At 41.4% G+C, this 71,392-nt stretch overlaps 4 protein-coding genes across 11 annotated transcripts in view; 1 reads left to right on the forward strand and 3 right to left on the reverse strand.

Moving 5' to 3' along the window:
• LOC107393563 (transmembrane protein 150A) overlaps positions 1 to 2,008 on the forward strand; it is a 5,927-nt gene extending 3,919 nt beyond the window's left edge. Inside the window, exons 5-7 of the mRNA XM_015972015.3 lie at positions 956 to 1,083; positions 1,152 to 1,329; positions 1,561 to 2,008. Of these exons, the coding sequence (XP_015827501.1) occupies positions 956 to 1,083; positions 1,152 to 1,329; positions 1,561 to 1,859 (605 nt within the window). The 3' untranslated portion in view covers positions 1,860 to 2,008. The remainder of the gene's footprint in view (positions 1 to 955; positions 1,084 to 1,151; positions 1,330 to 1,560) is intronic.
• A 2,428-nt stretch (positions 2,009 to 4,436) lies between these two features.
• rnf181 (ring finger protein 181) lies at positions 4,437 to 6,113 on the reverse strand. Of its 2 annotated transcripts, none has more exons than XM_015972018.3 (6): positions 6,031 to 6,113; positions 5,544 to 5,663; positions 5,340 to 5,476; positions 5,108 to 5,223; positions 4,950 to 5,024; positions 4,437 to 4,888 (listed from the first exon to the last, which is right to left on the reverse strand). In XM_015972018.3, exons 2-6 carry the CDS (start codon positions 5,627 to 5,629, stop codon positions 4,829 to 4,831), a joined length of 474 nt encoding a protein of 157 aa, XP_015827504.3. In that variant the 5' UTR covers positions 5,630 to 5,663; positions 6,031 to 6,113; the 3' UTR covers positions 4,437 to 4,828. The 2 variants fall into 2 exon arrangements, with proteins under 2 accessions (XP_015827504.3, XP_070402617.1); XM_070546516.1 differs by lacking the exon at positions 6,031 to 6,113 and adding an exon at positions 5,778 to 5,959.
• Positions 6,114 to 8,427: 2,314 nt separating this feature from the next.
• Positions 8,428 to 38,991, reverse strand: pxnb (paxillin b). 6 transcript variants are annotated; one of them, XM_015972020.3, is made up of 14 exons: positions 38,845 to 38,991; positions 14,022 to 14,230; positions 13,846 to 13,931; positions 13,621 to 13,757; positions 13,154 to 13,337; positions 12,832 to 12,946; positions 11,466 to 12,707; positions 10,578 to 10,844; positions 10,062 to 10,460; positions 9,770 to 9,931; positions 9,421 to 9,594; positions 9,264 to 9,345; positions 9,030 to 9,178; positions 8,428 to 8,942 (listed from the first exon to the last, which is right to left on the reverse strand). In XM_015972020.3, the coding sequence occupies exons 1-14, from the start codon at positions 38,855 to 38,857 to the stop codon at positions 8,676 to 8,678; spliced, it is 3,486 nt and encodes a 1,161-aa protein (XP_015827506.3). In that variant the 5' UTR covers positions 38,858 to 38,991; the 3' UTR covers positions 8,428 to 8,675. The 6 variants fall into 6 exon arrangements, with proteins under 6 accessions (XP_015827506.3, XP_015827505.3, XP_070402608.1 ...); XM_015972019.3 differs by lacking the exon at positions 38,845 to 38,991 and adding an exon at positions 16,171 to 16,422; XM_070546507.1 differs by lacking the exons at positions 10,062 to 10,460; positions 38,845 to 38,991 and adding an exon at positions 16,171 to 16,422.
• Positions 38,992 to 39,368: 377 nt separating this feature from the next.
• On the reverse strand, positions 39,369 to 41,512 carry ctu1 (cytosolic thiouridylase subunit 1 homolog (S. pombe)). Of its 2 annotated transcripts, none has more exons than XM_015972024.3 (3): positions 41,375 to 41,512; positions 40,349 to 40,853; positions 39,369 to 40,267 (listed from the first exon to the last, which is right to left on the reverse strand). In XM_015972024.3, the coding sequence occupies exons 2-3, from the start codon at positions 40,842 to 40,844 to the stop codon at positions 39,732 to 39,734; spliced, it is 1,032 nt and encodes a 343-aa protein (XP_015827510.1). In that variant the 5' UTR covers positions 40,845 to 40,853; positions 41,375 to 41,512; the 3' UTR covers positions 39,369 to 39,731. The 2 variants fall into 2 exon arrangements, with proteins under 2 accessions (XP_015827510.1, XP_015827511.1); XM_015972025.3 differs by having other exon boundaries at positions 41,371 to 41,501.
• Positions 41,513 to 71,392: the final 29,880 nt, after the last annotated feature.

Consider the following 71,392-nt stretch of genomic DNA (forward strand, 5'->3'; position numbering starts at 1 on the left):
TTAGAGTTGCACCGATCGATCGGCCCAGAACTCGTTTTTTTTTTTTTTAAAGATCGGTGATCGGCCAAAATCTGTAATCGGTGCAGCCGTAGTTGATGTTAAAGCCAATCATTGCTATAGAATAATTTTTGTTCATGTGTGTCAAACCCAGCACAAAAGTTTTGTTTTCAAAATTAGAAATATGAAAGTCTAAAGGAACAAATATGATTTTGTAGTTCAGACAGCAATCCTAAATATGTTCGTTTATGTTTGAGAACATTACCTCATGTCCGGTTGAAACGTGTTGGTTTTCTCAATAAAAGGAAATTGAAACATATACGTAATCTTTTAGTTGAGACTAAATCGCTATCAGCAAGTCAGGATTTTCACAAGATCTGTGATTGGCCAAAAACTGCAAACAGTGCACCCTAGCAACGATCTTCTCTAGGTTACCTTCCCCCAAAACCTAAATTGTCCTTTTTAAAAACACCTTACTGGATTTTCACCTTTGTCTTGTGAAAGAGCTGTGAGACTATTATGGGATTAGTTGTCTGTCCTCTCTGGATGCAGCAGTGCTGATGGCCCTTATGAATTACAGGTGGGGCTGCTGTCTCATTAATAATGAATGCAGCTTTACACACACACACACACGCACGCACGCACACACACACACACACACACACACACTCTACTCTTCTCTCCTGTCTTCTTTAATCACCAGTCACTTCTGCCCCATTTTGCCCTCTGGCCTTGTTTTCACCACCCCAGCTGTTTTTTCTATCACTTCTTCACTTTCACCTCTTTTACTTTCTCATCTGGAGCAGCACTTGGGCTGCATCTGTAAACCGGAAAATCTTTCAATAAGAGTTAAAAAAGTAAGAATCTAAATTGATCCAAGTTTAAATCCTGTGATTTTGATGTTTGAATTGTGTGTTTGGCTTTTGTGTGTGTGTGTGTGTGTGTATGTCTCTTGCAGTGGTGATGGTGTGCTTTCTGCGCTACGCCCAGGTGATCGAACACAGCCACCAGAGCTGGGTTAATACTGGCGCTCTGGTGAGCGGCTGTGCCAACGGCGTTGGTCTGGTCATGGTGGGAAACTTCCAGGTAAGCAGCAGCGTGCTTTTTCCAGCCTGTGGGAGGTGTCCTCCTGACTGACTGTTTCTGGCCCACAGGTTGACCATGCTAAATCCCTCCATTATGTGGGTGCTGGTGTTGCGTTTCCAGCAGGCCTGCTGTTCGTATGCCTCCAGTGTGTGCTCACCTACCGAGTGGCCATGACCACCCTCGACTACTGGATGGCTCATGTCCGGGTGGCGCTAGCGCTGGGAGCCATGGTGTCCCTCGTTCTCAGTATCCTTCATGAGTCACGGTCGCGTCCTGCAGATGTTTGAACAATCTGCATGAGGACTCCGGGCTTGACTAATGTTTATCTCCTGATCTAAAACCCTTTTGTATAAAAGATAAAAAAAAGTCCGTCAGGCTCATCAGATTATTCCCTCGTCTGTTGTTTAGGCTCAGGTCTATTGTTTTTAGTTCTCGTCTCTACCAGCGATGTTGGTCCTCCTTAATTTGTCCTCTCAGGTGGCATCTTCTTTATCCATGAGAGCTTCATCCTTCAGCACGCTGCAGCCATCTGCGAGTGGGTCTTCACTGTGGACATCCTGGTCTTCTACGGTACCTTCACCTACGAGTTTGGCACCGTCACCACTGAGACCATGATGGCAGGCCTGCAGCAGAGCCACCATGGCTCAGGAGTCATCATGGACCCCATGTCCCGGGCCTCGACGCTGGGCGGGGTGACAAAGGGTCTGAAGTCCCCCGGAGGAAGCAGCACATCCACACATCTCAACTGTACCCCAGAGAGCATAGCTATGCTGTAGCTCCGCTCTCACGACAAGTTCCTGCAGAGGTGCATCACAGGCTCCCACAGGAAGACGAGCAGCATGTGGAGGAAGAGAGCAAAACCCTTTTATCTTGAAACTTCAAACCAGGTTTTTCTGTTGTTGATGCAACTCAATCTGGTTGTTTTCTTTGTTGAATCTCTGTTTCCAGATTGCTACAGTTGCATTCTCTGTAGTGTTGGAAAGTAGATCGAATGTAGGAAACCAGTCTGAACACTGGAACATGAATATTTTCCAACACGGATATGGACGGTTCTGCATGAGAATCAATCAGGACCTTTTCTACTTTAAACACCTCTGATCACAGGCGTCGTGATGAGAACAGAAAGTTTTCCTGTCCCCAACGTTTCACTGTCTCTCCCCTCCCATAATGCTTTGCTTGGCCCACCTTTCTTGGCCTGTTTATCTCTGCACGGCACTCCTCTTGAACGTCAAAACAAAATGTTTCTGTTGGATTTTTGCATCGTAAATAGAAGATGATGAATATTGAGAAGTCAGTAGCTCTAGTACGTTTTCACAGGCTGTGAGCCTGTTTACTCAATCATGCATAAACTACTTGAAAGGTACCAGTAATCATCAAGTTCACTGAACCATATAGCTGCACTCTTAATTTGAATGCAAGTAATATAACGATTTTTACTAAATATTAGTTTCAATCATTCACTTGAGTCCAAAAAAAGTGTTTTGTCATAATTACATTAAGATGAGGGTCAAAATCGCCTCCATTGCTGTTGTTTAGTTCCTCATACTGCATGATCTAATGTTTCAGTTATTTTTGCACGCCCATGGCATAAAACAAGTGACATAAAATGTCAAAGTTACAATCATCCAATAATTAACACTCCACTGGAGTGAGCAATGCCTTTTTTGAGTGTGTGTGTCTGGGGTGAGCGCGGGCTCTTGTTCAGAATAAGTGGCCTACATCTCTGATGTAAACAGGTGTGTGAAGGTAAAACTATAACCTGACTAATGTATTTACAGTATAACAGTTCATGTCCACACACTGATCTGATTCCAGGCTGGATCCTTGGAAGCCTTATTTGAGTTAATAAAAAAAACTAGCTTTTCTTTTTTTTTTACACGTGAAGTCATTTTCAGAAGCTGCAGGGAGCTTTCCCCCAGCGGTCTTCAAGCGGATTATTACTGTTGTAAACTAGCCGAACATCAAACTGCCACATTTACTGAAACTAAAGCAGACTCATCAGGCCCAGCGTTTCATTTAAACGGAGCCATTTCGTGGTGAAGTAGGGCTCATAAAGCACTTAAACATCCAGTATTCTGTCCTCATTAGGTTCATATATTTTAATTTACCACACCAGATGCCAGCAATACACATTCTTTGAAAGCTCACGTCTCCTACCTCTTTCCTTTTGTGGGATTGATGTAAAAAAAGGTGAAAGCTGTATTTTAAGTTTTTATTCCTGTGCTTTGATTGGTGGTTCAGGAATCAACAGCTCAGTCAAATGTCTGAAGATGTGTGAGGATAACAGGAGTGCAGAGCGCTTTAACTGAAGCTGCACGATCGTGTGGTTTTCTTTGTTTGCAAACGCTTCAACTCCTGAATATTTGCTGGCCTGCAGCAAACCTTGCCAAAAAGACTGGGATCCACAGTGCTTTTCTTCTGTATGTAGGTGTGTGAACTGGTATAAACGGTACTGTTTAGCCTTATCCTTTGCCAAATTGTTTTTCTTTTGTAAACTTTTGTCCCGCTGTAGCCTATTTCACCAAACGGTAACCAAGTCAGTGCGACTCCAAAAGGCAGCTTGTGTGATCCCTCACACCAGGGCTGAAACGGCTTCTGACCATTACTATACCACATGCCAAATATTACAGCACATGGTTGATTTTCTTGTTCACTTCATTAAGACGATGTTCTCGTGAGAATCTTTTAGAAGGCTGCCTGAATTAGTTTTTTTAACATGTCGTGAACACTCACAACCTAACACAGAAACAAAGTCTATAAAATGTACTATTTCCCTAGGATTTGAAAACTATATTATAGAATTGTAAAGGTGTCTGAAAACAAGTCAAAACAAAATATTGTTTTTATAAATCCTGTAAATATGTATGATTTTTGTCTATCATTTAGGTATTTTCATTTGACAGAGATTTATATTCAAATATTAAATAAAAATGATAAATTATTAAGAAAGTTTTTATGGTGTTCCTGATTTTTGTGGTTAAAACTGCCTCTGAATATTTAATTATAGCACCGCTCCATCGTGACCCTGTAGAGGGAAAATCATGAAACTAAAATGTCTCTTTAGTACTTAAAACAAAGTGCTGTTAATTTGGACATCCTTTAAATTAAAGAATTGTAAGTTTAAACTCGGTAAGTTTGAATTACCTGTTCGTTTTAGAGTAAACTGTCCACCGGCTTTTCAGCTCAACTTGTTTTTTTTTAGTAACATTCAAATGCAGAAACATTCACTTACTACAGGAAAGCTGACACGAAGCACAGCAGGGAGGGAGGAGAGCAATAAAAGGTTCAACCTGCTCCTAAGATGTGAGCATTTCTGCACAATGTGGCCTTCAGTAACAAATGTGCACAAAAACTTTAAGAATTCATTGTATTTGTTGTTGATTCAACTGTAAAAAAGTCATAACTGATTAGAAGTTTTCATAAATATTTCCACATAAATCAGACAAGGACAGTTTTATGCTCTTCAAGTTCTCACATTTGAATAAAGATTCAGAGCTACCATCCTTCAGGTGACCGAGTCTTCACTGATATTCACTGATTAAGCAGCACCTGCTCCTGCCGGTGTTGTCACAACATTCCAACATTATTAAACCGCTGTGTAATTATTTTGAAATGAGATTTTTATCTAAACAAATAATCCATGTATAATAGTTGCTAGTTAGCTTGATTATTTTGAGTTCTATTTGCAAATTGAGAAAATTGCATTGATACTAGAAACTTTTAAAGGGCTCAGTAGGTGGAAGCACTAGGTGTACATGGCTCCATGTAGGTCCTCTAGACGGTGTTCCCTCTGTTTTCTTCTCTCCTAAAGACAGAAAAACAATATTCACACTGAAAACAACAAACAAACAGCACCACAGACTCACCTTGTCCTTTTTAAACTCCTCGTATTCTGGATTGTCAGTTGGCAATTCAAGTCGACAAAGTGGACAGGAGTTTGTCTATGTTCGAAACATAAAAAAGCTTTTTAAGGATTTTTTCAAGACAAAAAAAAACTGTTTTACAGATTACGCTTGAGCTTTACCTTGCCCAACCAAGGCAGAATGCATCCTGAGTGGAAAAGATGTTTGCAAGGCATTTCTCTAACGGTCTCTTGTTCCTCAAATTCCAGCAGACACACAGGACATTTGAGACCTTTATCTGTGAGGACAAATACAAAATGAAGTCTCTCCTAAAGTCTATAATCTTATACATTTGCCTAACATACGGGCTTCTTTAACACACCAACACGTCATAATCAGAAATGTTAAAGTAACCTGCTTGTTCTGGGGAAATGATGACCACAGTGAGGGTCTGAATAGCAGCTTTGGCAGCTGGAGGAGGAAGCCGCTGGTCCCAGTCTGACAAGTCGAACACTCCAGAGTCCATTAAGTCCAAACCCTGCATCAAAGACCTGAAACAAAGACACGAGTCAGGGCTGGAGCCTGCAGATAAACCATGATCCAGCTGGGTTCAGGTACCTGGCCAGTTCTAATAGAGCATTCTGGCGATACTGCTCCTCAGGGTTAGTGGGTTCACAGTCATGTTCATCAAAGTATGAAGCCATTTTAGTAGTTTCCGTGTTCTTCACATCAAGAAACCTGCAACAGCAGATAATTCACTTATTATTTTTAAAAATGAACATTTTAGCACTACTTTGACACACATTTCTAGACAGATGCTTCAATAAACTGAATACAGTTGTGTTTACTCACAGCAGTAGTCTGTAGTGTTATTGTAAAGGTAATTAGTGTCTAACACGAACAGAACAACCTCTCACAAACAAGATCGTTTCAACTATCGACACTAGTCGCCGGTTTGAGCAGTAGTTTACATCATCGTATTTTTCTGACGCAAAGGTTTCGGGAAATTAAAGATTAAAAACATTTTTAAGAGAAACATATGGCAAATAAAATACTTAAATCTTGTTGACTGTTGGCCCACTTAAGTAAAAAAATGTTGACTTACTACAAAACCTCAGCGATAAACATTTGTCATTCTTCCGGGTGTCATCACGTGAACTTTGTCCAATCAGTGATGGGAAGATGACTAATTTTCTTCTTCTCTGTTTAAATGTGTACAACGTGAATGTAGCATTGGAGAATTGCTGCCCTCTTAAGTCCAGTTTTGTTGAATGAAAGGTTGAGGGTAAATTCAAGATTTTTCTGTATCAAAATAATGACTTTGAAACATCAAATGACATTGTAGTCTTGAGAAGAGCTACTGAGGATTATTTTGGGTTCTTTCTGATATCCAAATACATTCTTAGCATATTTTTCTATTTGAAGAAGTGAATTTAATATTGAAAGTAATCTTGCAAATTTATGTGCTTCAAATATTTAAAACAACTTAATGTTTTCAGTGATGTAAATCATAAAATGTAGAAGTTTAAAATTTATTAAGAATTATATTTTACATTTATTCAGTGCCTAATGAACATATGTGTCCCACGGTCGAAAAACGTAATCAAAAAATTTCCAGTTTTGTTTTCTTGAAAGGAGAATTTGCGCCCTCTGCTGGCAACCTCTAGAACAACACTGGTTTCCAACATCATTTTTTTCTCAAAACTTTATTGAACAAGGTGATAAGTATACAAACAAATTTCATACAAAATTGAACAAAGAAAATGAAATATATGCCAGTGGAGTTTCCAACATCATTTGGAAAAGGAAGAGGAGGAGTTGCTGCCCTCTAGTGTCTAAAAGCTGGTACTACATGCCTCTTCTTTTTAGCCATTTATAAGGGAATATTTTGGCCTCCTGATCTTAAAAAAATCTGAATCTTTTTTTTTTGTCCTCTGGGGAATATTAAGGAGGACAAGAAGGAACTGGATTTATAAAGTTAAAGGAGTTCCTTAGTAGAAACACTTCTTGTAAATGCTCCTAAACACTTTGCAGAGTTGTACTAATAATTTTCAAAGGATTCAATAAATTCAGAAAAACACATTGATAGGAAAACGGATTTTATTTGCTTAAAGTAGAATTGATGATATTCACTATTCAGATATATGGACATTCAAACCAAAGAAAGGAAAAAAATACAAGACAAAAATTATTTGAAGGTATAGTTTTGGTTAAATAAAGCTCTACTACACTGATCTGAACAGACACCTGTTACATAACATTTTAAATAGTGGAAGACGGCTCTAAAATTCCCTGAAAAAAAGGACAAAATACTGATAGAGACCCAAGCTAGTGCTCATACAGTAGGTTCAACAAGTTGATTTGGGACATTCTGACCAATACAACTCACTGGACTCAGACTAGCACAGCAACACAAAAGTGGGATTTTATGAAGCCTGGTGTTGATTTAAAAGCACAACAGAGTGAATCCATAGTTGCACAGTTATTGGGATTTCACAAATAGTGTATTGTTCATCAGTGTCTTAATAAAGTAATCACAGCAAAAGCATCAGTTTCTTCTGCACAACCCTCTTCATCACTGTACAAGTGGTTACAAAACAAACCGTAATATTACTTTGTTTTTACAAAAACTTCCCGGTACCTAGTCAGGAATACAAGTAATGTCAAGAATTCCACCACTTCAGTGAAAAAGGTTTGCTATTTTCCCCTAGAAAAATAAGAAATTATCTTTTAGATTGAAATAGAAAATTACTGATTTAGATTAAAAACCAACAAGTGTTGGTTACTTTAAGCTAGAGATAATCAGTTTTGATCACGATTGAATAAACTTTAAAAAAGATTAAAGACTCATTTATCCATAGATTTGTAACAAGATATCCACACATTTTCATACATATGGGTTTTACTCTAAAGTGACACACAGAAGAGCCACAAGATAGTTTTCATAGACTTAAAGATAACCCAGCTTGTCTTTTTCCAGTTAAGAGTTAAACGCGGGTTAAACTGACTGACTACAACAAAAGAAAAATAGTCTAAAAACATTTTTTCTCACTGGTTGTAATAAAAATTCATATCGTAAAGCTAAAAATAACAGGTCACCTGTTCATTACATTATGGTCTCTAAAACGACACTCAACCAGTGAGCAACAATGTCACACACACACACACACACACACACACACACACACACACACACACACACACACACACACACACACACACACACACACACACACACACACACACACACACACACACACACACACACACACACACACACACACACACACACACACACACACACACACACACACACACACACACACACACACACACACACACACACACACACACACACACACTTCTTCATAGAGTTCAGTGTCATAGTGTTCAGTACAAATTCTCCACCTACTGAAAGGATAGAAGCAAAGACCTGAAACCATTCTGGGGATATAGAGCTCTTGGCCTTCCAACCTTTCCAACAAACACATGCAAGGACCAGAAAAATGAATCTTCTCTATTCTTAAAAAAAAAACTTGTTTCTGCTGTTTGGAAAACATTCTATGTCACAGAAATGCAAATAACATCTGCATTATAAGTTTTTTTACTTCAGAAAATATTAAAGGAGTCAGGCACATATCTAACTTACACACACTTCCAACACCATCATCAGATAACTAGACCACTTTCTTTAATCAAAAAGAAATATAATCCCACTGATCTAAGGCCTGAATGAACTGTGACAGGGTTCTAACTGAACAGCTTGATGAAGCAGCCGTGGCAGTAAGGTTTGTCGTTCTGTTCTTTGAACGTGCCTTTGTTGAGCTGTTTCAAGCAGAAAGCACAGACAAAGTGCTCCGGGTGGAACTTCTTGGACATGGCTGTGATGCAGCGCCCTGTGATGGGCTTCTGACAGCCTGAACACAGGGAGCCCCGACGCTCGTGGTAGTGCACTTCACAGTAGGGCTGGCCATCGTGCTCAAAGAAGCTGCCATTCACAAACGGGGTGAAGCACTCCTGCAGGAACACAAAGACCAATGCTGTAATTCTAGTCTTCTCCTTAAGCACAGTAACGTAGGGAATGATCCAAATGGAATTACAAACCCTGCAAACAAAACACTCTGGATGCCAAAGACAGTTGAGTGCAGAGATGTAGTTCTCCAGAATGGCTCTGGCGCAGCCTCCACATTTAGGTGCAAACATATCAAAGTAATCCTTCCTGCAGAAGGCTTTTCCATCCTTTTCATGAAAACCTTTGAAGGCAAATCAGAAGCTCATCAGTCCATAATGCAAAACACCTATAATCTACTCATACTGTGATCCCCGCGAATCCTATACCCTCGGGGCCAAAGAAGGATCCACACTGAGCGCAGAAGAAGTGTTCAGGATGCCAGGTTCTATCCAGTGCCGTTACCACTTTCTGAAAGGAGAGAGCAGTTATTACAGACTGAAAACCTTACAGCAAAGCCCCGATACGAGAAAAGTGACAACTCACATCCAGTATGGGCCCGTTGCAGTAGTAGCATCGTGGAGAGAACAGATTGTGGTAATCTTTCTCACAATAAGGTTGACCTTCTCGCTCAAAAAAGTTCCTGGAACCAATCTCCTCTTGACAGTGTGTACACACAAAATGTTCAGGGTGCCACGTGCGGCCCATGGCGGTCACCACCTGAGCCAACAGGAGAGGCAATATGGATCTTGTGTGCATAATCGAAACATTTTTACTTATTTAAGTAACCAGTGCTTTAAGTGGCTGGCACGCACCAGTAAGCAGTACAGGCACCTTGAAACTTTACTTCTCAGCGTACCGGGATTTTTTTCGAGAAATAACATCTTTATCTCACCTGTCCAACAATTGGCTTACAACAGGCACCACACACCCCTTTAGCCACCGTCTGCACCCCCAGTTTGTTCAGGTCAGACTGCAGGCTTCCAAGCATGTTGTCCAGCTTATTGACCTGTGTTGGGGGCCCACCAGGACCAGCAGCTTTCCCTTGGGCCATGATCTGAAATGAACCAATGTCTAAAGAGTTATCACAGTCATGCAAGTTTGATACAAACTAAAATATTTCCAGATTCTTAAACTCAAAGATCTAACATGAGAAAACAGAAGCAACAAGAGATGAGGACTCATGCCTGAATGGAAGGGAAGACTGGGTCATACTCTGTTTGGCAGCCTACAGACACTAGGACCTTTGGTGCAGCTGGTGGGGCCGGCTCCACTGGTGGAGGTCGGTTTGGGGTGTGGCGGGCAGGGGGAGGGGGCCCTTGTTTAGGGGCAGGAAAGTTATGAAGTGGGGGCGGTGGAGGTGTGGCTTTTAAAAGCTGCTGAGGTGCAGGTGGGTCCTGATTGCGGATGGCTTGACGAAGGATAGTAACGGGTGGTGGAGGTGGTGGTGGAATTGGAATAGGGGGCAGCTGAAATGGGAGTGGTCCATTAGGTCCGTCTACAACCGCAGAGCGACAAGAGGTAGGGGGTGAGAGTGGTGGTAGGAGCTTCCTGAGAGCACCGGGTGACTCAGGGGGGATTATGATCTAAAGGAGAGAAAAGAAGAAAGGAGGAGACGGAGAAGATAATGGAGACAGCCAGAGGAAGAAAGTTAGTTGAAAATTATTAGATGAAATCCGGCTGTTGAGCACGCCAAAGCCAACCTTGTCGACCTCATTCCCAAAGTCTTCATGACGAGATCGCTGAGGTTTAGATGTGACGATGACGCCCTCCGTCAGCCACTCATCTGACGGTTTGTGGCGGCGCTCGGAGCGGCCGATTCCAAGTTTACCCTGAAGCTCCTCTATGAGGCGGTCCTGAGATGAGTTCTTATTTACAATGACGGGTCCCATCTTTCGTCGCAGGAGATTCTCTCGGAACATAGGATGCACATTGGGAATCTCCTTAGTGCGCCTGATCACAGCTTTTATCTGAGGGGGAATGGTGATCAGCTTATTTTAACTCCATTTTATGACTCACAAAGCAGCTCAAGCAACATACCAGAGAGCTGTGGGGTTCAGAGCGCAGATCACACTCATGCAATTAATGGATCTCAGGTAAGAAATTACTGTTACTCAACAACCTTCCACCCAGTCTGCCCAGTTTCTCAAGCAAAACCACTAAATCCTCATCAAACAGGCTGCATGAGTCCTTCACTCTGAATGACTGCAACAATAATTATTGCCTCACAGTGAGTTAATAGTGAGTGCAGCAACAATCCAAAACCTTTCTGTTAGACAGATAGCTCATGTAGCTTTTATTTAATTATGTGGATGTCATTTTTTTAAGAAAAACATACAGTAACAAAACACATATTTGGTAGTATATAAAAAGGCGTGTAAGTTGTTAAAAGGATGCTAATAAAAACCATTGCTGCATCTTAAGATTGAGAATGTGAGGAATGGAACCAGTGGCCATTTTAGTTAATAAATACTACATTTTCATTATTTTTTTATGTGTAAAAAAAAATAAAAAACACTCACAGCAGAGGCTAGCATGCATAAAAGATGCGATCCAATTAGGTAGAATCAATGTGGAGTGCAGGTGCATACATGTCCTGTTGCAGAGACTCTGTCTATACTGGGAGTCTGAAGGAGGGGCAGATCCAGGGCTACATCAGGGGTCCCGGGGCACGAGGAGGGGGTCGTACACTCATCCATCCAACTGGCTTCAGTCAGTGGAGTCATGCTGCCATCTGTGTACGGCCTCTCGGTGTAAGGTGTCATTGTGCCATCTAGACCATCATGGAAGGACACGGACAGCTCTTCATCTGCCCAGTCTAGGTCACCGTTCCCATCGGTGCCCCCGTCCACAGACTCATCAGTAAGGGTGTTGGTGGTACTGATGAAAGTGTCAGGCTGCACACAGTTTCTGTCTGCTGCCAGAATAAGTTCCTCTTGTACCTCCTGCAGCCTTTTCCTAGAATCGTTCGCCTCCTTGTTCGTATCTGTATGATTCTGTGTAAAGCTCATTGCAAGCAGATTGTCCAGCACCTCATCGAGGGAGGGCTCGACACCAAGGGCCTGTTGCTCTGTCAGGAGGACATCTCTCTGAGCTGCAGCTGGCACCTCGTACAGCTGTCTGCTAGTGCTGGACAAGGCGAGCGGAGAGGGGACCATCGGTGGAGAGGAGGCAGATGGCGAGTAGGTTCTTGGCGAGGCAGACGATGCAACGAGGAAGGGAGAAGGTGTGGATAGGGGAGGGGAGAGACTCTTTGGAAAAGGTGGAGTGGTGAAATTTACGTCATGGTCCTGAAAACAAGGAGACCCCTTGTTCAGAGACTCAGGAGGACAGGACACTTTACCAACTGTGGATGAGGGTGAGGTCCGCTCCACAGAGGGACTGGAGGACTTGGGGCTCTTACGATCCAGAACAGTGTTAACCGAGGTAAGGGAGGGGGTGGTGGTGTTGGAGGGACTTGAGCTGTTTCCCAACAAACTGGAATTAGAGGGAGCCGACTGAGAGCGGACTAACAGGATCTTTGTTTGGGAAGATAGCATAGCAGAAGAGACCTCTATAGCAGAGTCCAGGTCTGTGTCACTGGCTGCAGAAAGGGAGGATGCAGGACTGTGGGGAGTGAGACGGCACTGACGAGGCACCAACATGCCTCCATCTCCTCCATCCTCATCTATGTGCAGCTCTAGACCAGCAGGAAGAGGGAGGAGAGCAGAGGCAGGTGGATGGGACAGATTAAGGGAGGCAGAAGTCACTCGAGTAACAGAGGAAGACACTGGAGAGTGATGAAAAGTGGAAGATGCCCCTGCAGGGTCGAGCAGCGAGCCCAAAGAACTGGGCTAGAAAAGAGAAGCAGAAGAAGAATAAGAAGACGAAAGAGATCATCAGAAATATTTCAGGAGAGGCTTAAGTTTTACTAATGAAGAAAATCCATTTTAGTGTCCCGTTATGCCACCTTGGTACCTTAAAATCAGAAAGAGATGCCATCAGTTCATCTAGTTCTCTGGTGGCACAGGAAGCTGAAATTCTGGCTTGATGCTGAGGTGATGTATCCAAATCACTGTGATGGGTGGAGGAGCTGGAAAACACAAATATTAATTCAAACTTCACTTTACTTATAACCACACACAAGTTATGTACCATGAGAATTACTGAGACATGGAAAAAGAAGTGTATGCTTAGATAGGTCATGTCCATGTGACCACAAATAAAGGCCCTTTCTACAAATCACTGTTTAAAAGTCCCCGTAACGGAAGAGACTCCGCCCCTAACTAAGATCTTTTACCTGGGTGGAGGCACCGAGCCCTCCAGCTCATCCAACAGACTCTCTACTGTGGGTCGAGACTCCTCCGACCTTGTACCATTCCTCTTTGGTTTCTCCTGTGGTGGGGGGCTAACAAGAATATCCGGGGCGCTGCCATTCTCATAGTGGGTGATGCTGCTGGACGGTAGAGCTGGAGCTGCCTCTTCTGGGAACACGCAACACTTGTTTAGCAACACTGCTTATTAAAAGGAGAGATGAAGACTTCTTTGTCTTATTTCTAAATTACATTAAATATTCCTCTTCTTCTGTTGTCTCACTCAACAGAAATGTAAGTAGAGGTGATCGGAACAGGACAGAGAGGAAAAGGGGTGTTTAACAAAGCGGGACCAGAAATGCGATATATGAGAAACAGCAGAATAATCTCAGCTTTTAATAGACTTAAATGTCCCTCAAAGGACAGAGTAGACAATGAGACTTTCAGTTTCTACCTGTGGTGGGGAAGGACGGGGAGCTCTGCTGCACTGCGTTGAGTTCCAGCAGAAGCCGGTCCAGCTCTGAGAGGTTACTGCCCAGAGCAGAGGTCATGGTTGCTGATGAGTCTGATGTCTTGTGTTTGTTTGGAAAACTGAAGAGGACACAGAAAGAGTAAATAAAAGGTAACAATAAAACATTCAGTGTGGTCTTTTTTTAATCTACACAGCATCTCATGACACCTGTAAACGTGGTCCTCCTCAAAGTGTGATAGTGGAGAACTGCTACTGTCCCTGGACCAAGAGCTCTTCTGTCCTGAACCCAAAGACTGCAAAAGACAAACCAGTCATTACTCTTGAAACTAACCTGAAGCTGAGTTTTATCTCAGGAGCAAAAATAAAATAAAATAAAACCCTACCTGCTGGGAGGAGTGGTGGGAGTCTGGCTGGTCTGTCAGGGAGCCGTTCAAAGCTTCAGCAGAGGGTGGAGGAGGAACTGGAGGAGGAACCGACACATCTTGGTGGGTTTGTCCACCTGTGGGGATGGAGTAGGGTGTCTCGTTTGGCAAGAAGACTGGTCGCTTTGAGATGTGGGACGTTGTAGATTCTAGGTCCGCCAGCAATGCATCTAAAAGACAAGATGCTTTCATTGTGTAGCTCAAAATATATTCTTCTTGCTTTGAAAACAGCTGAAAGGAAAACAAGTGGAGTGTAACCTGTAGGAGTCATGTAAATGTGGAACAAGCAACACAACTTAACGAGTCAGAGGTGTCTGGCTCCAGACCGACAGCTCCAGGGCAGCTTGAACATGTACTGGAGAGACCTCAACCACCACAATGACTGACCTTCAAAAACACCTGGTTGAGGAATGGGACGTCATTCCACTGGAACATGTGACCATACTGGTGACCAGCATGAGCAGGAGGAGTTGTGGATGTGTTTGGATTTCTCACAGAAGAGAAATGATCTTAAAGCCAGTTTGGTCAAATATTTTTAACAATGTTATAAACACTCTGTTAAGCATGAATGTAGATAAATATTACTTCTAAATATGGAAAATCGATTGTTTGTGTCACCAAGACTGATTAGCTGTGGTGGCCATCGTCACTGAGACTTTCATTTAAATCCACTTAGTGTTGTGCTAACAGACAAGCGGGCAAAAACATTCTCGCCTAACGTTCAGTGGTGGGTAATAATAACAATAAAGGTCTCATTCACTTGTTTTGTTCCCCCCAATACTCTATGAATGAATGTCTTGTCAGATGCTATCAGAGGAAAAAAAGCTCTTGCGCTCCTGTGTTAGGGGGTTGATTATAGTCAGAGTTGGGAGAGAAAACAGGGTCTTGACTCATTAAAACTCATGACGTGCAAATGTCTTGCCTCTGATTTTTCCAACAGCAATGCAACTCTTCTGCTGGCTCGTTTGTTTTTCTTTCTTGGGCAAAAAATGCAATGTTGGTGTGTCATTTTCATAAATGACACAAGCCTGAACATGTTCCGCCATGTTGTGGAGTTGATAATGCTAATGGTTAGCTTCTGCTAGCCGAGACATGCTTTGCTCTCTCCTGGCTGCAAAATCAGCACAGCCTCTCGATGTCGGACGCCAAGGCGGGGACGTCATGAATGCTAATTTTTCCTTTGACGTAGAAGAAAGTGGCTTTTTCTGACCCGATCGTTTCCCCATCTACTTCCTTTCTACAGCTAATGCAGGTACTAAGGGTTGAAGAAAATGTTCACGTTCAGCACGCATGTGAAACTCAGAGTGGCCAATCGTATTTCTAAAAGAACAAACATTACACCTTTGCTTAGTGAACAAGACCATTTCCAAAGATACGTCCTCACCCTACAGTAAAAATACAACCTTCCAGTCTGTGAGAAGCTTTCACTTCTTTTATCCTCTTCATTCATGCTCGATTTTAATTACATCTTATGAGCTTTACGAAGAAACACACAGGCAGAAAGTATTTTTGAATCTTATCCAGGGTTGACGGGGTACAAAGTTATTCAACCAAGTGATTTGTGCAACACAGGAATAAAATAGATCCTTACATCACACAATCCACCCACTCATCCATCCCCAGCCCGTCCAGAATAGACCACCAACTGCACACTGTGACACTCCAGAGGCTTAGAGGTGTTAGATTGTGCTTTAAACAATCAGTAGCTTACATAAAATAATCCAGCATCTAACCCCTACCTTCTTTATAATACAATCTGTGTTTACATGTTAAAACTCTTTTTGTTCTTGGGCTGAGCGATTAATTCCGCTAGCTTTTACTGTCCTCTCTTAGTCTGGATCTGTTTTATCTGCAGTACTTCAACTCACATTACATAAAACTTTATTAACATAATGTTAACGCAAAACAGCATTTGACATTTGACATAAAAACATTTCAAAAGTCAAGACAAACCTGGATCAGACATTTGTCCATAGCTGAGTCTAACCTCAGTGACTAATCATCCTACAATCTTAAAACATAAAGTCACATTTAGTAATTAAAAATACATTACAAAAACAAATGTATTACATTTATTTCAATCATAAAAAAGCACACTGGGTGTACTCACATATTCTCCGCTTGTACATATGATATTTTCCAACAATCACTGAGTGTATGAAGCACACAGCGGACCAGACAGAAATAGAGAAAGCAACATGGAGCGATTCTTCTTCCGGCTCTTGAAGAGTACAGAGGCTTTTTTCCTCCTCTCCTCCCTATCTTATCCCAAGGTTCTTTGTCTGTCTTTGGGTGTATGGCGATTCTCCCTATCCCAGCCTGGGTGGAACTGTGACCGGTGAAGGCCGCTGAATCGTTTCCAGGAGTCACTGTGCTCTCTAAACCCAACTGCCTCCCTCCCCTGTCCAAACGGAGGTGACGAGCGCTGCTTATCGCGGCTGCATGCACTGATGTGTGGAGAGTCCCCAACCCTACCTCCCCACCTAGTGGACACTTATGTTGTGTAATGTCTGAGGTTTGTTGCATTTCTGTCTGAGGTGTTTTTTGCATAGCAAAGCTGCCCTCCCTGTGGAGGATAACTCTGAAGTGCCTTTTTTTCCTCCACCTGAACCAATCCTCATATAGACCCTCTGATCTCTATTAAGGTAGCGCAACTCGGGTTGCGAATGACCACAGTCACCGATTCTTGTCACGTGTCTATGCCTATGTATGTATGTCTGATCTCGGAATTGTGTGTACTGAAACTCTAATTTCCCTCTGGGATTAATAAAGTATCTTTGAATTGAATTGAATTAAGCTGTTAGTGGACTAGGGGACTGGTTAAAGGCAAACATTATAGACAGCATCTCTTCAGTGACCCTCTGTCTAAATAATTTACAGGATGAAAATGCAGACAACATTCATGTATTTCCATCCTAAAACATCTTTTATTGTAAAATACAACCTGAAGGCTGTCACATCACATGTTGCATCCTGTCATTTCTAACAAAAAAGGAAAATTTGTAAAAGTTAAAACATCTATCTCTGATGACAGGTCTGAAGAGTCTGTTAAACTCAAGCCTCTCAAACATTCCTATTTGAAACAACTTCCACTAAATTTAATCCTAACTCCTCATCATCACCGTCTCAGGTCCAAAGAGGGGATCCTTCCCAGAAGTCAAATGTTTTCAGTCCTGAAGTTTGACGTAAACCACATGGGACCCTATTTAAAGCAGTAAGCTCACCGAGTGCCCATGTCTGTGCAAATGTGCTGAAATATAACGAGCAGCTGAAAATAATCTGCACCTGGTGCTGACATGCTAAACAAGGTCTTACTAAGTTGACTTTGTCAATCATAAAACAAAGCCTCCACATAGAAAGACACCACAAGTGGCTTTAGGACAAAGGTGAGCAGTAAAAAATCTGAGTTTAGTTACAGGTTTAAATTCTCTCAGCAGCCTTGAAGTTAAAAGGTAACTGCTTTCAGACTTCTTTCTTGCTACGTATTCCTAGAAAGCTCTTGTTGGCCTTGGCAGAGAGGACCTCCATACTGAAGACTTCTAAAAACACGCATAGACCAAACGAAGTCTTACAGGCTCATCAACTCCAATTTGTACTACTGATACCACACAGCTGTGGTTCAAGCCTACAATCTCCAGAATAGATGACCACATGCTGAATGTAGTTTAAATTAAAACAATATTTATGTGAAGTAAGTCTAATTCTCATTGCATCCATGTTTAAAGACTAATTCACAACAGAACGTTTGTCTTCTTTGAATTGCTGCATTTTTATCACATCCGTACATAATACAAATATCCTGACATTATTTTAAGATATGAAAAAGTCTAAATCAGGACAAGTTGAACTTTTCAAAGCATTGGTTGTGTAACTTCAATCACGGTAAAAAAAAAAAACTATTTATATAGCGCCTTCCACTGCCTTTACAGAAGCCCAAGACGCTGAACAACACGTGCAAAATGACATGACACTCAATATAAGATGCAGATTAAAATATAATTAAAAGGCATTCACAAAAAACAAAACAGCATTATTACAATTTAGATACATTAAACCTATTAAGATCATCATCATCATCACCTTTATTTATAAAAGCACTTTACAGACATATATTATGTCACTAAGGTGCTGAACAAGACTAAACTAAAAAGATAAAAACAAAGAATATATAGGAAACCAAATAAAAAAATACAGCAAAATACAAAACATCAGTTAACACACAGATTTAAAAGCCAGATTATAATAATGGGTCTTCAGCGCCTTCTTAAAAAACCTCTACTGACGTGGAGAGTCGATCATGAACTATGTTGCATAGAAGCCAGACCATACATATGGGTCTTCAGATGACCCTTAACCCTCCCACTGACTTCATGGGTGACCCCGCCAGGAAAGTTGACCATTGAACAGGGTTGATGGTTTATCCCTTGAGGTCCACGTGACAGGGGTGAGGAGAGAGAGCACCATTTTTTTACTGTGTGGGCGTCAGAGCAAGCCCCCGCACCGTGAGAACAAACGTCCCAGCTCTAAAGCTGATTTTCATCCACATACGTCACACGTCACGTGATCAGGAAGCAGAAAATCCATGTATTAGGAGGTTGTTTTTATGCCGCTGCTGTAAAAAAAAAAAGTGAGGCGCAAACCGGAAAACTTTCTGGCGATCACAATTTGACAACGTATTATGAAAGAACGGATAACGCTCGAAACGCGCAGATTCTTCCTGATTTAAGAGGTGAGTCTACTCTTTGTTTTGGTTGTTTTGACGTTGACATAATCATAGAACGCAACGTTCTGTGACTCTTAAAAAAAACAGTAAAAACACTGAAAAAAGCTGGCAGCAAAGGGCTTTTCTGATCAGGAAATGGCTGGCAATGAATGAGTTAACCGATTTTTTTTTTCATCTTGTTTCCATTTGTTTATCTGTTTTTTTTTTGGGGGGGGGGATGTGTATTTGTTTAGTCATGTAAACAGTGATTGTAATCATCTCAGAATTGTAAACGTGTGTGATGTGTGTAAATAATAACAAATTCAGCCTTAATAAATTTCATTTTATTTAAAATCTGCTGCTTTTAGAAGCATTAATGCCAGTATATCGGTATCAGCAAATAACAGTTATCAGCCATAATCGTGATTTTAATATCGGATATCGGTATCGGCCCAAAAATGTCATATTGGTGCATCCCTAGTAATAACTGGGAGTCTTTAACCTAGTCTGTGTGCGCATTAGAAAACCGACCCGTTTGTTACACTCCTGTGCGGTAGGTGATGACATGTCTGCATTCCTCTGGTTAGCTTATAGGGAGCTTATAGGGAGCCTAAGTCTCCACCCTTTCCAGTCGGCTCATGGGTCCCCAGAAGAACGAAAAAAGTAAATGGGACTAAAAACGCTATTTTCCAATCAACTTTGCCTCATGCCCTGAATCACACATATGTTGTACTTCAATTTAAATGAAAAGTAACTATGTGTTTCGACCACGCCTGCCACATACTTTTACATTCATCAGCTTGTAAAAGTTCATAATTAGCATCACTACAAATCAGACGTTGGCACATATGATGTCTCCCCTACCGTAGATGCTACTTATCAAATGGCCAAATTTATGGTGAGTAGGGCTGAACAATATATCGTAAATATCTTGTTATCGAGATATCAGCATGCACAATACGTATTTCGCAAAGAAAAGATAAATATCGCAATGAACGGTCAGCTCAAATGTTTGCTAAACATAATGCATTCTGTCAATCAAATGGAAGCATTATTTTTTTTAACAAATCAAATAGAGCTCTTTACCCATTTGGCCAATTGGGTGGGTTCTCATAGGTTAAATGCCCGCCCCCGCGACAGATAGCACTTAATTTTGATGGATAGCAAACACCTGAGTTAGCTCTGTTCTGCTCTTTTAGCTGATTCTGCTTTTCCCAGGATCCACTGATTGCCTTTTCTTTTTCATTTTCCCTTTCCTCACATCTTTTGCATTTCTCGTTTTTATGAGTTTTTTTCTTTCTTTTTTGGTCATTTTTGTTCTGGAGTTAAGTTTTAATTTATCGCAAGTAATATCGTCATCACAATATTAATCACTGTTATCGAATATTGCAGGTTTTCCTAATATTGTGCAGCCCTAATGGTGAGTCTTTCGTCCTGAAGGAAGGATTTAAAGTTTGCTGAACTTATAGCCATTTCCTCTTCGTTTTTCCGTTTCTGGTCCAATGATGTACATTTGGTATTGCACATTTGTAGTCCTGGACATATTTTGACACAAAACCTACAATAGCATTTACCCCATTCAAAAATTAGTGCTTTCTTAGCATCAGAACATGTCTGACAGGTCAGAGCATGCAAAAATACCCGGGACAATTATTACATTAACGTGGTGGGACCTGTAAATATTGCTGAGGACAAATCTGTAAAAAAGGAGGACAGAAAAATAAATAGCACTTGAGAAAGGTGAGAATATGACTGAAAGCTGGACATGCAGGGAGTGAGCGTGTCTACAGGGCAAGCCACTTTAACATTTAATAAGCAGTCGGACCTCTCTGTAATTCCTATTGTAAAAGCAAGTGGCAAATTGGGCAGAAAATGTTGCACTAATTGTTCTACAAAATAAAGAGAGAGCAAAGCTATTTGTCTTTACTTTTCATTTTGATGATCCAAAAAATGATCCGATCCTTTGAAAACCGTGATCCGATCCAAACCGTGAGTTTTTTGATCTGTTAAACCACTAAAAGCAACGCGAATCCACTGACTTGCAACATGGATGTTTAATCTCCACAAATACCACAAGCCTGGAGAACCTTCTGCGGTGTGGTAAAGTTGCTAATGCTAACGGTTAGCAAACTAGCCGCTGCTGTTTCCCAGATGTTAAAACACCAGCTTTCTCCATCGTGAGTCAAGATCGGTGAGTCCTTGAATGTAATTCATAGTGTGACGTATATCTGAGAGGATTTCAAATCCTAGAGTTTCACCATCTATTTTAGTGATGGGAATTATGGCTCTTTTAAAGAGCCGGTTCTTTTGACTCAGCTCACCAAAAAGAGTCGGCTCTTTCGGCTCCCAAGTGGCTCCTCAGATTTTCTGTAGCGTAAAGTATATTTATCACCAAAAATAATGCAATACTATATGTAAAATGATTTACTAATGTAAAAAAATGCAATATATCATATATTCATCATTTATATGGATTTATTAACTGAACACTTTAAGAAATCTCAACTTTCCGACTGCTGTCGCTCATTTTCTCACCGTTTTCGTCGCACTTTCTTCTCTCGCTCGCCTTTTTCCTCCTCCTCATTCCCTCTCGTCTCCCTCCACCCACATGTGCTCTGCTGTGTGTGTGTCCGAGTGAGTGCGTTTACATGCAGCCAGTAACCCTTTTAAAACCCGAATATTCACAATAACCCGGTTCCGCAGGTCCATGTAAACACCGCCAAAAACCCGGATATGCTCATAACCGGGTTTTTAAAAACCCGGTTACTACACCTGGGGTAACTCTTTTCTAACCCGAATGTTTGGCCGTGTAAACGCATATCGGGATATCCCCATCAAAGCTTGTGTTCTGCGCATGCTCTGTTCGCAAGGAGTCTTGGTCTTTTGAGTAGCGAGACGTTTTGTATGCGCCAGAACACCGGAAGTAAACAACAAGTTGGGAGCAACATGGTGAGTCGCGGCACAGCACCACACTTTTGGAGTGACGAGGAAACTAAAGCGCAAACAAACGCGGTCGCCATCTCTTCCAAACTGGGAAACATGTTGTTGTTTTCACGGATACCAGAACAAGAAGAACCGGAAATGACGCATATTGCGTCTGGACGTAGTCCATACGTCCTGACGCTACCCCAACGTCCACATTTAAATCGGGTTATGCAAGTTAGGGGTAACTCTTTCTATTTATGCTTGTAAACGGGTTATTCTGATCAACTCAGAAACCGACCGACCTTAACCCGATCATAACCCAGATATTGGCTGCATGTAAACGTAGTCAGTCTGATCCTCCCTCTTCCCCGCCCACTGCTTTGTGTGTGGACAGTCTGGACATGCAGTTACACATGTTGGCCAATCGCCTGTGGCTTTCACCAAAGGAAGGGGGGATGACGGCTCCCAATGACAAGCTGGCTCACTTCATAGAGCCGGCTCTTAGAGCCGGTTCGTTTGCGACCGACACATCACTATTTTCTATCAGAAGCTAATGCAGGAGATTGGTGCAGGAGACTCCTTCACGTTCAGCCTGCATGACAAACTCAGGGTGAATGATTATAATCAGAAAAAAACAATTAAAAAAAATGCTTTTTTTGTCAACTTCGCCTAAATGTGGTAATAAGAAGTAAAAGACTCTCTTCGCAGTCTAGAAAACTCAAATCACTTAAAGTTCACTCTTTTTTATAAAAATATTTGCAGTAGTGTCTAGTATAAATCAATGCCTTGTGAGTCGATCTCGCGCTCCTGTTATATGAGCTAGAAGCTAGCTAGAGGAGATGGGGGAGAAAACGGCAGGATTTGGAGTCTCATTATTATCCAAAAACAAAGATGAAACCATTTCACCCCAATGTTGAGCTATGAACGTAGGAAATGAGAAACCAAATTCAACCTCATTATCATCCATTCAGTCAAACACTGATGACAGCAGCATCATGTTGTAAACATGGTTTTCCTAAACAGAGCCTACACTAAATCAGAACAAAGGCAGATGTGGCTTCAGTAAGAAACAAAACAAAGCTGAGAGACCAGAGCTCAGTTTACACACACGTCATTTTTGTTTCTTTCCATGTTTCCTAAAAAGAGATAGAAGTAGGAATGACTGCTGACCTCTGATCTGCAATGGAAACAGAGGAAATAAAGAGAAATGTGATAAAGAGAGCTCATTGTTTAAAGGATCACTATAAATATGGCACATTTTTCTCCTTATCTGCAAGGGTGCCCCCAAGGGGTGGCCATGGCCACCCCTAGAAAATTGCTGCCCCCCCAGCAAAACCCAGTGTTAATAAATCATATTAATGTTCACTCCAACCATAAATTGATCTTATTTATTCAAGACATAATTGTAAAACAAAATAAAAAATAGTACAACTAATGAGTAAAGAAATAATCAGAATTTAAAAAATGCATATGTTTCTGCTGCTCACCATTTCGAAAACATTTTTATCTCCATATTTTTTTGCGAACACAGTAACAGGTGAATTAAACAAAAAATACATAAAATTTGGAATAAAATTAAAAATAACTGAAATGTTTGTAAAATTTGAGTTGAATGTTTGGATACGTTCTGTTTATTTTATTTCATTTTTTTAAATAAAAATGAATAAAGGAGCAATGCAATACAATTACATGTGTCACCCCAAAAATGTCTTTGGCCTCGTCTGGCCACCCCCTATCAAAATTTTCGGCGCCCCTGCTTATCTGCATACACAAGCTGAGCCCACACAGTGATATTTTTTATTCACACTTTACGTACAAAGGGGCAAAACATATTTAGTCAGCCTTAGTGCTGCCACGATACGTGGGTTAATCACGATGATGTCGGCAAACAAAATAGTTGATTATAAATTTAATAGTTGACAATGTTTATTCTTTGAGTATTTTCTTTAATGTCGCCTGCTGTGGCACCTTCGGCAGCAGCTTTCTGTCTTTCTGCTTAAGGCAGTAGTGGCCACCCGGGTCAGCTGCTGCTTTCAGCTCGAGGCGCATGGGCAGTAGAGGCCATCCAGATCAGCCTTCGAATCAGAATCACCAGACAGAGAAGACATCATTGCAAGTAGGCAACATAGCTCAAAGGTTTGGGAGCAAAGCATGTAGAGCGCAAAATCTGCTAAGTGATAGTGTCCTTTCATGGGAACACAACGGCAATGCACGAGCCATGGCGGAGAATGAACAGTCGCCTCTGTGAGCTAATCGCCTCTTGTTAGCTGCTAATATCAACAGAGTTACTTGTATTCATCGGTGTAACAACAGTAGTGATGGTGATTTTACTACCTTTAGAACATGTATGTAAGTCATGTATTTGCCCTAACATTACAAATGCTAATGATTTATTTTATCTCGTTATGTTAGTGTTTAAAAAGGTGCTCCGCTTCGAGTTTGTTACTAAGCAAAACTGACAATTTTAGCTGGATACATTTGTGAACACAAGTAATTTTTGTGTTCAATAAAATTTTGGTTTTAGACGCCTGCCTCCATTTGGCTGTAGCATTTGTATTAACAGGTTACAAAGTTAATTAAAAAGTGATTGATAAGCCATCATCTTGTCTTTATTATTAGATGGCACACAACTGATCACACTTCAAACTAGAAGCTAGTGATGGGTATATTAGAGGCTTCCTGGTGCAAAAAGCATTACCCTTATGCATGACACGACTAGTGGTCTGTGGCAGCCCCAGTCAGCCTCCAATTGTGAAAGTTATCCCACTGAAAATATGAGGGAGGCCTGTTACGTTTTTCAGGTATACCTCAACTCTGAGAAACAAAATCCAGAAAATCACATTGTCTGATTTTTAAATAATTTTTTCTGCTAATTATTGTGGAAGTATTTGTTCTCCTACAAACAAACAATAATTCAGGCTCTCACAGACCTGTAACTCCTTCTGCTGTCCTCCACTCGTTACCTGTATTAATGGCATCTGTTGGAACTCGTCATCAGTACAAAAGTCACCTGTCCACAACCTCCAACAGTAACACTCCAAACTCCACTATGGTCAAGACCAAAGAGCTGTCAAAGAACACCAGAAACTAAATCGTAGACCTTCACCAGGCTGGGAAGACTGAATCATCACCAGGTAAGCAGCTTGGTGTGAAGAAATCAACTGTGGGAGCAATTATTAGAAAGTGGATGACAACTGATAATCTCCCTGGATCATGGGCTTCATGCAAGATCTCACCCCGTGGGGTCAAAATGATCACAAGAACGGGGAGCAAGGCCCCCAGAACTACACACGAGGACCTAGTGAATGACCTGCAGAGTGCTGGGTTCATGCTTCTCCGTCAGCTCCGCAAGGGACAGACACGCACGGATTGACGGAAGCGTTTTGCTCTCATACCTCTCCATCTCCTGGGGAGTGTTGCAAAGCAATTGCCCGGCAGGACAACAGAGGGCGTAGCGCTGTTCTGTGGTATCCTGTCGTGTATCGGCCCAAGATAGTGTGTTTGTATTGTGTTTTTGTATATAAGAGACTTTTTAACACAAACAAATTTGTCTCTCATTCTCCTCCACCTATTCATGCGCTCCCCACCTCTAAACCCACGTTTCCTGTCATTTCCGTCCACAGATAAAACGCTTGCTGCGCATCTTTTCACTCCTCCAGTCACGGGAGAATTAAACATTCATGTTTTTAGAGTTTTTTCGTGAGGTATTCTTCAAGCTGCTCCGTGTCTGCCGCTTGTTATCCTTGGCTCTCTTTATGTTTTTGAGGGCGCAATGGCGGCGCTGTAGACAACAGCGGCGTCCTGACCAATTACAAGCTTGCGTTGTCGACTGACGGAGGTTTAGAAAAGAGAGCTCGACTCCGTCCGTCCTTGCGGAGCTCTCCGGCAGGCCCGCAGGGACGTTGCGTGTCTCCGCACTGACGGAGAAGCACGAATCAGGCTTTAGGGCTACGTTCCAAGAGCTTGCAGCATGTATGAGATCCTGACACGGAGTCAAAGTGAACATAAACACACAGTTTCTGTAATCATTCAGCACATCTAGTAACTGAGTACTCATTAGCACAAACATATGAAATAATCACTAAAATGGCTTTTCCTCCATTTCAACTTACATATTTTTAGTTTCCTAGTGAAAGAGGAGCAATGCTAAATTTGACAAGACATATTAACAAAATAAACTTTTGTCAACAAAAAAATTACTGACAAAAGAAGCATTAAGATTGCAAACATGCACTGTGGGCCAAGTATTAAGCTAATATTTTCCATTCCAAAGTCCACTTTAAACAACATCCTTACTCGATGGTCTGTTGCACACAATCTGGAGGAATAAAGCTGTCAAAATTTACATGGCTTGATCAAATAATTCAAAATGCCTTTATCAGACTCTATTCAAGCAAAATGGCGATCAAGGGCTGCTTTGTAGGGGGATCTGACTGTGGTCACAGTGGTAACTTGTGTTGCTACTGTACACATTCCTGTGGCAGTGGGTGCAAGTACAGTCTTGACTTTGTGCAGCCTTATCCACCCACAGAAGACCCTGCCACCATCCTGCAATGTTTATCAGATGGGAATGAATGCACATGAGGAATTCCACACATTCTTCTGTCCACTTTGTAAATGCAGTAATCAGGTAGTGAGATGTGGAAAGTTACATAGAGATCACACAACCCTAATTTTGTCACTCTTAAAGTTCAACATGTCACTTGGATCAAAAAGCACTTTGTAATAAAACATATTCAAGCAGGGAATTCCTGCAATTCCACATGGTTCTAGGTAAAGAGTTAGCGAGGAATGTGTGCAAATACAAAACACCATCTGCATGCCGAAAATGAAAATACAGTGCCAGCAATTACAGGACCTGTCCTGCTGTCCACAGCGTGCTTTGAATTCCACAATAGGGAGATGCCAGGGTTTTTGCTGCTCTTAGCCACAAAGTATTGAGGACAGAGCAGGCAGACTAAATCAGGATGGTCTAATCTTTATTTATTAACACGTGGTCAGTGCTGATGGGTCACCAGGGTCTACAGCTCACCTGTTTATACCCGGCGAGCAAAAGAGCAGGAATGGCCACAGTCCCACACCGAAACCCTATCCCATCAGGCCAACCCAACATGATATTTATAACAAACAAAAAAAAGGAGGGGCCAGGGTGAGATGCCAGTGAGGCAGACTGGGATAGCTACAGCAGCGTAGGACCCAGGCACAGAGGAAGTAGGAATGGGGGAAAAGGACAGAAAATGTATTGACATAAAACAGACTCAAAAGGTATACATTGGTCAAGCCAGCAGGTTGCAGATGACCATCTGTTCCTATTGTAGAACACACAATGTGATACCAACAAAGAATGAATGACAGTAATGCCATACAATCAGGGAGGCTGGAGCATCTTAGGGTGATTACTGTCTAAAAATACCCAGCCAGGCAGACTCATATCTGAAATATGACACTGCACTTAAAAAAAAGACTGCTGGACTAAAATAAAAGTACTTCCCTGCAGAAATGTAAATCAGATCACAAGGGAAAGTGTGAAGACTGATGTAGCACTCAGTCACTGAGGACACATTGAGAGCCAGCCATGAAAGAGAAGTCAGTGAGGAGCTGTGTGTTGATGGAGAGCAGCAAAGAAGGACTGTCTTAGCTTTTTCTTGTGTCAAAAGTAATAAAAACAGTTAGTCAACACAAATATGGTCATACAGTAAAAGGCAGACATTAAAATGGAAGAAAAGTTTTAAAAGCAACAGTTCCATCCACGGCTTGTCCAGTCAGACTGGTTTAATACCACCACAAATATTTAGATATTTCTGCTCTCTCATGTAGAAAACTCACATATTAGTTAAAATACCTACAGTCACAACTAGTACCCTCAGCTGCCACGTCAAACTATTTTCATAAAAGATTAATATTTGCATTATTCTTTAATGCAGTAATTCTGAGATAATAGCAAAAGCAAAGATTCAAATATCACAAATAGTACTAAAAACAACAGAATGAAAACAAAAACAGCTTTAACTCATTTTTCTACTTATTCTCATTTATGCAGCTTATTTTTACATGAGTTTTGTTGAAAATATTCTATTGGAATTTTTTTTCAGGTAATAGATTTTTGGATTGTCTCAAAATGCCGCAGCAAAAGGTTTTGTGACCCGACCTCAGCAATGGGATATATTATCTGTTGATCATATAAGCTGTGTGTTTAATGAGTATCAGAAAGCGGGCTTTTCCAGCTAACTTGTGTAAATATCACTGGTAATGTGATCCGTTTATAGGAAACCTTTAACGGTCAAAAATGGTGAAATCCAAACTAAATGTGATTTTTAAGTATTGAAATAAAATGTTTAAGCTTGCCAGTCTCTAACTTTGAACTGAATTCTGTAAACATTTGATCAAATAATTTGGAGTTGCTGCAACATATAGATCAGAGTAATTAATAAAATACCAGAAAATACCTTATAACTGAAACATTTTTACATTTCTAAAGTAGCTAGAGATATTTTACAGGTTTATGTTTAAAGCAAACGTTGACTCTGGGCAACTTTGTACCAACACTATTAATCAACATTGACAGTCTGGATACTTTTAAAAACCGCTAAAGACCCTTTTATTTAAAGCTGCTTTTACGTAATTTTTTTTACTTTCTTCTTTTAACTCAAAATTTTAATCTTTCATCCATTTATGAAATTTTAGAATTTCATGACTTTATTTTTTTCTGATGTTAATCTACTTCTGTTTTGAGATCATGATTTTATGACCGTTTTATTTTGTTTTGATCTATGTGAAGCACTTTATGATTCTTTGTCTGTGATAAGTGCTATATAAATACAATTTACTTACTTACTACTTAATTGTGCAATAAATACATTATGCAACTAACATCACAGGTTGCTGAACATTTTCAGATGAGACTTAACTGTTAGGCAGAAAATGTAGAAAGATGACTATGACACAATATATGACTAAACACACAGCTCCTCTCTGAGGATGGACAACTTTACTTGTGCCTTGGGGTGTGCCATATTAGTTATGTTGCATGAATCCAGCAGGAGCAAATGGTCCTTCCTACTCCATAACACAGACCTCTTCAGTAAATGATCTGTGTTGTGCTCTGAGCCAAATTACGTGGTCGCTCAATTCAAAAGGAAAGGGAACAGCATGACCAAAAAACAAGAAGACAAGTGAAATAATACGACAAAACAGCATGTAACAGTGGAAATGCTGTTCTAGCACCAAGTTCGGACTGAAGGCCAACAGCTGCCCCCTCCAACAGTGTTAGCTGGCCTCCAGCGCTGACTCCACTCATTGTTTTCTTCCACTGTTTCCTGAGGATATGGAACAGGCTCGGTTGCCTGAGCGATGAGGTCAGCCATGCAGCTCTCTCTTCTCCAGGCCCAAAACAGGATGGGTGTGGAACTCAGGAACAAGGCTGATTTATAGTAGGGGGCATCTTTCTAGCCTTGCAGACAAGCCCACTGGTTAGGGATAGTATGTGCTAACCCAACAGCTTTAACAGGGTGATGATAGCTAGTTTGGTAACTCTAACTGTAACTGCCAACACACAAGACACAGAAGCCCACTAAAGACCTTGGAAGATCTCTGGTATGCTGCGTAAATACTGTAAACATGCTGGACCATGATGCTTAGACTCACTTTACCAACTTTTATTTGGGGAGGGGGGGTACCTTCCTCTGCCAGGTTGATCAACTAATCCTAAAGGTTACTATGCAGGTTTCACTATTTAAAACTATGACTGGCACCCTTACTAAGCCGCATTACCAATCAGATCACAAAATTTCAAAAGGTAAACATACCAAATTATTCTTCTGCCTTTGATCCAATCAGGTTTCCAAACTTTCTATTTCCATCTAATGTTCAGCTAGATTTCCTACTGCTTTGTAGAAAACCCTAAAAGCACAAATGTTCAATCATTTAGTAAGTTAGACTATAGTATATTAATGTTAGTTTACCCATATATGTATTTTAAATTTAGAACTGTAGTTTGGTCAAAGTTTGTGTTTCTGATAAATTAATCACAAGCTAAATCCATTTCCCATGCGTAGGTACACAGACTTCATCAGGTACACGTTTACAATTGTTATCAGAAAAAGGATGTTATCAGCCAATCAAGTGACATAGACTCAGGGCATTCAAACATTGAGACGTGGAGAAGACGAATTGCTGATGTTTCGATTCAAGCATCACAATGGAGAAGAATGGAGAGTTAAAAAAGTAAGTAACACTTTATTTAGAAAGCATCTCTCACAAGGTACTGTACATAAAAGTAGGCCCAATTATATGGCTTTTATGGTTGTTTGTATCAGAGAGGCTGGTCTGATTTTTTCAGAAACTGTGGATCTACTGGGGGGGGTTCATCCACAACCACCTCCAGGGTTTACAGAGGCTAGTGTGAAAAAGAGAAAATATCAAGTGAACAGCAGGTGAGCTGATGAGGATGTCTTGTTGAGGTAAAAGGGGAATGGTCAGACTGGTTTTAGATGACTGAAAGACAACAGCAGCTCAAATAACCACTGGTTTCAACCAAGACCTGCAGAGAAACATCTCTGAACCACAACACCTTGCTTTAGATAGATGGACTACAGCAGCAGAAGACCACACAACAGTTTGGAGGAGGATACCAAATAATTCACTGGCCTTCACATGATTGTTCTCGATCAGTTTGATCACGACCCCGTGATGGGGGCCCTGAACTAAACCGACGGATGTTTTAACAAGGAAATGGGACTTTTGGATTTATTTTTGTAAACATAATTAGCTTGAGACCTCTCACAAAGATACAATAGGAAATCTGCTAAACAAGCCAGCTTTAAACATTTTTTCATGCATCTTAAGGTTCTAACATAGTATGGTTATAAATACATTATGCAGATCAGAGGTAGACTGATATTGGTTTTTCTTTTGCCGAGATTGATATGTCGGAGATATGGTCAGCCGTAGATTGATATGCATTGCCGATTGTTGTGGGCCAATTTTCATGGCCTATATCCAGATGTTTTCCACCTTATTTTCATGCTAAAATGTCACTAATAACAGTGGCTGATGCACACAATTTCTGAAGCTGAATCCGTTTTTGAACTCTGCATTTAATCAACTGTTAAACCTTAATGTATGAGGTACTAGGCCCTCTGATATGGGCTGTTAGGTCCCTGTATGACCGGTGTCCGAGCTTGGTCCGCATTGCCGGCAGTAAGTCAGGCTCGTTTTCGGTGAGAGTTGGACTCCACCAAAGCTGCCCTTTGTCACCGATTCTGTTCATAACCTTTATGTAGAGGATTTCTAGGCGCAGCCAAGGTGTTGAGGAGATCCGTTTTGGTGGCCTGAGGATTGGGTGTCTGCTTTTTGCAGATGAGGTGGTCCTGTTGGCTTCATCAGAACGTGATCTTCGACTTTTGCTGGAGCGGTTTGCAGCCGAGTGCGAAGCAGCTGGGATGAGAATAAACTCCTCTAAATCTGAGCCCATGGTCTTGATTCGGAAAAGGGTAGAATGCTTTCTCCGGGTCAGGGATGAGGTCCTGCCTCAATTCAATTAAAAAATACTTCATTAATCCCAGAGGGAAATTCAATTGTTTCAGTACACACAATTCTAAGATCAGACATACATACATAGACACACAACGAGAATTGGTGACTGTGGCTATTCGCATCATGAGTCGCACTACCATTATAGATCAAGAGGGTTTATATGAGGACAGAGTCAGGGGGAGGGGGAAAAAAGGCACTTCAGTTACCCCTGACAGAGAGGATAGCTTTGCTATGCAAAAAAACACCTCAGACAGATATGCACACAGACTTCAGACAATACACAACATAAGTGTCCTCTAGGTGAGGAGGTAGGGTTGGGACTCTCCTCACTTCTGGACGTGCAGCGCTCATCACCTCTGTTTGGACAGGGGAGGGAGATAATGGGTTAGAGAGAACATTGACTCCTAGATACAGTTCCACAGCCTTCACCGGTCACAGTCCCGCCCAGGCTGGGATGGAGAGAAAGGGCTTCCATAGCAATGGCAGCATTCCACATTTCTTCTGAAGGGTGGAGTTATCACTTCAGCCTCACAGGCTTCAAGGGCACCAGATTCAGATAAGAATTGTTTTGGGTACAGACAGAGATAATTCCCTCTCTGCCTTAGAGTTCTGTTGGTCTTCAACCCCTCCAGGTCAAATAATGGCGTAATCAATCTATTCCAATCCATGCTGATCCGTCAACTCTCTCCTTGATCGAATCCACCTGAATCTCAGCCAAAGTTCCAAGCTTACGACTCATCTCTACAATTATATGAGTTTGTGAGTTCACAGCGCGACGCATTCCATCCCTGAGCTCTGGGATTAAGCCAATATTCCTCGAAAGCTCATTAATTTTCCGGTATGCCAGGTAACCACTCAGGCCAAACAGCAGGAATCCCGACACCAAAACAACAAATATCCAGACGTCTTCAGAATCCTCCATCATGGACTCCTGTTTCCAGGAGTCCATGATATACCCAGCTGGCTCTGTCCCTGAGGGGCATCCGGGAGCCCCTTCTCCCGTTCTCATCGTTGAAAAAATTTTTGTCAATCTCGTTGAGAGACCAACTGACCAGACCCATGTTTAATAATTTCCAGTTTCCAGAAATAATGCAGAAAGCGCAGAGCACAGGCAGACAGGACAGAGAGCCTTGGGAGGAGGAGGGAGGGAGAGGAGAAAAAAGTGTCTGTACTCTCCAAGAGCCGGAAGAAGAAGCGGAGGAGTTTAAGTATCTCGGGGGTCTTGTTCACGACTGAGGGAAAGCTGGAGCACGAGATCGATAGGCGGATTGGTGCTGCATCTGCAGTGATGTGGGCGTTGTACTGGTTTGTCATGGCGGAGAGAGCTAAGTCAGAAGACGAAGCTCTCGATTTACCGGTCGATCTACGTTTCTACCCTCACCTATGGTCGTGAGCTTTGGGTAGTGACCGAAAGAATGTGATCGCGGATACAAGCAGCCAAAATGAGTTTTCTCCGCAGAGTGGCTGGGCTCTCCCTTAGAGATAGGGTGAGAAGCTTGGCCATCCGGGAGGGGTTCGGAGTAGATTTGCTGCTCCTCCACATCGAGAGGAGCCAGTTGAGGTGGCTCGGGCATTTGGTCAGGATGGTGAGGTTTTCCGGGCACGTCCAATTGGGAGGAGGTCTAAAGGTAGGCCCAGGACAAGTTGGAGGGACTATTTCTCTCACCTGGCCAGGGAACGCCTTGGGATTCCCCCAGAGGAGATGGCCCAAGTAGCTGGGGAGAGGAAAGTCTGGGTCTCTCAGCTTAGGCTACTGCCCCCACGACCTGACTCTGGATAAGCGGATGAAAATGGATGGATGGCTGGATAGTTAAATCTTAACTTTGTGCACTTCTCAGTGTTAAAGTCTGACACCTAAGCAAAGTTGATTATGCAGATGTTAATAGTGAATGTAAAAACACATTTAAATTAAATTCTGAAAAAGCACCAGGCTGTCCGAGGATGCACCTGACTTTAAATCAGCCTTAGTAAGGACAAATATCGGCCGATGTCTACATTTTAAAAACAGTAAATATCGGGCTGACATATCGATCTAGCGATAAATGGCTCTACCCCTAATGGAGATTAAAAAATACAAAATTAATAAAGTGGTTCTCTCACATTTGTCTTAAAACCTCAGTCAATTACACAGCTCAGCATAAAACCAACAGTTGGACCTAGGGCTGCAACAAACGATTATTTGGATAATCGATTAATCGGATGGGGTCTCGACACGATTAATCGATTAATCGGATTACATGGGGAAATTTTTAAAAACTGCTAGGGAAACGTTATTTCTCTCCTTCCTTCACTTTATTTAACACAACATTATTAGAAAACAGTTCAATAGCAGAAAAACAACATGCCATCACCTAAATTGTCTTATAAGGTGTATAGACAGAGACCCTAAGCTACATCTATCTGTGACCTAAAATGCTTGGTCCAAGTTAAACAGCTTAAGGGCAATTCTCATCTGTTTTGTTTGATCTCATCTGTTAACATTTATTTTAAATGTAATTAAACATAGGCTGTGAATTAATCAAAATTGATCACTATTTCCAAAACTGACTGAAAAAATACCAAATAAAACAAAAGTAAATGAATGCCATCCTCCTTGCGATGATGCCCTGGGCAACTGCCATAAAGTCACATCAAGAAATGCTGCTGATCATTCCAATGATCCCAAATAGACTCACATTAGGCCACATGAAAGCAACTGAACCCAAAAATATATTAACCAGTATATAACTGCACTCTCACACAACACGCCTGCAGCAACAGTTAGGACTCCTCCCTCCCTTTTAAAAGCGTTTTTGCTTCTGAGGACATTGTGGTTGTAAAACCACATGCTAGTAGTCTGGCCCCGGTGTGATCAACCAGTTTCTGCGGGAATGTGACGGCGGAACCAGGGCCAGATTAACACTTTGTTGTACCCTGGGCAACAATATTCAAGGGCTCCATCATCACGACCCAAGGATCACCATAATGTGGTCACATACAGAATATTTTACTGTAATATGCAGTAAAAATACTCAATACTTGAATGCCTGACAACACGTAACCCGCCCAGAGTAACCTTTGACCCACCTCGTGTGGACTGACCAATGAGGAGAGGGTCTTAACTTGAGGCCCTCTCTTCATTGGTCAGTCTGCATGAGACTGACTCTCAACTGACATTCAGTCGTAGGCAGCGAAGCGTCTCTGTGCAGCGCAAAAGCCCGGGTGGACAGTTTGTTTAATGTAGGGTGACCATATTTCCATTTCCAAACAAGAGGACAGGGGATCTGTGCCTATGACGTCACACTATGGCAACGCCACACAAACCATGTTGGGACCCATTTTTTGTAAGAACTAAATTAATATCAGATTCTGCCAATAAAAGGGCTCTAAAACAATTCATATGTAAATATTTAGCATATTTACTGCAAAATCTCATTTTTCTGCTTTAGTGCTGCAACAAGGTTTTATTAATAATAAATTATTATACCTTTTGTTTTACTACAGCATCGGTAAGCTTCCTGTGCACAGATGATTAAGGATGCTTGTTTCAGCTGTGAGATTAGACGATAGGATCAATGAAAAAATAAGTTGTCACACACTCCATGGAAACTTTCAGAGAATCCACAAATAGTGGCTTTCAAATGGTTTTGTTACTTTTTGCAAGTTTTTAAAAGAAGCAGATGAGACAGCATGTCTGATAATTTAGTTTTTCATCTGATAATATTAAAACATGTCAGTAATGTCTGAGGGGCTTTTATAAACACCATATAACTAACACTACTGGAGAGGGCATGAATTACACAGAGGCTTCTGGGGAGCCCAGTTATGGGGGGGGGGGGGGGGGGGGCATTTTGCCTTGGCCCCCAAAATGTCTTGAAACGGCCCTGGGTGTGTGACTGAGTTTTGAAAGTGATCTGAATTGTATCAGATGTATAAATATGACATGTGTATAACTTATTGTTTTTTACTGGTAAAAACGTGTCGTGGAGATAAATCTACCTACATTTGACTTTTCAACACTTTGTTTTGTTTTTTTGTTTTTATTTAACTATTTTCCTGTCCTGTCTGTCTCTCATCTTCCTGCATCTCCTCATAATTCTCCAGAAAATCTGTTGCCTGGATTCTTACCTTTTCACCTCATCAGTTACTTTTGAGCAGATCAAAGGGATCTCCTGACCGAAAAGCGCAGAGCGCGTTTTCGATGCTGCGTGAGGTGACATCACCACAGCACAGGTGATGAGCTCCGCAGTAGCGAGCTTCAGGCACAAATAAGACAGAAAATAGAGAACATGTGCGGACATGAACGATCGTGTGCTAATTATAGTTTTTTGGTTGCGCCACTTTGAGAATGGACCGTGCGCTGGAAGCAGCTGCCTGGATCGCTGCGCGACAATGCGGAACCGGTTCGCAGCAGCGCAAGTCTGCCGGCTCTCCCTCGCGCTGATCTGCCGGTACCGGCTCTCCCTCGCGCTGATCTGCCGGTACCGGCTCTCCCTCACGCTGATCTGCCGGTACCGGCTCTCCCTCGCGCTGATCTGCCGGCTCTCCCTCGCGCTGATCTGCCGGCTCTCCCTCGCGCTGATCTGCCGGCTCTCCCTCGCGCTGATCTGCCGGCTCTCCCTCGCGCTGATCTGACTTGCTCTGGTCTGCGCGCAACGGCGGGCGGGAAGGGGGGGGGGCGCTTTTGGAAGAGTTGTGCGACACAACGAATCGATGACGCAATTCGTTGCCAACGCTTTTAGTAATCGATTTTCATCGAATTTATTGATTCGTTGTTGCAGCCCTAGTTGGACCATCTGGTTGCCTGTCTTACCACACTTCCGCAAGTGCCTGGGTCCTCCATTCATTATGCGCTCACGCTTTTTGCAACAGAACACCACTGGTTTGAGGTTCTCTACTCAATATCAAAAGAAAGAGAAACAGCCAGCTGCTACCACTTCAACATTAGGACAAACTACCAGATTCCCAAAAAGAAAAACACCATTTGAAATCACATAACACAAAGGATGTTTGGAAGTAGAAAATGACGGCTGGAGCTTTCTCGTTTACTCTGACAATGCAGGTTCTGGTACCAGGAGGACATGGCCTAGCGATAATAGCCCACAGGAGGGGTGGGACTTCCATGACCATGTTTGTCTTTAAAAGCTAGCTTGTTTCTTAGCTAGCTTGTTGTTCAGATTTGCTATTGCAGCTTTAGGTTGAGTTCCTGAAACAAATGAACTTTTGCACCATATTCTAATTTTTCCAGTTTCACCTGTACACTGTTTGCTACTCAGGCTAAAGAAATCTACAAAAAACAGCCCCAGTAGACAAACGCTCCTCGGCACCTCTCTCTCTCTCTCACCGGTGTTTCATGCTGTTAAAGTTTACCTGAAGCAGAAACTTTCCCTGCTGTGAAGTACATGTGTGAACAGCAACCTCAAATAACCTTTGGATCAGACCATCTGCACATTCTTCTCAGGTGTTCAAGTGTGAAAATGGCTTTAGTCTGGGCCTGAAATAATGAGGTGGAATAGCCCACAAAGTTGATCACCAATCAAAAACCGAAAATATCAGGAAAAATGTCAACATCTGAAACAGGAGTTCAACAATAAAGCCTGAAAAGTTCCCGGCGAGCTGAATGATTCCTTTATGAAAAGGTTCAGCAGCAGAACAGGCTAACAAACAGGAAAATGCCACGTGTGGCCTTAAGTCTGCATCCAGTCAAGGACTATTCCAACAAACTACATCAGTCATAAAAGCAGGACTACGTCTGGCAGCCACCTGGCAAAAAACTGTAAAAGACTGATTGGAGAAGTCCGCTGCATATCTGACTCAAAGGAACAGCATGTACAATTGTCTCAAAATTTAGGGAATTCCTTTCTTCAGCTGTGAAAAATGTGGGCAGATAAATAAAAATAGGAAAAGAGGGGGAAATTATAATATCAATATTTCATCTAGATCTGTCAATAGCCAGCTTAACGCCACACCTCAGCCTATGGGTCCTTTTAACTGACTTCAGTCCAAGTACAGAAAAGTGTTTACAAATATTTATCATTGTTTTAGCATGTTTAGGAAGGGTGTAGGAATGTTGAGACTGTCAATATAAGATATTTATCTAGCTTACACTTTTTGTTTTTAGCTTTCTTTTACACGTTTGTAATGGTTGGAGATTTAATCAGGAAAGACTGAAACAGCCAGTACACTGAGCTGAGTGACAGGAGGTGAGTCATGACCCAGAGAGTATTTGGCCTTGGACCCCGACAGAGAATGATGTTCAAAATTCCTCAGCAGTCTCGCCCTGCAGAAGACCTGGAAGCTCTCTCTCAACCAACAATAGGTCCTTTCAGTAACCTGGGGCAGCCAGAGCATCATCTGTGCCCTGGAGACGTTCTCACAACAGTTCAAATGTAAAATGTAGCACATCATGTTTCCACTTAAACAATTAACTAATCCATTTAACTGCAGGGCTGCTTTGAAATCAGTCAAAAGAATGGCTAAATAAATAGTTTATTCTGAACTAGTGCTTTGAAAATAGCTCATGAAAGCGCTAGTAACAGACAAGTTCAACTCAAAAGACCATAAGTTAATGATAACAAAATAATAATACTAAATAATCAACAAAAAGACATATGTGTCAAACGTTTGTAAAGTTGTAAGGAGTTCGAGTGGAAAGCTGTTCCATGTTAAAACAAATGTATAATTCATCAAACAAACAGGATAAAACCAGGTAAACTCAAACTTAAGGGAAAACATTTTTATTTACAATGTAGAATTACTGATTTTACTGTATAAATCTGCAATGTGTCACGTTTACTATAGCATTTACATACATTTAAATGCTACATACTATTCTAAAGAAGCTGAAGTCAGCTTACCAATGATGGCAGTTTTCTCTAAAACAAAACACCACCATGCTCAGAAAGATGCTAATTAACCAGAAACTTTTAATATGTTGACAATATTTTCCCAAATATTAAAGCTGCGCTCATAATAAAGCCCCATGGGGGTTAGGGACATAATTCCCGTGTCCCTTATGCTGCATAACTCTGAATATGAGGGGTTGCTTTAGACATGTCATACTGAATTTGTAAACCAACTCTTTTAGTAGTAGTCATGGGTTGTTTCCATTTTTCTTCTTTCCACTGGAGGCTGGGTTTAGCCAAGTTATGGCTGAGCTCACATTGTGCTGCAGTGTGCAAACTAAATAGGGAGGCCTGTTGACTCCACCACTTCAAAGCTGGAATGAGTAGCCTGAGGCGAGTGGACCAGCTCACTAAAGCTTTATGACAAAATGTCAACTAAATATTCCCTCCCTCAAGCGCACATTTGGTGGAAAAGTAGTTAGGAGGAGCACGACTAATGTTGCGTTTACGGGGAAACGTTCACGGAGGCTACAGCTACAAGTTACGTTTGTAAAATACAGTGGGTGAGATAGAAAATGTGTCAAACGTGTAATTTTTTTAAAATTGTATTTTACACAGTACCGTTCATGTCTAACGACAGCAAAGTTTATCTGAATACAATGACCTACGGTGAACCAGAAACGCTCTTAAAAAACACTAGATCTCGACGTAACGTTCACTACTCCTCAGCCCTGCTGGTATCCGCTCTCACAAGATTTAAAAAAACTGTTTTACTAAAAATTAGATTCTCGTTACTCACCTAAATCGTCCATAGCGGCTTTCTTGTAGCGGCCAGCGTCAGCTTTGAGATTAGCAGCCTACACGCCCTATGAAGTCAAGTTTTCTCGAGCTTCTTCCAACACTTCTCTAAAGTTAGTGAGGATACATGTCGTGAACGCGCCCGCTGTACGAGCGGTTTGCCAGTGTGCGCGTGCTCTGACTGAAGCGCAGTAAACAGCGACACTCAGCGGCCAAAAGATGAAAATGTCTGAACGAGTACATTTTTGTGAAAAATTGTGAAAACATTTTATATTGCACTCACTACAGTTATTTTAAAAGAATTCTATTAAAACGTTTTAATTGTCTGGTATATTTCCGAAATAATACTACACTTTGACATTTCTAAAATCTTACATCAAACTATTAATAAAAACATAGTCATTTAAAAGCAAATCAGCAGACAGGAGCTGACGAGAGATAAAATCAGTTTTTAAAGTGGAGGAGCCTACTTGAACATATTGGCTTTGAGCCACATTAAAATAATCAACATTTTTGGAAACGATGTATAATAATAAAGACAAATGTACAATTTCATTTATTACATCAGAAAGTTACATTTAAATCTATGCAAGTAAAAGTTAACACTGAAATTAACTTTTGCTCTTTAAAAGCTATCCAAAAATGTTAACATGACTAATTAAATGTTTAATACCTGTAATTATTTTACCAAATCAGACAAAAAAATGTGCTTTGATAGTTGCAGTCATCAAATTTGATAGTTTGATAAAAACTGATGTTTTACAGGGGTAAAGCAATTCATTTGTCATATGAGCTTCATCACATTTACCAAAAGTCTGAGCTAGTCATACTAAAGCGTAAAAAAAATTTTTTTTTTAAAGAATCATAAAAAATGTTCCTTTATGTTTGTCAAAAGTCTCCTGATTTCAGCTTTTTCTCCTCATTTTCAGTGAGAGGCTGCTGGGAGAGGATTTTTTCATGCAATCTGTGGTGCTTGCCTATACCTAGCTTTGGCAGGCCTCGATTCAGCCCCTCAAGCAGCACACACGCCTTGCAAAGTGCCTGGCTGGAGATGTAGCCACAGCGGCTGCAGGTTCCCTGGACAGGCATCTTCACCCCCTCACGCACAGACAGATTCTCACCAGAGTGAATGATATCTATTATAGAGCTAGGTCGTATACTCTCCAGGTCTTTGAGAAATGTTCTAGCATAGCCACGGTAAGCATTGGGGGAGTAGATGCACTCAGTGGAAAAATAGTCCAACTTTTTAAAATAGGCATATAAAACAATCTCTTTCTCATATGCATATTTGAGGGGTTTGCAACGTGGTACAACCCCATCACCCTCACTGGCCGTGGATATGGCTGTGCAGCGACGTAGACGAGCGATGTCTCCTCGCAGGACATTCATCAACACAGTCTCTGCCACATCATCAGCATTGTGACCTGTGCAAAACAAACCTTCAAGTTATTCAAGTTATGCAGCATTCAGGCTAGCATTGCTCATGTTCAACCCTTTGAGTTTACCTGTACAGATCTTATCTACTCTCAGCATGATGGCTCCTCTGTCCAGCGCCTGTCTTCTGAACACTCCACAGAAAGTGCAGTTGTTTTTCAGTCCCACCTGCTTCACTATTGCATCCATAGACCAGCCATACAACTCCTCGTATGACACAATCTTCAATGGCAGCTCATACTGTTGCTGATTCCTCTTCACCGTCTCCAAGGAGTCATCCCGGTAACCAGTGATTCCCTCATCCACCGAGATGAGCATAAGCTTGAGGCCGTAGTTGTACCGCTCATTTAGGAGCTTCATGATATATGCAAGCACTGTGGAGTCCTTTCCTCCAGAGGCAGCGATACCTACAGTCTCCCCAGGTTTGAACAGTTTTGCTGCTACAATGGTCTGATGTATCTCCTCCTCAAAAGCAAAAAAGAAGCACAACTTACACAGAGAGTGGCCTGTTTTGGGGCGTTTCAGCATAGCACGTTTCTCAGAGCAGTTGCTGCACAAAGCCGGCATTTTGACTGCCTGTTAAGAGAAAATTATTTAAATGAGTGACTAAAAAAAAGCTCCAAAACATCTCTGACATCAACTTCGTACTAAATTAAGAGCCCAAATTTCTTCTTTGTTTCTGCTGCTTTTGTTGAGCTGAAATTAACTTACATCTTTGCGTGTATTCTTGGATTTACATTGACTATAATGTCGGTTACATTTTTAAAAAATCAATTATAATTCAGGTTCAAAAATGTTCTGATAGCATGTCAGCCTGAAGGCAGCCTTAGCAACATGTTACTAGAACTGAGGGCCAATTTCTCATAAATGCATTTCTTTATGAAAACCAACATCCTAGCTTACGTTGCAACGTTTATGGGTGCCTAATTACAAACATATGCAAAGAAAACTGAATATTAACTCGCTTTAAAACGAAACGAATACTGAAAATTATTAATATAAACATTAAACAGGCGATTTTAAACCACATTCAAAGCTCTAGTTAGCTAAACATGACACAACTTTAAATAAACTTTAGGTCACATTAACATACCTACCTTTCCAAGGCTTAATCTGCGATTAAAGACGAGCGTCTCTCCTAAAACTGTCCAAAACTATTATTTATTATATTTAATACCTTCTACTAAGCTACAAAATCCGCATGTTGCCACATAACCTCTCTCACCGGAAACTACAAATGTCTACCAACAAGAGCTTCGGAAATCTACACCGCCTCCTAAAGGTCGGAGGAGTTATTACACAACAAATGGGTTGTATTTTTCTACACACCAAGTACAAACAAAAAGTGTTGCCAGTGTGTTAAGTATTACTACAGAAAAACATGTAAAATAAATGAGTAATCATCTCTGTCAGAGTACTTTTTAATGTGTATGGTATACAGCATCCTTTGCTAATGAAACCTACATTATACAACTAAGTAGCTAAATAGATGATTTTGTGTAATTCTTTTGATCTCAATATGAGTTTTTAGACCTTGCTCCTTTCACTAAATCACTGTTTCATTTCAAGAATATTTTCTTCTCTTAGGAACAGCATCATGTCTGAAGGAGGTATCCACTTCCATACATTTTCCTCCGCTTATCCCTCATAGCTTGCTCATTTTTGCTCTAAACTGGACAGAATACCTGACATTCACATATTTTTTCTGATCAAACTCTGGACCTTGCTTCGGTCTCCCAGCCACGGCCCAAAGTTTAAAAGCTTGACGTGCTTCATCCTGATAAGGGGCTGCATGCTCTTTCCAACCAGGCCTGCTATTATGTTTTTGGTCATACTTAATTTTTACATGAAACTGTCTACCACTTTCATACAGAGCAGCCACTATACATAGAGCAAAGTTTACATTGATGCTCAAGATGTTTACAGATTGACATCTTTGCACAAAATAGCTTATTTAGCCAAATGAATGTTTAAGTTTTTATAGGTAGAGTTATAATAGGTCAATAAGTCTTCCTCACTGAGTGCTGACCATTCTAACCTTATACCAGTAGCACTATTATCATTGTCATGATTATACCCAGTTGCTTCAGGCAGTTGTTCTTACAGTAAAAAGCAAAGGGTATATGGTCTGATACAGATACCCCATACATGATGGTCATGTTTTCCAATGCTGCATGCCCATCTGCTGTACTAATGCAGTGGTCCAGCCATGATGTACTATGCCAGGCATCACTTATATATGTATAGCTGTCATTTTATCTTGACACCTGCTAGTCAGAATAACATTATTATCTGTACAAAATTGGGTCAAATGTTTGGCAAACCGAGATCAGCATTCAAATCACCCACAACACATATACTGTAAGTACCTTGACCTTGAATAAATGCATTAATAAAAGCCAATCTATTAAGATATTCTCCTTTATTTTCAATAGCCTCATATGGAGCATAAACATTTAAGATAACAAAACTATCATTATTATGAGTATATTGTAAACCCACACACCAATCTACATCCAGTCTAATTGGCTTTAAGGCAGCATCGATTATTTTGTCCCAAAGCAGGACATCCCTCCCCTGCTATTCTAGCTTTAACTATAGCTGTGTAGAGATCAGTAGATCAAACAAAATTGGATTTAGGCAATTTGGCTGTCCCATGTCTTGTTTAGGTAAAAATGTTTCTTGCAAACATGAAATGTCACATTCTTCATGTAAGTCCACAACAATACGTCAAGCAGGACAAATTTAGTATCCATGCATTCCTTGTAATGTCACAAATATAAAGCTGCCAATGTCATCCTGCTATACGAAAAACTGAATGCAACAGACCACCAAACTGCATTGTTGATCCCAGATTATCTACTTAGACTCAAGGTAAAATGCCCAAATGACACAGTGGAGGACACTGACTTTAAGGCCATAAATTATGGATCATAATGAAAGTTGGAAAAATGTATAGTCTAATTATTACATGAGTTCCTGCTGCAATATATGGAGAGCCAAAAGTGACACAATTCAATAAATAACTAAAGCAATAAACACTTTTTATAAATGTATAATTAAATATTTAATTGCATGAACCATAAATACAAATATTGAATTTATTTAAATTGTATATAGATATTTCATGATATAGTTAATCATTTCATGGTTTGTTCATCATGATTTTCTTATTTCTGTCTACCTTTCCCATTAAAATCAGTGAGCAAGGCTCAGGTTGACAACGAACATGGCAGCTTGTATTTTATTTATTTATTTATTGAGTTATGTTAGGGATGAGACATCTCGTTTTTGATGAGACATTTAGTTTTTGAACGGGTCCTTTATGTTAGAGGATTTTTATTTTAAGCCTAACAAATAAAACAGTTGCTGACTCAGAATCAGTGGTAAAACAGTACAAGAGGAATTTCCTCACTGACAGAGATATTGACTACAGAATATCTGTAGAAGTACTCCTGCATGTGCTGCATCAATATGGGGTGTTATGTACAGATGTGTTGCCCAGTGGACAAACATTCTTTTACTTTTTGTATCTGTAGTTCAAGGTATAGCGTATGAAAATTGCTATTAAAAGATGTTGTTTTTAGGTACACTGTACAATGAATCTGGTTGGCTCGATATCACTATAAAAATTTCTCTTATGTTTACTGGTAGAGATTTTTATTATTGTATGTTCATATTTTTACGCTTTATAAGGGAGAACACCCTGACAGCTGTAACTGTAGTATGATTTAGAGAAGTGGGGACACAGTTTGGACTCTGTTACACATTTCTGCATGTAGCGTTAACGATTAGCTACTTATTTATTAAATGATCAATAAGATGTGATGTTCCATTTAAATATGAAATATCTATCTGGTTGGTCTTTGAACATTTAATTTAATATTCCTTTAGGTTCTCTGACTTATTTAGGGAACATACACATTTCATATTAATTCAGACAGAGTCAAGAATATACGTAGTTTTAAAAATGATTTTAATTCTGTTTTCCTAAACTAAATGATAGTAAATGACAAAGTATGATTGTAATGATAGTTTTGAAGATAACAGATGATGAATGGAATGATGTAATATGAGCTAGATGTTTTAGCAAAACATAAATATTTGAGAGAGATTGTAGTGTCTGGGTTGTAAAATCAGTTTGGATGTATGGTTTGATAAGCTAAATATACCGTAAACACCATCAGATGCAATTTGTGCCGGTCTATGCACCCTTGTGTTAAGATCCCCGTGCGATCCAGCGGGGCAGGAGGTCGAGATGGAAACTGCCAATGGCGTGGACCTCTGGTACCGGAGCCTGTAGGCAGCTCCGATAATGACTCGTCTCGTCTGGGTTATCTCCAGGTGGCGGCAGGAAGCTTGAGTGTCCGTTTTGCATCTGAAGCTGTTCGGTGGCTCTTAAAAGAGCCGTTGTGTCTGAAATCACACAGAGGATGGTCTCAAAATGCTTGTTCACCCGACTGGCCTTGTCAAGGGAACGGCGAAGACTAACTAGATCAGGAAGTAATTCCTGTTTTATCACCTTCATTGTTTACAAGCTTATACAAATCAGAATTCGACACGTTTAAAGGGCATTACCAAAAATACTTCAGAAATCACGCCTTCAGTCAGATATTCAGAGAGTTTAACTCTTAGTGCGAAGTGCAAATTTTATAAGTCATGTGAAGCAAAAAGGTAAACATTGATAATAATCTTATTATAATGTGCATGAGTATACTGATAGATTAAGTTGTTAAATCAAAAAATACTGATCTAGTGTAGTTTAAGATCTGAAATGAATCATTGCAGGAAAAATATTCATTTTAACACATCCTTGAGTAATGCACAGATCATTCAAACACTTTGGGATTTAAACGTCTTGTTTGTTCAACACATTTGATTATATCAACCTATAAAGTTGTGAAGTCATTTATGATTCAAGGAAGATTAACTTTATTCAGAGTGAAAGGTTTTGTCTTCTGCTTTAGACCTTGAGCAAAGATATTATGGCTACCTCGTTCGGTAGCAAGGTCTTGTGAAGTGCTTTCTTGCCAGACAGATGGGGTGTTTGTGTCTGCTAATTAAAAAGATAAGTTCTGGTCATTTTGATGAAACTTGACCTTTGGGTGTGCTACATGCATAACACCCTGTATTGATGAACCACTACTGTCAAAATCTTCATCAAACAGTGTGGAAATTCCTCTTTAAATTCCTTAGTTTTACCACAGATTCTCTGGCTGCCAGTCAACTTCAGGGTTCATTTCAAGATCCTGGTTCTGGGCAGAGGCGGTTTTACCATTAGGCATAGGTAGGCGGCCGCCTGGGGCCCCCATGTGTTGGGGGGCCCCTAGCCCTGACCACCGGCACCCCTCTGTTAACGCCACAGCATTATTACCAACCTGTGGCCGCAGACGGGATTGGACATGCGCACTTCTCATTACCATAATTCCTGAACCGTTGAAGATATCATTAAAATTCCAAAAGTGCTGAAAAGATTAAAAGTGGGGCTTTTCGTGCATATACAATACATTACGGTAGCCACCGGGATTTCCCTGTTTTGAGCGCAACAAATCACAACACAGATTGAGAGACGTGCTGAGTTAGTCATCCAAAATATTCACGTTTATAACTTTTGAATGGCTGATCTGATCCAAGAAATTCCAACAGTTCCTTAAAGTACATAAAAGCAGCTTTCCAACGATCTATAGCATGATGCAATCAGAGTTAGGGAAAATATTGCTAGGGGAAATCCTGCTGTACAGCCTGATTGAAACGGAGCGCAGCGCCGCGGTGAAAGCGGATAACGGAACGGGGAAGCTAATCAGCATAAAAACCAGCATGAAATTATGGGAATGCCTCAAAGAAAATCAACACGATCTGTTAGGTGTCCCAGAAGGCTTATATCTGAAGACAGTGACCACGAAGAAAGACAGATCTCCGGTGAACCAGGATATGAACGTTTGTTCAGTCTTTATTTTTTATTTTTTTTAATTGAACAACCCTCAACTATTTGCTAATTGTAAGATTCACCATTCCAGCATTATTTATCTTTTTACAATAAATAATTATTTTTGCTAAAACAAAAGTTTATGCAGGAAGTTCCATGGCTAGATGTTTGGTTTACCAACATTCATAGCAGAAACGGATCACAAACCTCTCATCACAAATAGGAAGTAGAATCTCAATGACATGTCACCAAGAATACAATGTATGATAGTGATGCTGCAGCGTTTGAACTGATATACATGCTAGGCAAGTTTGCCAGGCATGCCAGGCAAGTTTATTGTACTGGCTGATGCATTGTCTCATGCACCTGCACCAGGTGGTGACAGCAGTATCAGTATGGTGGTGGAGGAAGTCGAAACCAAGCACCCACAATTCGGTTCTGAAAGTGAGGCCAATGCGGAAGTGAAAGAAATTGCAGTTCCACCCTCATCCACTAGGGGCTGGGGTCAGAAAATAGCAAATCCTCATTGACTCCCATGTTAAAAATACCATTTCACAGCAGAAATGAACATGTGTACAGCTTGGTTTTTGGTTTAAATGATCTAGTTTACACTCATGACAGCTCTGAGGGGGGTGAATTTTTTTCACTCTTCTGTTTAAGTGTATTAAAAGCCTAAAATTCTGTACACTGTAAATCCTCTAATACAGGCCCGGGCCTGTATTTGACTCAAGCTCATCAAGCTCCAGGCCTTTATTGGAAGGAGGACCAGAACTAGAGGCAGGCCTCAATTTCTATTTGAGCAAAATGAACTAATGGTTCGCTATAGTTTTTGACAATTAAAATTGTGCCCACATTTTCTAAGTTAAACACATTTCTTTTAACAACGGTAGTTTCCGCTTCAGCCATCTCCCCCCTCCCCCTGCGCAGCGGCCGCAAACTCAATGATGCGCCTGCAGCCTCTCGGAGTTCCTGCTGCTCTAAACATTTAAATAATTATTTCATTTTCTGTTCCTCACTTCTGATTACCTTCAATGGTGTCTGTTTGTTGCAGCCACCAGGTACAAAAACTAACTTGTTTTTATTTGACTATTTTTCTGTCCTGCCTGTTTATTATCTTCCTGCATCTCAATCCTAAAGAAAAACTGCTACCTGCCTTCATATATATTCACCTTATGAGTTACCTTTGAACTGCAGTTCTAAAAGATCTACCGACCGCAAAAACAGCGGAGTGCGCGCTGCTCGCCGGCCGCACCGGTGCGTCACTGGAGGACAAGGTGATGCGCCACGATCCACAGCAGCGAAAAGCATCAGGCACAAATAAAAGACAGAAAACATAAAAGGAAATGAGCCGACAAGAACGATCGCGTGTTAAATTGGTTTTTGAGGTGGCGACACCTGATTTGATAATGTTAATGTAGCCGTGCTCAGGACGCAGATGTCTGGAGCGCGTCAACAATCAGAGCTTTGCATGCGCAAGCTGGTTAAGGTTAGGATGGGGGTGAGGGGAATGTTAAATTGCAAGAGGGTAAAGGTCACAATTTGGTTAAATGACCATTTTACGGCAGGTGTCAGTACCGACGCTCTGGCACAGCGCGTTGCCTCACGACGCGCAGGAGCTCCTCACCTTCTGACAGCAGGCTGCTGTCTTTTCCAAGGACTGCATCTTGCCGGTCATTATCACGTGACAGCGACTAGTCAATGACAGGCATAACAAGTCACTATAGAGCGGTGAAGTCGACTAGTGACTAGTTCATATTGCTCCCCAGAGTGTTTTGCAGCATAATCAGAACGTTCTCTTTGAACTTGATATCAAATTTTCGCCTCCCCTTCGTCTCCGCACGGTTAAAGTTACCCTCACGGTCTATCACTGGCAAATCAAAAGTGTGGTACTTGCTTGTTACCACATTTCACCTGGCCACAATAAAAAACCGGCCATTATTCACCTGCGCTGACTCCGACACCGGCCAAAATGTGATACCCGGCCATCAATTGAATACAGGCCAATATTAGAGGATTTACAGTAATTAATGTGCATCAGACCCACGTGACCGCAGAGCTAGCTCCGGGGAAAGGCCTCAGTCTGAGCCTCGGCCTCGCTTGATAACTGTTCCGTCAGTTTCAGTCTCTCAACTTAGACCATTAGTTGTAGCGTTTGTGTATTCTTTTTTGGATATTATTTGTGCAATTGTTGGACAAAATGACTTGCTGTGGTATTAATTGCAATAATAGAGCGTCCAAGGAGTCTCCACTTAATTTTTTTCGGTAAGTAAAATTATATTTATGTATTTTAGGTCACTGCCGAGCTGAGCTTAGATTTTAACATGTACTGATTAACCATGAAATTTAAATGTAATAGGGTAAAACCCAGTGCATTTAACATAATGCTGCACTTTAGAAAATGGGTTGAAATATAACATGTTGGTGGAGCTGGGTTCCCATATCGGCTTGTGGAGCTCTCGGGAGACCGATGTTTTCCATCCGCTTCTCCCCTCCCCGCAACTCGGCGCATCTCTGTCTGATCGCGGCTCCTGACTGCTGCGCGGGCTGCCGGCTTGTGGAGCTCTGGGATGGAAACCTTTCCACCCGGTTCTCCCCAGCGGCAGCTCTGCGCATCTCAGATCGCAGCGGCACTTGTCTGCTGTGCGGCTGCCGGCTTGTGGAGGTCTCGGAGACCTCTGTGTTCCACCCGGTTTTACCCAGCGGTCAGCCCGGCGTGTCTCTGACTCAGAAGCTCTGGTGTTGTGCACAGCTAACTCCGGTTGTAGCTAGGTTGCTACCTCCATTAGCTTAGCTCCCACCTCCGCGTTAGCTTTAGGTTAGCTTCAGGTTAGCTTGTAGCTAGTTCGACTGGGTGTCGTCAGTTGATCCCAGCCTAGGGTGACCAGATTTAAAAAACTGAAAACTGGGACACCAAAGTTTTACACAAAATTAAAGACTGACAAATACTTGCTGGTGACTTATAACTGCTTTTTATTGTACAAAATGCAACAACATTTGAACATCCTATTAAAAATAAGGACATTCTTTTTTTTTTGTGCAACGTTTTGTTATTTTCTTTTTCAAAATAATACTGTATTTGTGAAACACATTGGGCAATAGTAAATGTAGCCCTTTTGTGAAAAGATAAACAAAGAATTTAACTGACCTTAATAACAGCTTTTGATTGTAGAATGTGCAAGAAAAGAAACATTTGATCTATATTCAAAATAAGGACAGTTTTTCTAATATTTTTAGTGCAATCGTTTTTCAAAACAATACAGTATTTTTTTAAACACATTTGTTTGGGCAATATTAAATGTAGCCATTTTGTGAACAAAACAAGTATTTCACTGACTTCAAGTTTTTTAGAAACAAAAATATTGCACTAAATGAACAGCCCTATATTTCCCTTTAATGTCACAGTAACTCTTTAAGAGTATTTCATGTTTGAGTGAATCTTTTTAAGCAGACTGTGGTTGTCAACAAGTCTGGCATGAAACTCAGAGCAGTCATCAAAGTTCACCCGAGTAATGAGCAGTGCCTTCAGAGTTTCCAGTCCCAAACGATTTCTCTCATTGGTCCAAGTGTTGTTCATGAGAGAAAAAATGCGTTCCACAGAGGCGTTTGTGCCAGGTAGGCACATGGCAAACTGGCAGATGACGGCTACATTTTTAAATGGGACATGCTGATGCTTAAAATGTATTAAGATTTCAGCCCAGCGCTCATCTGCTGGTTTAATGTCTCGGTCCCACAGTCCAATCTTGTCAGATGTGTAAGTTTTGACAGAAGTAACTTCGTCAAAGAGCTCCGTTTCATTGATGTGAATGTTTGGCAGCTTTGAGGAGACACACCTCAGGGAGCTCTCAACCACATCCCAACCTGGTGGATCTTCGAGCAGGGTCCAAGAGAAGCACTTCATGTCAGTAAATGAGGAGCTCCACTCCTGCAGATATGAGATGCAACCTTCATAGAAGGTGTGGACGCTTTGCTTAAACACCTCCACTTGAGGGCGCGCTTGGGTAGCCAGAATGCTCTTCACCTGAAAAAAAAAACACCAATAATAATTCAAGAAGCATTAATATAAGAGCCTTGTTTTTACATTACTTTTAATTTGAATATGTTTAAACTCACCTTTAATCCCATGAAGAGGGCGGCCTTCCTCTCCAAAAGTTTCTCCTGTAGATCACACAGGTGCTGTGCAGCGTGGACAGCTGTGCTCTTCTCTTTCTCCATCTTTTTGATGGTGTCATTAAACAGTGACAGTTGGTTGTAATGTGTGTAAACCACAGCCATGCCTCACACACTTGGTTTTCTAGGAACTTGATGATTAAATTTGGTGCTTTTTCCTGAGACCTGAAGTAGGACTGAAGTGCTAGATAAAGCTTCAGAACCCTCAACTGCAGGTCCCAGTGAGAGCTAATGGGTTCTGCTGGTCCCAAGGAGAGTGGCATGTTCAACATCAACAAATGAACAGAAGTCTTTCAGCTCCTCAGTTCGGACAGTGTAGATGGGAAAATATCCAAAAACCTTGACAACAAAGTTCTCAATGTCACGTTAGCTCAACTTTATGTCACATGTCTGTGTAACCTAATGCTCATTGGTTGATGACAACGCCGTTGACGCAAGACGGCTCCTAAGTCCTGCGTAAAGACGATTCACCAAGTCACTCATTGTTCAGCATGCCTAAAAGACGGTCAAGACTAACAAAAGAGCTACTGGAACGACACAGCTTTCTCAGGAAGGTGCCAGGAAATGAATATGCTGCGTTTTGCGTCTTATGTAAGTGTGAATTCTCCGTTGCTCATGGTGGAAACGCGGACGTGCAGAACCATGTTAAACCTAGCAAACATAAGCGGTGGTAACAGGCGGGAAGTTCGGTTAGCATGTTTTTTAGTGCTACTGCTGCTGGAGACAAAGACCTTAAACGCGCTGCTCAGGAAGCAACATTTGCCTACCACCTTGTTAAGCACAATCACAACTTTCGTTCAATGGACTGTACTGCTGGACTACTTCGAAAATGTTATGACCAGCGTTTTATGAGTGCTCGGACCAAAGCTGAGGCAGTGGTGACAAGTGTAATTGCCCCGCATGCTATGGATTTGCTAAAAGAAGACACAACGGATACTACTCTGGTCTCTGTCGCAGTTGACACATCAAACCACAAGGCAGTGAAGCTTGTTCCTGTTATTGTGCGCTACTTCAAAATAATCGAGGGGGTCAGACTGAAGATACTCGACTTTACATCACTACCAGGTGAGACCTCAACCCTGCTGTGTGATGAGGTTTACAGGTGCCTATCTGCATTCGGTTTGGTGGATAAAGTGGTCGGCTTTTGTGCAGACAACACCAATACAAATTTTGGAGGAAAAGCAAGACGAGGACAAAACAATGTTTTTCATAAACTTGATCAGGCCACCCCCAACAGTCTGGTTGGTGTAGGATGTGCAGCGCACATAGTGCACAATGCAGTTCAGTCTGCAGCAGGCTGCACCTGGCACCTTCCCGAGAAAGCTGTGTCGTTCCAGTAGCTCTTTTGTTAGTCTTGACCATCTTTTAGGCATGCTGAACAATGAGTGACTTGGTGAATCGTCTTTACGCAGGACTTAGGAGCCGTCTTGCGTCAACGGCGTTGTCATCAACCAATGAGCATTAGGTTACACAGACATGTGACATAAAGTTGAGCTAATGTCACTATGACAACTTTCTGATTGACATACAAACAACCCAATGACAATTAGTTCTGTGAACTATGAGCAATTAGTTCAAAATCGGGACACTTGGGACCAAGGCTGGGTGAAATCGGGACAACATAAATGGTTTGTAAAAATCTTTGGGGACACAGGACAAATGGCTCAAAATCGGGACTGTCCCGGGTAAACTGGGACACCTGGTCACCCTAGTTTAATCCCTGGGATTGTATCAGCAAGGGCAACAACCAGAGTTTCAGTTTAGTCTGCGTTTAGCTGCAGGGAATTGTCATTTAGCCATTTCTTTATCTCCACTAAACACTGGAGTAAATAATTTAACTTGTTCATATCAGACTGTTTAAAAGAGCAATACAGCTTTGGGAGATTTCCCTGCAGCAACTTTTACACACAAATGAATTTCTATAAGGCTCGCCTTCTGCACCATATGGAGTTTACTCAGGCCCTGTAACAACAAGGACATCTTCAGCTGGGATGATGAAGATGTTGAGAGGAAGTCACTATGCCTCCTCAGCACTTACACAACAGCAGCTGGGTCCATGGACGTAATTTTGGGGGAGGACAGGGGGGACATGTACCCCCCACTTTCTCCAAAGTCAAGTCTTCACCCCTGCACTTTTTACCAATACTTTATATTAAATTTGCACTGGTTGAGCTCTAGGACCAAGCAGAAAACAACCATTTGTGTTGAAGCCTGTTTCCCATTAGAACATACTGTAAAGACCCCCCCCCCCCCCCCCACACACACACACACACACACATGTCCCCCCCACTTCTAAAGTGAAAATTACGTCCATGGCTGGGTCTATTTATATACCACATTCTTGAATGTCTCAACGACACGATGAGCAACTGGGAGGAAATATTTTAGCAGGAGCGAAGGTCAAAAAGCAGCTTTATCAGAACCCTCCCCTGTAATCACGCTGTGATGCAGTCGTCCACACACTTACAGCTGGCTGAAATTCAGCAGTGAATGTTGCAGAGGTGTGTATTTTTCATGCGTGTGTGTGTGTGTTTGGGTGCACTAGTCTGTTTCTAACTGTTGTAACCATACACAACAGTTAGAAACAGACTAGTACACCCAAAAGACAAGATACCAGCTGGATATAAATGTGGAGTCGTTTACAAAATCCCATGTAAACTCTGCAATAAAACATACATAGGAGAAACCGGACGCCAACTCAACACACAAACAATAGAACATAGAAAGGAGTGTGAGAGAGAAACAAGTCAAAGACACACAAGAGCAGCAAAAGAAGAAGCAGAAAGCACAATAAAGAAGTCAGCCGTAACAGATCACTCCACAAGAGAAAAACATATAATGGACTGGGACAACACAAGGATCATAAACACCGAACAACAGAAATACAAAAGATAGATAAAAGAAGCAATTGAGATAAGGAGACGTGGCTGTGGGACCATGAACAGAGACGATGGAGTTTACTCATTGCATCGTGCATGGGACTGCATCATCGGAGAGGGGAGAGCGGGCAGCAGAGGGCGACAACGTCCTCTGCTGCCCGTGGGTAAACGGAGTAGGAAGTGACGCCACCATCAGCGTCAGCTCTGAAGATTTTTTATTTATTTATTTTTTTAATTGAACAAAATCTAGTGCAAACACCTCGTAGAGGTACAGAAACACTGCATGGTGGTGCAGTTGCCTCGCAGGTTCGAAAACTCGGCTGTGGCCTGAATGCGTGGAGTTGCGTGTTCTCCCCATGCATGCGTGGGTTTCCTACGGGTACTCCGGTTTCCCCCACAGATCACAACATGCCCTATAGGTTATAAATTGTAAGTCGCATTGGATAAAAGCTTCTGCTAAATAAATAAACATAAATAAACATAAACACTGTGCAAAGAAAAAGACAACAGCAGAAGGGAACAGAATAAGGGGCATTCACAAACTTAAATAAAATGTAAGGCTAAAGGCATATGAGATTCAATTCAAAATACAAGACACATAGACATGATAGAACACATTTTTTGATCACGTTCAGATTTCAGAAGTCTCAATGAGGAGTAGTAAAGTTTAAATTTGTTCATAAAATGATCAAAACAAGGGGCAGCATTTCTCCTCTTACAACAATGGATATGGTATTTGGCAAGCAAGAAAACAATATTCCAAACGTCGGATACTTTTTCCCCCAGATTGTTAAAGTAATATAAAACATGGGTAATGTTGAGATCGGGAATGTTAGCAATTTTAACAGACAACCAATCTATAATATCACTCCAAAATTGAAATGAAACGGGACACATAAAAAATAAATGATCTAATGATTCTTCAGGACAATCGCAAAAGACACAATGGGATAATTCAAACTTTAATCGTTTGTGCAGAAAAACAGCCACTGGGTAAATTTTGTGACAGATTTTAAAGTGCATCTCTTTGACTCTGGAAGAGAATGGCAATTTTAGAAATTTCGAATGCGCCTTCTCTACTGTCTCTGGGTCTACTACTGATGGCATTCTACTTAAGTAATCACCAAACAGCTTCGATTTAAAAGCAGTTGTAAGAACCAAATTACTGCAGTTTTTGTCAGTGAGTTTACAATCTCCTATTCTTAAGTTGGGAAGAGTTGGTCTGACGTTAGAGTATCTTAGTGTGTTTTGAATAAGAAAGGACAAGGCAGCCGGGATAGCTTTTCGTATTTTCAAGAATTCACCGAAGGGGCAATTAAAATGATACTTTTTGACAAATTCTTGGTAGTTTAGTAGAATACCATCAGTGTCCATTAAGTCAGATACAAACAGAACACCTTTGTCATACCATTCAGCTTTGAAAAAAGACTTCTTATTAATAAGTATTGACCTGTTGTTCCATAACAAAGAATAATGTGGATTGAAATTGTGGGTGAAAACCATCTTCCACAAATGTAATACTTGTCCATGAAATCTGGATAGGTTAATAGGAATCTTGGATAAGTCTAAATCACACCTATGTAAAAGGTTTAAGCCACCGAGTTTGTAAAATATAGCTCTAGGAACATGAAACTATATAGAGTTTGGATTTGTCAAAAAGGTTTTCAGCCACTTAACTCTAAGTGAACCTAATGAAACACCTGATGAAACAACTGGGACAACAGCATTTGAGGGGGTACTAAAACTGGAACTGAAATGACGGATTGGGACTCCTCTCCGACTGCACACCTACATGACAATGTGACCTGCATCTACCTCGGCTGAAGACCCCCTGGACGCAACTTCGACAGGACACAGCGACGAAGAGACGCTGGAAAAGGATAACTGCTTCAATCACCTGCACCCAATCTCCAACCTGGTTTCACGGTCAAAGGGCCAGAAGGACTTTTCGGGGACAAGATCAGCTCCCTGACAATTGGACAACCACCTCAACACGCCATGGAAGGACCCTGACGTCTTCCTATTGAGAAGTTGGACTGTGCGCTCCTACATCACGAACTCCATTATTGCCCTCCGGACCTGGACTGCAAGGTCCTCATCAACGTGAGACTGAAACCATCCTGATCAACTGAACAGGACTCTGACCTTCCAAACTATTCTCCAACCGAGACTCCCAGCCCACGGACAAGCCCTTGATGAAGAACGCTTGATTTGCCTCAGCTCTGCCATAGTTAGAGCTGCATAAGGAGTATGGAACTAGGATTGGGACAATATTCAGCGTTATTCAGTTACGCTGAATATTGTCCCAATCCTAGTTCCATACATAAATTAATATTACATGTTCATTTTCCCTCATCCACAGAAAGAGATGTCTGCAACTTGAAGGTTTAAATTATATTCACCTGATGTTTCAATAAACACTACTGATGTATTTTTGTATATTATATGGTTTTGCTAACCCTTCCCAACCTCTTTATAGGGACTGCTATAAATTGTAGGACTGTTGCATTACAGTAAATTCACTTAAACATGTATGAAATAGCTTTTCTTAAGTTTATGTTGGTGTTGATTTAACTGATTCCCATTATCTCAGTTATTTCTCTGTGAACTGCTGTTTGATGTTATCATGTTTGCCTTATCGTGTTTTACTATTTTATTTGTTCTTTATTACTTTACTTATTTGTTCTTCGTGTGTTAATGTTTTTTTGTTTGGTTATCCTATTTGGGTAAACAGGAGGGATTATGTTATGGAAATTTTATATTTCATTACTTTAGTCCTATTAACAGATCTATTAATTGAATGTCCTGAAAGCATTCACACACAAACACACACACACTCTCTCTCTCTCTCTCTCTCTCTCTCTCTCTCTCTCTCTCTCTCTCTCTCTCTCTCTCTCTCTCTCTCTCTCTCTCTCTCTCTCTCTCTCTCTCTCTCTCTCTCTCTCTCTCTCTCTCTCTCTCTCTCTCTCTCTCTCTCTCTCTCTCTCTCTCTCTCTCTCTCTCTCTCTCTCTCTCTCTCTCTCTCTCTCTCTCTCTCTCTCTCTCTCTCTCTCTCTCTCTCTCTCTCTCTCTCTCTCTCTCTCTCTCTCTCTCTCTCTCTCTCACACACACATGATCCATTCCCATTCCATGCTTATCTCTTATGTATAAATAAACTCTGTGACGAGATGTTCGGAGCACTTGCCACTAAATCATGATTTGGTTGTATGTCTGCCTCATTGTTTCTTGTCCCTTTTCTCTTCAACTCCAGCAAATGGGCTTATTGATAAACATATTGATAAAATCTCTCTCTCTCTCTCTCTCTCTCTCTCTCTCTCTCTCTCTCTCTCTCTCTCTCTCTCTCTCTCTCTCTCTCTCTCTCTCTCTCTCTCTCTCTCTCTCTCTCTCTCTCTCTCTCTCTCTCTCTCTCTCTCTCTCTCTCTCTCTCTCTCTCTCTCTCTCTCTCTCTCTCTCTCTCTCTCTCTCTCTCTCTCTCTCTCTCTCTCTCTCTCTCGTTTTATTCTCTCTCTCTCTCTCTCTCTCGTTTTATTCTATGATGGGAAATCATGTTCGTATAATTGAGTTATACAGGATTTGGTGTGAGTTTAGCTGTCAGTTGTTTGTTTCTTTTTTTCAAAACAAACCAGCTGGTCTGCTGGCAGGTGCTCCTACAGTCTACCGTGGTCTTCAGACCTCTCTGCCTATTCTGTGGGTCGTTGTTGTTAAAATGCTCCTTTGTGCATTGCCTGTACCTAGATTTTGCCAGACATGTACCTCTTTTCAGATATCTTTGAGCGTTGCTGTACACCAGCCCTGAATGTGGCATCTCACTCTTGAAGACGTCCCAGTGAGCAAGCTCAAAACGATTCTCAAGTGCTGTGGAGGCCTTCTTATTCCAGACCTGGCCCCATTCATCTGTCTACTGATCGGGCAGTGGAGCTCCTCCAGAGCTTTTTCAGAATACCTTGCCCAACACCACAGTTGAGGTGATTGTTAATTCACAATTAGATTAAGGTTATTTGTATTTAAATAGAAACATGTTACTTTCTATATTAAATTATTTATGAATAAAACCCACAAATTATCCGTTTTTTGTAAAACCACTAGATGGTGGTGTTGACCATTTCAACAGATGCTTTGTGGCTGTGGAAACTAACTCCTCATCCCATGAACTGCATGTGGCATCTTGTCTGAGGAATATTTTAATTGGGTACCAAAAACAGAGATGATGTTTTTCATTCATTTTACTAAACCCATGTTTATAGTCTCAAGTTTGTTAAATAAGCTGCTACTTTTCTTATCCTTTCTGCTACTTTGTCCTGTGATGATGTACAAGTGAATTTACTGTCTTTTGTATGTGGCAAGGTGGAGAAACGAGGGCCTGGACGAGATTCGATCCCCAGACTCCCGGGTGAGAGTCATACCAGTCAGTCAAAGGTACATCCCCTTGGCCAAGTAGCCAGGGCGCATGATCAACTGGGACACTGTGACAGGACGCTCACACAGCCACATCTATAAAGCAGGAGATCTAGCCCGCCCCAAGATTCCCCCTGGGTCTAAAAACATGTCTCTGGAGGACTGAGTCTGCAGACTTTAGGGAGTGTTTTGAAGGTCACATCTAACCCCAGTGTCCATCTTTTATCAAATGAACCTCCTTGTGCTTCTCGTGTTGCATTCACTGGTGTGTACAATGCAGGAATTTCCATACATCACATTTTAAGGAGATGGTGTTGCATGTTCCTCTGTGAAAACCTTTCCTTATCTTAAGCATTCACATATCTGTCTGTCTGTCCGAATGCAAAACGTGTATAAATTTACATTCAAAGTTTACTTGCTAACAGTTTAGGTTTTATTTAGTTTTTTACAGACGCTATGACACATTTCTCAATACTTAGGTCACTTTTGCAAAACTCTTCACACGGTGAGCACAACAGAAGTCTATGTGGGATAAATTGAGGATTCGTTATCACTGTTTTGGCACAACATGCATTCAGTGACTACATCTCTCAAATTTCCTGAATTATTTTCTCACTCAGACACACAACTGCAAAAAATGTTTGTACCAAGAGGACATTTTGCACGTGATTACATACTGCTTTCAAAACCGTTAAACTTATGTTCAAAACAATAACATGATGCAAAAGTGAATAAGACAGCAATAGTTTACTGAAACATATTTTACATCTGAAAATGCAGTTTAACCAGCCACAGCTGATTCTCATTAAAGGTCTACACAGGTGTTACTCTATTTCATTCCAAAAGGGGACAACTGCTGAATATGTATGTGTTGTGATATAAACATGGACCTAGCCAGAAAAGAGAATTGGCTGAAAGAGGAAGACGTATGGATGCCTGGACATGTCAGTATTGTGTTAGTGGATGGTGTGTGTACAAATTCTTGTATTTTGGAATTATGGGGTGCCATTTGTAAAGTCAAACGGTCATAATCTAACAGCAATATTTTTGGTTATTTAGCATATCATAAGAGAAAAAATTGGGAGTTCACTTTTTCAAAGTCATATTTTCACCATGTTATTCATACATTTATAAATGTTAAAGTTTCCAAATATATATTTAGTTAGCAAGCTAAATATTTAATTTATAGTCAAATATTTATTTTGCAAACTAAATATTTAGGTCTGATCTAAATATTTAGTTTGTAAAATAAATATTTAATTCACTAACTAAATATTTAATTAGTAAATTAAATATTTATTTTCCAAAAAAAATTTAGATCCCAACTAAATTTTTATTTTGGGGCTAAACATTTAGTTTGCAAAATCAGTATTTGGAATATAAATATTTAAGTCCGACCCAAAAATATAAAATATAGTGTGGAGCTAAATAACATCATGGGAAATAAATATTTAGCTGGTACTTAAACATTTAGCTAATATGCAAATTTGCTTGCCAATAAGCGGAAGTTGTTACCAAAATAAAAGCTGGATCTCGCTAACCTCTTTATAAACTCTTGCTCTGAACCAGAACTTGTTTTATCTCTGGTTCTATTCTTCTTCAGCCAACACGTTGGACATGTTCAGAAGAATAGAACCGGAGATGAAACCAGTTCTGGTTCGGAGCAAGAGTTTATAAAGAAGTTAGCGAGATCCAGCTTTTATTTTGGTAATCAACTTCCGCTTATTGGCAAGCAAATTTGCATATTAGCAAAATGTTTAAGTACCAGCTAAATATTTATTTCCCACGATGTTATTTAGCTCCACACTTTATATTTTTGGGTCAGACTTAAATATTTATTTCCCAAATACTGATTTTGCAAACTAAATGTTTGGCTCGAAAATAAATATTTAGCTGGGATCTAAATAATTTTTCGCAAAATAAATATTTAATTGACAAATCAAATATTTAGTTGCTGGAGTTCTGGTCACAGAGTTTATTTATACATAAGAGATAAGAATGGAATGGGAGTGGATCATGTGTGAGAGAGAGTGAGTGTGTGTGTGTGTGTGTGTGTTTGTGTGTGAATGCTTTCAGGACAATATTCAGCGTAACTGAATAACGCTGAATATTGTCCCAATCCTAGTTCCATACTCCTTATGCAGCTCTAACTATGGCAGAGCTGAGGCTAATCAAGCGTTTTTCATCAAGGGCTTGTCCGTGGGCTGGGAGTCTCGGTTGGAGAATAGTTTGGAAGGTCAGAGTCCTGTTCAGTTGGTCAGGATGGTTTCAGTCTCACGTTGATGAGGACCTTGCAGTCCAGGTCCGGAGGGCAATAATGGAGTTCGTGATGTAGGAGCGCACAGTCCAACTTCTCAATAGGAAGACGTCAGGGTCTTTCCATGGCGTGTTGAGGTGGTTGTCCAATTGTCAGGGAGCTGATCTTGTCCCCGAAAAGTCCTTCTGACCCTTTGACCGTGAAACCAGGTTGGAGATTGGGTGCAGGTGATTGAAGCAGTTATCCTTTTCCAGCGTCTCTTCGTCGCTGTGTCCTGTCGAAGTTGCGTCCAGGGGGTCTTCAGCCGAGGTAGATGCAGGTTACGTTGTCATGTAGGTGTGCAGTCAGAGAGGAGCCCCAATCCGTCATTTCAGTTCCAGTTTTAGTACCCCCTCAAATGCTGTTGTCCCAGTTGTTTCATCAGGTGTTTCATTAGGTTCACTTAGAGTTAAGTGGCTGAAAACCTTTTTGACAAATCCAAACTCTATATAGTTTCATGTTCCTAGAGCTTTATTTGACAAACTTGGTGGCTTAAACCTTTTACATAGGTGTGATTTAGACTTATCCAAGATTCCTATTAACCTATCCAGATTTCATGGACAAGTATTACATTTGTGGAAGATGGTTTTCACCCACAATTTCAATCCACATTATTCTTTGTTATGGAACAACAGGTCAATACTTATTAATAAGAAGTCTTTTTTCAAAGCTGGATGGTATGACAAAGGTGTTCTGTTTGTATCTGACTTAATGGACACTGATGGTATTCTACTAAACTACCAAGAATTTGTCAAAAAGTATCATTTTAATTGCCCCTTCGGTGAATTCTTGAAAATACGAAAAGCTATCCCGGCTGCCTTGTCCTTTCTTATTCAAAACACACTAAGATACTCTAACGTCAGACCAACTCTTCCCAACTTAAGAATAGGAGATTGTAAACTCACTGACAAAAACTGCAGTAATTTGGTTCTTACAACTGCTTTTAAATCAAAGCTGTTTGGTGATTACTTAAGTAGAATGCCATCAGTAGTAGACCCAGAGACAGTAGAGAAGGCGCATTCGAAATTTCTAAAATGGCCATTCTCTTCCAGAGTCAAAGAGATGCACTTTAAAATCTGTCACAAAATTTACCCAGTGGCTGTTTTTCTGCACAAACGATTAAAGTTTGAATTATCCCATTGTGTCTTTTGCGATTGTCCTGAAGAATCATTAGATCATTTATTTTTTATGTGTCCCGTTTCATTTCAATTTTGGAGTGATATTATAGATTGGTTGTCTGTTAAAATTGCTAACATTCCCGATCTCAACATTACCCATGTTTTATATTACTTTAACAATCTGGGGGAAAAAGTATCCGACGTTTGGAATATTGTTTTCTTGCTTGCCAAATACCATATCCATTGTTGTAAGAGGAGAAATGCTGCCCCTTGTTTTGATCATTTTATGAACAAATTTAAACTTTACTACTCCTCATTGAGACTTCTGAAATCTGAACGTGATCAAAAAATGTGTTCTATCATGTCTATGTGTCTTGTATTTTGAATTGAATCTCATATGCCTTTAGCCTTACATTTTATTTAAGTTTGTGAATGCCCCTTATTCTGTTCCCTTCTGCTGTTGTCTTTTTCTTTGCACAGTGTTTATGTTTATTTATGTTTATTTATTTAGCAGAAGCTTTTATCCAATGCGACTTACAATTTATAACCTATAGGGCATGTTGTGATCTGTGGGGGAAACCGGAGTACCCGTAGGAAACCCACGCATGCATGGGGAGAACACGCAACTCCACGCATTCAGGCCACAGCCGAGTTTTCGAACCTGCGAGGCAACTGCACCACCATGCAGTGTTTCTGTACCTCTACGAGGTGTTTGCACTAGATTTTGTTCAATTAAAAAAATAAATAAATAAAAAATCTTCAGAGCTGACGCTGATGGTGGCGTCACTTCCTACTCCGTTTACCCACGGGCAGCAGAGGACGTTGTCGCCCTCTGCTGCCCGCTCTCCCCTCTCCGATGATGCAGTCCCATGCACGATGCAATGAGTAAACTCCATCGTCTCTGTTCATGGTCCCACAGCCACGTCTCCTTATCTCAATTGCTTCTTTTATCTATCTTTTGTATTTCTGTTGTTCGGTGTTTATGATCCTTGTGTTGTCCCAGTCCATTATATGGTTTTCTCTTGTGGAGTGATCTGTTATGGCTGACTTCTTTATTGTGCTTTCTGCTTCTTCTTTTGCTGCTCTTGTGTGTCTTTGACTTGTTTCTCTCTCACACTCCTTTCTATGTTCTATTGTTCGTGTGTTGAGTTGGCGTCCGGTTTCTCCTATGTATGTTTTATTGCAGAGTTTACATGGGATTTCGTAAACGACTCCACATTTATATCCAGCTGGTATCTTGTCTTTTGGGTGTACTAGTCTGTTTCTAACTGTTGTGTATGGTTACAACAGTTAGAAACAGACTAGTGCACCCAAACACACACACACACGCATGAAAAATACACACCTCTGCAACATTCACTGCTGAATTTCAGCCAGCTGTAAGTGTGTGGACGACTGCATCACAGCGTGATTACAGGGGTGGGTTCTGATAAAGCTGCTTTTTGACCTTCGCTCCTGCTAAAATATTTCCTCCCAGTTGCTCATCGTGTCATTGAGACATTCAAGAATGTGGTATATAAATAGACCCAGCTGCTGTTGTGTAAGTGCTGAGGAGGCATAGTGACTTCCTCTCAACATCTTCATCATCCCAGCTGAAGATGTCCTTGTTGTTACAGGGCCTGAGTAAACTCCATATGGTGCAGAAGGCGAGCCTTATAGAAATTCATTTGTGTGTAAAAGTTGCTGCAGGGAAATCTCCCAAAGCTGTATTGCTCTTTTAAACAGTCTGATATGAACAAGTTAGATTATTTACTCCAGTGTTTAGTGGAGATAAAGAAATGGCTAAATGACAATTCCCTGCAGCTAAACGCAGACTAAACTGAAACTCTGGTTGTTGCCCTTGCTGATACAATCCCAGGGATTAAACTAGGGTGACCAGGTGTCCCAGTTTACCCGGGACAGTCCCGATTTTGAGCCATTTGTCCTGTGTCCCCAAAGATTTTTACAAACCAATTATGTTGTCCCGATTTCACCCAGCCTTGGTCCCAAGTGTCCCGATTTTGAACTAATTGCTCATAGTTCACAGAACTAATTGTCACTGGGTTGTTTGTATGTCAATCAGAAAGTTGTCATAGTGACATTAGCTCAACTTTATGTCACATGTCTGTGTAACCTAATGCTCATTGGTTGATGACAACGCCGTTGACGCAAGACGGCTCCTAAGTCCTGCGTAAAGACGATTCACCAAGTCACTCGTTGTTCAGCATGCCTAAAAGATGGTCAAGACTAACAAAAGAGCTACTGGAACGACACAGCTTTCTCGGGAAGGTGCCAGGTGCAGCCTGCTGCAGACTGAACTGCATTGTGCACTATGTGCGCTGCACATCCTACACCAACCAGACTGTTGGGGGTGGCCTGATCAAGTTTATGAAAGACATTGTTTTGTCCTCGTCTTGCTTTTCCTCCAAAATTTGTATTGGTGTTGTCTGCACAAAAGCCGACCACTTTATCCACCAAACCGAATGCAGATAGGCACCTGTAAACCTCATCACACAGCAGGCAGGGTTGAGGTCTCACCTGGTAGTGATGTAAAGTCGAGTATCTTCAGTCTGACCCCCTCGGTTATTTTGAAGTAGCGCACAACAACAGGAACAAGCTTCACTGCCTTGTGGTTTGATGTGTCAACTGCGACAGAGACCAGAGTAGTATCCGTAGTGTCTTCTTTTAGCAAATCCATAGCATGCGGGGCAATTACACTTGTCACCACTGCCTCAGCTTTGGTCCGAGCACTCATAAAACGCTGGTCATAACATTTTCGAAGTAGTCCAGCAGTACAGTCCATTGAACGAAAGTTGTGATTGTGCTTAACAAGGTGGTAGGCAAATGTTGCTTCCTGAGCAGCGCGTTTAAGGTCTTTGTCTCCAGCAGCAGTAGCACTAAAAAACATGCTAACCGAACTTCCCGCCTGTTACCACCGCTTATGTTTGCTAGGTTTAACATGGTTCTGCACGTCCGCGTTTCCACCATGAGCAACGGAGAATTCACACTTACATAAGACGCAAAACGCAGCATATTCATTTCCTGGCACCTTCCTGAGAAAGCTGTGTCGTTCCAGTAGCTCTTTTGTTAGTCTTGACCATCTTTTAGGCATGCTGAACAATGAGTGACTTGGTGAATCGTCTTTACGCAGGACTTAGGAGCCGTCTTGCGTCAACGGCGTAGTCATCAACCAATGAGCATTAGGTTACACAGACATGTGACATAAAGTTGAGCTAATGTGACATTGAGAACTTTGTTGTCAAGGTTTTTGGATATTTTCCCATCTACACTGTCCGAACTGAGGAGCTGAAAGACTTCTGTTCATTTGTTGATGTTGAACATGCCACTCTCCTTGGGACCAGCAGAACCCATTAGCTCTCACTGGGACCTGCAGTTGAGGGTTCTGAAGCTTTATCTAGCACTTCAGTCCTACTTCAGGTCTCAGGAAAAAGCACCAAATTTAATCATCAAGTTCCTAGAAAACCAAGTGTGTGAGGCATGGCTGTGGTTTACACACATTACAACCAACTGTCACTGTTTAATGACACCATCAAAAAGATGGAGAAAGAGAAGAGCACAGCTGTCCACGCTGCACAGCACCTGTGTGATCTACAGGAGAAACTTTTGGAGAGGAAGGCCGCCCTCTTCATGGGATTAAAGGTGAGTTTAAACATATTCAAATTAAAAGTAATGTAAAAACAAGGCTCTTATATTAATGCTTCTTGAATTATTATTGGTGCTTTTTTCAGGTGAAGAGCATTCTGGCTACCCAAGAGCGCCCTCAAGTGGAGGTGTTTAAGCAAAGCGTCCACACCTTCTATGAAGGGTTGCATCTGCAGGAGTGGAGCTCCTCATTTACTGACATGAAGTGCTTCTCTTGGACCCTGCTCGAAGATCCACCAGGTTGGGATGTGGTTGAGAGCTCCCTGAGGTGTGTCTCCTCAAAGCTGCCAAACATTCACATCAATGAAACGGAGCTCTTTGACGAAGTTACTTCTGTCAAAACTTACACATCTGACAAGATTGGACTGTGGGACCGAGACATTAAACCAGCAGATGAGCGCTGGGCTGAAATCTTAATACATTTTAAGCATCAGCATGTCCCATTTAAAAATGTAGCCGTCATCTGCCAGTTTGCCATGTGCCTACCTGGCACAAACGCCTCTGTGGAACGCATTTTTTCTCTCATGAACAACACTTGGACCAATGAGAGAAATCGTTTGGGACTGGACACTCTGAAGGCACTGCTCATTACTCGGGTGAACTTTGATGACTGCTCTGAGTTTCATGCCAGACTTGTTGACAACCACAGTCTGCTTAAAAAGATCCACTCAAACATGAAATACTCTTAAAGAGTTACTGTGACATTAAAGGGAACAATAGGGCTGTTCATTTAGTGCAATATTTTTGTTTCTAAAAAACTTGAAGTCAGTGAAATACTTTTTTGGTTCACAAAAGGGCTACATTTAATATTGCCCAAACAAATGTGTTTAAAAAAATACTGTATTGTTTTGAAAAACGATTGCACTAAAAATATTAGAAAAACTGTCCTTATTTTGAATATAGATCAAATGTTTCTGTTCTTGCACATTCTACAATCAAAAGCTGTTATTAAGGTCAGTTAAATTCTTTGTTTATCTTTTCACAAGAGGGCTACATTTAATATTGCCCAATGTGTTTCACAAATACAGTCTTATTTAGAAAAGGAAAATAACAAAACATTGCACTAAAAAAAGAATGTCCTTATTTTTAATAGGATGTTCAAATGTTGTTGCATTTTGTACAATAAAAAGCAGTTATAAGTCACCAGCAAGTATTTGTCAGTCTTTAATTTTGTGTAAAACTTTGGTGTCCCAGTTTTCAGTTTTTTAAATCTGGTCACCCTAGGCTGGGATCAACTGACGACACACAGTCGAACTAGCTACAACAAGCTAACCTTAAGCTAACCCAAAGCTAATGCAGAGGTGGGAGCTAAGCTAACAGAGGTAGCAACCTAGCTACAACCGGAGTTAACTGTGCACAACACCAGAGCTTCTGAGTCAGAGATACGCCGGGCTGACCGCTGGGTAAAACCGGGTGGAACACAGAGGTCTCCGAGACCTCCACAAGCCGGCAGCCGCACAGCAGACAAGCGGGGCTGCGATGTGAGATGCGCAGAGCTGCCGCTGGAGAGAACCGGGTGGAAAGGTTTCCATCCCAGAGCTCCACAAGCCGGCAGCCCGCGCAGCAGTCAGGAGCTGCGATCAGACAGAGATGCGCCGAGCTGCGGGGAGGGGAGAAGCGGGTGGAAAACATCGGTCTCCCGAGAGCTCCACAAGCCGATAGTGGGAACCCAGCTCCACCAACATGTTATATTTCAACCCATTTTCTAAAGTGCAGCATTATGTTAAATGCACTGGGTTTTACCCTATTACATTTAAATTTCATGGTTAAACAGTACATGTTAAAATCTAAGCTCAGCTCGACAGTGACCTAAAATACATAAATATAATTTTACTTACCGAAAAAAATTAAGTGGAGACTCCTTGGACGCTCTATTATTGCAATTAATACCACAGCAAGTCATTTTGTCCAACAATTGCACAAATAATATCCAAAAAAGAATACACAAACGCTACAACTAATGGTCTAAGTTGAGAGACTGAAACTGACGGAAGAGTTATCTGTTATGAGCCGGGGTGAGTACTCTGCCCATCATCTCATCATCTCTGAGGTTTTTTGCCTGCAGGAGAGGGAGCGCAGCTGATCCGCATCAGACTGATCAGTGGGGCGGCTTTAAAAGGAGGAGGAATATCCTCATTCGACGCTGGATGATTATCTACTGCCTGGTAGACTCAAGCCTCTCGTAGTTTTCGAACCTCGTCTTAGCTTTGAACCTTTGAGACTTTGGAACCCGTTTTAACCTGTGCTCTTTTTCTCTCTTTGGACATTCACCGACAGACTTACCATCGTTGGATCCGTTCCCGTCTCCAAACCATAGGAATATTCACCGGTTCGCTGCCTGGATTACGACTCCACCCAGCCGCCCCGCTCTCCACCGATTACGCTCTCTCTCCTCTGCCTCATCTTCATCCACCTCGTCGGCTCCGCTCATCCACCCCGATATCGCAAGTCTTCTCTGGATATCACCCCGGCTCATCTCCCCTCCGCATTCATCCCGGACTTCCTCATCGTAAGTTCCGCCCACAAACAATTCCTCCGAACTACAACTCCCATTACTCACCTCTGGTCTTCCCCCTAGTTACCGCTTCCGGACTCGTCCTCCCGTTGGATCTTCAGAACGCCTTCAGTTCACATCCACATTTTAATAAATTATTGTTCTTCCTTTACATCATCTCCATGCTTGATTCTGTATGTCTTGGGTTAGACATCTTCCTCAAAACATGACATTATCAGGCGAGGCCGAGGCTCAGACGGAGGCCTTTCCCCGGAGCTAGCTCTGCGGTCACGTGGGTCTGATGCACATTAATTACTGTAAATCCTCTAATATTGGCCTGTATTCAATTGACGGCCGGGTATCACATTTTGGCCGGTGTCGAAGTCGGCGGAGGTGAATAATGGCCGGTTTTTTATTGTGGCCAGGTGGGGGGCGGTTGTGACATCCGTCTCACTTTTGATTTGCCAGTGACAGACCGTGAGGGTAACTTTAACCGTGCGGAGACGAAGGGGAGGCGAAAATTTGATATCAAGTTCAAAGAGAACGTTCTGATTATGCTGCAGAACACTCTGGGGAGCAATATGAACTAGTCACTAGTCGACTTCACCGCTCTATAGTGACTTGTTATGCCTGTCATTGACTAGTCGCTGTCACGTGATAATGACCGGCAAGATGCAGTCCTTGGAAAAGACAGCAGCCTGCTGTCAGAAGGTGAGGAGCTCCTGCGCGTCGGGGGGCAACGCGCTGTGCCAGAGCGTCGGTACTGACACCCGCCGTAAAACGGACATTTAACCAAATTGTGACCTTTACCCTCTTGCAATTTAACATTCCCCTCACCCCCATCCTAACCTTAACCAGCTTGCGCATGCAAAGCTCTGATTGTTGACACGCTCCAGACATCTGCGTCCTGAGCACGGCCACAGTAACATTATCAAATTAGGTGTCGCCACCTCAAAAACTAATTTAACACGCGATCGTTCATGTCGGCTCATTTCCTTTTATGTTTTCTATCTTTTATTTGTGCCTGATGCGTTTTGCTGCTGTGGATCGGGGCGCAACACCTTGTCCTCCAGTAACGCACCGGTGCGGCCGGCGAGCAGCGCGCACTCCGCTGTTTTTGCGGTCGGTAGATCTTTTAGAACTGCAGTTCAAAGGTAACTCATAAGATGAATATATATGAAGGCAGGTAGCAGTTTGTCTTTAGGATTGAGAGGAGATGCAGGCAGATAATAAACAGGCAGGACAGAAAAATTGTCAAATAAAAACAAGTTAGTTTTTGTACCTGGTGGTTGCAACAAACAGACACCATTGAAGGTAATCAGAAGTGAGGAACAGAAAATGAAATAATTATTTAAATGTTTAGAGCAGCAGGAACTCCGAGAGGCTGCAGGCGCATCATTGAGTTTGCAGCCGCTGCGTAGGAGGAGGGGGGAAATGGCTGAAGCAGAAACTACCGTTGTTAAAAGAAATGTGATTAACTTAGAAAATGTGGGCACAATTTTAATTGTCAAAAACTCCAGTGAACCATTAGTTCATTTTGCTCGAATAGAAATTGAGGCCTGCCTCTAATTCTGGTCCTCCTTCCAATAAAGGCCTGGAGCTTGGTGAGCTTGAGTCAAATACAGGCCCGGGCCTGTATTAGAGAATTTACAGTGTACAGAATTTTAGGCTTTTAATACACTTAAACAGAAGAGTGGAAAAAAAATTCACCCCCCTCAGAGTTGTCATGAGTGTAAACTAGATCATTTAAACCAAAAACCAAGCTGTACACATGTTCATTTCTGCTGTGAAATGGTATTTTTAACATGGGAGTCAATGAGGATTTGCTATTTTCTGACACCAGCCCCTAGTGGATGAGGGTGGAACTGCAATTTATTTCACTTCCGCATTGGCCTCACTTTCAGAACCGAATTGTGGGTGCTTGGTTTCGACTTCCCCCACCACCATACTGATACTGCTGTCACCACCTGGTGCAGGTGCATGAGACAATGCATCAGCCAGTACAATAAACTTGCCTGGCATGCCTGGCAAACTTGCCTAGCATGTATATCAGTTCAAACGCTGCAGCATCACTATCATACATTGTATTCTTGGTGACATGTCATTGAGATTCAACTTCCTATTTGTGATGAGAGGTTTGTGATCCGTTTCTGCTATGAATGTTGGTAAACCAAACATCTAGCCATGGAACTTCCTGCATCCAAAGACCAAGCCTAAAGTTGCTTTTTCTATTTGAGCGTAGCGTTTCTCAGTCAGATCTGGATGCATATGCCACCGGCTGCCACTTATTTCATTCTTTTGCAACAGTACTGCTCCCAAGCCATCGTTTGAAGCGTCCGTAGAATCCAGAGAGGGATGGAGAAACATCAGGAGACACATGAGGGAAGACGCAGACGCAGACCATGACAGCTGGATAATGCACCATGTCATAAAGCTCAAATCATTTCGCATTGGCTTCTTGAACATGACAAGATCGGTCAGATCTGGGATACGGAGAGAAGACCCGTGAGCCTGATCTGGACTCCAGGGAGAATGCTGAACATCTTCAGAACCAAAATCAGTTCAGTTTGTTTACTTTAGATGAATATTTCATTTCTAAGCTTGTAGCCCTCAGCTGACGAGTTGTTAGCTGACCATTAGCCCCATCATACCGTCCCAATATAATTCACTAATCTATAGATAAAACAATGAGCTGCCAGTTGAACCGCTGCGTGTTTATATTGAAATAACTCCAGAACAAACTTAATCGATAGATCAGCAGAATAATTCCTCCTGACTGGGATGCTGCAGTAGCTCGCTAGCTTGTGTTTGTAGTAATCCAGGATGGTTCTGAGGTTCTGCCGGTCTCTGGAGGATCCGTTGTTGAAATATGTGGCTCTTCTTTTAGATCTTATCTGTGTGAGTGTGTCGTGGCTTTCCAAATTACTTTTCCCCTTGCTAACACAGTTAGCTGTGTTGCTGCAGTCATGCTAACGGGACTCGTCTGGAGTGCAGAAGGACCGGTAGCGGTTCCAGATAGATTTAGGTTATTATTTTAGGTCAAACCGTTAGTTACAATGTGTGTAGGACTCCGACATAGGGTTCAGACTTTTTGCTGCAACTGTAAACACAATTTTCTGTAATTATTGAGATGAAGTTGATTAAAATACAGCTAAACACGACGTACTAGCGGCATAAGCTGCCCTGTAAGAAATCTTTTTAGTGACGTATGACAAACAGCTCTTCACTGTTTAGAGGAATTTAGATTTTTATGAAGATTTATGACAAAATTCCTTAAACTGAATAACTGAACCTAGTTTATCTTTATGTAGATGGTAACGTGTAGTGGAACAGCGTTAGTCTCAGTCGGCATAAGCAGCAGGGCCCTGCAGGGAATCGAACCCCGTCTCATTACTGAGAGTTCCGTTACCAGAGCCTTTTGCTTTGGGCGACCCGAGACGGTAAAGCAAAACCTGCATCAACACAGCATTTAATGTTGGAACATAAATTCTGTCTTGAAGCAGGAAAAAAGAAACCGTCAGAATAAAAAATTATTTCTAATTAAATTCATTTTAGTATTTTATAAACGTTTTACAGATTTAGAGCCTCCTTTGACTTTTATGCTTTTCGTTAACTTCTCGTTCTTTCACGATGTTTATCCGTTCTTTAGCCGCGGTCAAACGCATCGTAATTTTGTTCTGCGGTGAATCTTAAAGTTATGTTGAATGTAAATAATCGGAGTCTTTATTGCTTTAATTTAACAGCACAGTAACTTGTTAAAATATTCAAGTTAAATTTAATCATTTACATGTTTAGACTATATTTTATTAGTCTTTAATATTTTAGTATTTATTGTTTAACTTTTGTAAAGAGCTATTTTTAAACGCATGCACATTTAAACACTAAAACCTTTGTTTGCTCCGTCTGTGTCAGAGCTATCTGCTCTACCAGATTATCAGAAGCATCACTGTAGTTGTAGTTTTGCCTCCATCTTCCTGCCCTCCTTGGTCTCTTGTTTATCTTCTACCACCTCTCACCATCCATCTCAGGTGGGATCTTGTTTGCTCCGATGGCCTCTTGTGTTCCAGGCTTACATCTTTTAGTGAACATTAGAATATCATATACTGATATATATATGCATGTATGTGCGTGCGTGTGTGTGTGTGTGTGTGTGTGTGTGTGTGTGTGTGTGTGTGTGTGTGTGTGTGTGTGTGTGTGT

Source organism: Nothobranchius furzeri, chromosome 17, assembly GCF_043380555.1.
Source record: "Nothobranchius furzeri strain GRZ-AD chromosome 17, NfurGRZ-RIMD1, whole genome shotgun sequence".
NCBI classification, from domain to species: Eukaryota; Metazoa; Chordata; class Actinopteri; order Cyprinodontiformes; family Nothobranchiidae; genus Nothobranchius; species Nothobranchius furzeri.

Coding starts and splice junctions, on each gene's coding strand:
- rnf181 (XM_015972018.3), bottom strand. CDS start 5,629: ATGGCTTCATACTTTGATGAACATGACTGTGAACCCACTAACCCTGAG. Junction 5,477..5,543: donor GCTCTATTAGAACTGGCCAG/GTACCTGAACCC, acceptor TCTTTGTTTCAG/GTCTTTGATGCAGGGTTTGG. Junction 4,889..4,949: donor AGGAGTTTAAAAAGGACAAG/GTGAGTCTGTGG, acceptor TTCTGTCTTTAG/GAGAGAAGAAAACAGAGGGA.
- pxnb (XM_015972019.3), bottom strand. Junction 13,932..14,021: donor CCCACCACTCCTCCCAGCAG/GTAGGGTTTTAT, acceptor TGTCTTTTGCAG/TCTTTGGGTTCAGGACAGAA. Junction 10,845..11,465: donor GAGTCTCTGCAACAGGACAT/GTATGCACCTGC, acceptor ATTCCCCCTCAG/ATAAAAGCTGTGATCAGGCG.
- ctu1 (XM_015972024.3), bottom strand. CDS start 40,844: ATGCCGGCTTTGTGCAGCAACTGCTCTGAGAAACGTGCTATGCTGAAA. Junction 40,268..40,348: donor AGTAGATAAGATCTGTACAG/GTAAACTCAAAG, acceptor TGTTTTGCACAG/GTCACAATGCTGATGATGTG.